The 72,089-nt window shown below is 34.1% G+C and overlaps 3 protein-coding genes across 6 annotated transcripts in view; 1 reads left to right on the top strand and 2 right to left on the bottom strand.

Moving 5' to 3' along the window:
* Nucleotides 1–17,217: 17,217 nt before the first annotated feature.
* Nucleotides 17,218–30,754, top strand: LOC101258082 (uncharacterized). 3 transcript variants are annotated; one of them, XR_011210758.1, is made up of 11 exons: nt 17,218–18,269; nt 18,838–19,114; nt 19,306–19,491; nt 21,830–21,982; nt 22,070–22,525; nt 22,679–24,952; nt 25,559–25,752; nt 25,837–25,992; nt 27,208–27,491; nt 28,451–28,761; nt 29,909–30,754. XR_011210758.1 is itself a non-coding variant. In XM_010325677.4 (11 exons), exons 1-11 carry the CDS (start codon nt 17,521–17,523, stop codon nt 30,210–30,212), a joined length of 5,295 nt encoding a protein of 1,764 aa, XP_010323979.1. In that variant the 5' UTR covers nt 17,218–17,520; the 3' UTR covers nt 30,213–30,754. The 3 variants fall into 3 exon arrangements, 2 of the variants coding, with proteins under 2 accessions (XP_010323979.1, XP_025887790.1); XM_010325677.4 differs by having other exon boundaries at nt 27,257–27,491; XM_026032005.2 differs by having other exon boundaries at nt 17,256–18,269; nt 18,817–19,114; nt 27,257–27,491.
* A 3,785-nt stretch (nt 30,755–34,539) lies between these two features.
* LOC101268009 (BI1-like protein) lies at nt 34,540–36,391 on the bottom strand. 2 transcript variants are annotated; one of them, XM_004243633.5, is made up of 4 exons: nt 35,937–36,391; nt 35,297–35,410; nt 35,053–35,210; nt 34,540–34,890 (listed from the first exon to the last, which is right to left on the bottom strand). In XM_004243633.5, the coding sequence occupies exons 1-4, from the start codon at nt 36,181–36,183 to the stop codon at nt 34,678–34,680; spliced, it is 732 nt and encodes a 243-aa protein (XP_004243681.1). In that variant the 5' UTR covers nt 36,184–36,391; the 3' UTR covers nt 34,540–34,677. The 2 variants fall into 2 exon arrangements, with proteins under 2 accessions (XP_004243681.1, XP_019070197.1); XM_019214652.3 differs by having other exon boundaries at nt 35,008–35,210; nt 35,937–36,340.
* Nucleotides 36,392–70,667: 34,276 nt separating this feature from the next.
* The window catches only part of LOC101267720 (sucrose synthase-like), a 3,784-nt gene continuing 2,362 nt past the window's right edge, over nt 70,668–72,089 (bottom strand). The window contains exons 8-11 of the mRNA XM_004243632.5: nt 71,862–72,086; nt 71,217–71,780; nt 70,976–71,120; nt 70,668–70,883 (exon numbers count right to left, since the gene is read on the bottom strand). Of these exons, the coding sequence (XP_004243680.1) occupies nt 70,851–70,883; nt 70,976–71,120; nt 71,217–71,780; nt 71,862–72,086 (967 nt within the window). The 3' untranslated portion in view covers nt 70,668–70,850. The remainder of the gene's footprint in view (nt 70,884–70,975; nt 71,121–71,216; nt 71,781–71,861; nt 72,087–72,089) is intronic.

Genomic DNA, 72,089 nt, shown 5'->3' on the forward strand with positions numbered 1-72,089 from the left:
CTACTCCGGTGGGTGAGTCTGTGGTAGTTGAAAAGGTGTATAGGTCTTGTTTGGTGAACTTTGTGGGGAGCAACACTTATGTAGATTTGGTTATCTTAGAAATGGATGATTTTGATGTAATTCTGGGTATGACTTGGCTTTCTCCGCAATTTGCGATCTTGGATTGTAATGCTAAAACGGTGATGTTAGCCAAGCCTGGGACAGATCCGTTAGAGTGGGAGGGTAACTACACTTCCAATCCGGTGCGTATCATCTCCTTTCTTTGTGTTAAGAAAATGGTTAGTAAAGGGTGTTTAGCTTTCTTGGCACATCTCAAGGATGACACTACCCAAGTGCCTTCGATTGAGTCGGTTTCAGTAGTCCGTGAGTTTCTGGATGTGTTCCCTGCAGATCTTCCTGGTATGCCACCAGATAGGGATATTGACTTCTGTATCGATCTCGAACCGGGCACACGCCCCATTTCTATACCCCCTTATAGAATGGCTCCCGCAGAGTTAAGAGAGTTAAAGGCACAACTTCAAGAGTTATTAAACAAAGGCTTTATTAGACCAAGTGCATCTCCTTGGGGTGCTCCGGTTTCTTTTGTGAAGAAGAAGGATGAAAGTTTTCGAATGTGTATAGACTACAGACAACTAAACAAGGTAACCATAAAGAACAAGTATCCTCTTCCCCGCATTGATGACTTGTTCGATCAGCTACAAGGTGCTTGTGTCTTTTCTAAGATTGACTTGAGATCCGGTTATCATCAATTGAAAATACGGGCAACGGATGTGCCAAAGACTGCTTTTTGAATGAGGTATGGGCATTACGAATTTGTAGTGATGTCTTTTGGTCTTACGAATGCCCCTGCTGCGTTCATGAGCTTGATGAACGGGATTTTTAAGCCATATTTGGATCTCTTCGTGATCGTATTTATTGATGATATATTGGTATACTCAAAGAGCAAGAAGGAACATGAAGAGCATTTGAGAATGGTATTGGAAATGTTGAGGGAGAAAAAGCTTTATGCCAAGTTCTCTAAGTGTGAGTTTTGGCTAGATGCAGTGTCCTTCTTGGGGCACGTGGTTTCTAAGGATGGAGTGATGGTGGATCCTTCTAAGATTGAGACAGTGAAGAATTGGGTAAGACCTACTAATGTGTCAGAAATAAGGAGCTTTGTTGGGTTATCTAGCTACTACCACCGATTCGTCAAGGGATTCTCTTCTATTGCTTCCCAACTGACGAACTTGACTAAGCAAAATGTTCCATTTGTATGGTCGGATGAGTGCGAGGAAAGCTTTCAGAAGCTCAAGACTTTGTTGACTACCACACCCATTCTCACCTTGCCAGTGGAAGGTAAGAATTTCATTGTCTATTGTGATGCATCTTATTCGGGTTTGGGTGCAGTGCTAATGCAAGAGAAGAATGTGATTGCTTATGCTTCGAGGCAATTAAAAGTGCATGAACGTAACTATCAAACTCATGACTTGGAATTGGCTGCGGTAGTGTTTGCATTAAAGCAATGGAGACACTATTTATATGGGGTTAAGTGTGAGGTCTACACAGATCATCGTAGCCTTCAGTATGTCTTTACTCAGAAAGATTTGAACTTGAGGCAGAGGAGATGTATGGAACTACTGAAGGACTACGACATCACTATTTTGTATCATCCGGGGAAGGCGAATGTTGTAGAGGATGCTTTAAGTAGAAAGGCGGGAAGCATGGGAAGTCTAGCTCACTTGCAAGCTTCTAGACGCCCACTGGCTAGAGAGGTTCAAACTCTAGCTAATTACTTGATGAGATTAGAAGTAAATGAGAAGGGAGGGTTGTTGGCTTCTGTGGAGGCAAGATCTTCCTTTCTTGACAAGATTAAGGGAAGACAGTCTGATGATGAGAAACTGCGCAGAATTCAAGATAAGGTATTGCGAGGAGAGGCTAAGGAAGCACAAATTGATGAGGAAGGTGTTTTGAGGATTAAGGGAAGGGTATGTGTACCCCGCGTCGATGATTTGATCGACACTATTCTGACAGAGGCTCATAGTTCAAGGTATTCTATACATCCGGGTGCAACCAAGATGTATCGTGACCTAAAGCAACACTTTTGGTGGAGTAGAATGAAGCGTGATGTTGTTGACTTTATTGCCAAGTGTCCAAACTGTCAACAAGTAAAGTATGAACACCAAAGGCCCGGAGGAACACTTCAGAGAATGCCCATTCCAGAATGGAAATGGGAGAGGATCGCAATGGACTTCGTGGTTGGTCTTCCAAAAACGATGGGTAAGTATGACTCCATTTGGGTGATTGTTGATAGGTTAACTAAGTCTGCTCATTTTATATTGGTTAAGGTGACTTACAATGCCGAGAAGTTAGCCAAGATCTATATCTCAGAAATCGTTCGATTGCATGGGGTTCCACTATCCATCATATCAGATAGAGGTACGCAGTTTACTTCTAAGTTTTGGAAAACATTACATGTGGAATTGGGTACTAGGTTGGACCTTAGTACTGCGTTCCATCCTCAGACCGATGGTCAGTCTGAGAGAACGATTCAAGTGTTGGAAGATATGCTTCGTGCATGTGTGATAGAGTTTGGTGGCCATTGGGATAGCTTCTTACCCTTAGCGGAGTTTTCATACAATAATAGCTATCACTCAAGCATTGATATGGCTCCATTTGAAGCATTGTATGGTAGGAGATGTAGGTCTCCCATTGGTTGGTTTGATGCATTTGAGTTTAGGCCATGGGGTACTGACCTTTTGAGGGATTCGATAGAGAAAGTGAAGTCTATTCAAGAAAAGCTTCTAGCGGCGCAAAGTAGACAAAAAGAATATGCAGATCGGAAGGTTAGAGACTTAGAGTTCATGGAGGGTGAACAAGTCTTGTTGAAAGTTTCACCAATGAAAGGGGTGATGCGGTTTGGTAAAAGGGGTAAACTAAGTCCAAGGTACATTGGACCATTTGAAGTACTTAAGCGAGTAGGAGAGGTGGCTTATGAGTTAGCCTTGCCTCCAGGTCTGTCCGGAGTACATCCGGTATTCCATGTGTCGATGTTGAAAAGATACCATGGGGATGGAAACTACATTATCCGTTGGGATTCAGTTTTGCTTGATGAGAACTTGTCTTATGAGGAGGAGCCTACTGCTATTTTAGATAGAGAAGTTCGCAAGTTGAGGTCAAAAGAGATTGCATCCATCAAGGTGCAATGGAAGAATCGACCCATTGAAGAAGCCACTTGGGAGAAGGAGGCGGATATGCGAGAAAAATACCCACATCTGTTTACAGATTCAGGTACTCCTTTTCGCCCTTGTTTTCCTTCTTTTGATCGTTCGGGGACGAACGATGGGTAAATTGGTATCTATTGTAACGACCTGTTTAGTCGTTTTGAGCAGCAGATTTTATTCTGGAAAAACAGGCTGAGGCGACGGACCCAACGACGGACCGTCAGGGGCACGACGGACCGTCGTAGGGTCTCGTTTCAAAACACTTAGAAAATCTGAAATTGGGTACTGAAAATCGACTCTCTGAACTTCGTAACGGAGTGGCAGGACGGACCGTCACATGTGTGACGGACCGTTACAGGCCCTTCACCCAAAATCAAGTTTCTGAACTATGCGACGGACAACAGGACGGACCGTCGCAGGCGCGACGGCCCGTCACAGCTTGCGTAATCCCAGTTGGAGTCGGATTTCTGGTTAAGTTTTAAAGGGGCATTTTGGACTATTCCTGCTATAATTATATATTTTGTGGGTTTATATTAATAATTCAAATTCTTGGGTGTTAAAAGAGGTAACCTTAAGTAATTAGTGGGGTATTATTGTCATTTTTTATTCTTAATTATATACTAATTTGGGTAAAAGAAAGAGGGTTTGAATAAGAAAACAGAAAGAACAAGAAGGGAGAGAGAGAAACGATCGAGAGAAGAGGAAAGCACCAAGCTTTGAGGATTAACTTGCTTGATTTCAATTCTTCGGTGGAGGTAGGTTATGGTTTTCATGCTATTCGTAGTAAACTCTTAATAGCGAATGATATGTGTTAGTAGTATTGTAAACCTTCTATATGCTTAATTGTATGCTTGCATGAATGCTGTGATTATGTAATTGTGAATAAATAAGCATGATGAAGCTATTGAATCCCAAATCTTGAAAAGAAACCCTAATCTACCTTGTTAATGATGATGCCTTGGTATAAAAGAAGGCTTGATGAATGAAAGTAGTGAGATTAGGGGATCGGGTGCCACGTTTCGGTACCAGGATAGAATATGGATCGGGTGTCACGTTCCGACACCAGGATAGAATATGGATGGGGTGTCACGTTCCGACACCAGGATAGAATATGGATCGGGTGTCACGTTCCGACACCAGGATAGAATATGGATCGGGTGCCACGTTCCGGTACCAGGATAGTATATGAGGATCGGAGTGTCACGTTCCGACACCAGGATAGTATATGGATCGGGTGCCACATTTCGGTACCAGGATAGAATATGGATCGGGTGCCACGTTCCGTTACCAGGATAGAATGAGGATCGGAGTGTCACATTCCGACACCAGGATAGTATATTGAGAAGCGGAGTGTCACGTACCGACACGAGGGGAATAAAGATAATGAATCTTGAAATATGTTAATATATTCAATCTAATGAACTGAATTCCCAAATGAGTATGATGAGGAGGTGTGAGTCCTCATTGATGTGCTTGGTGTTGTAACCAAGGGTTATGGTAACTGTTAATGCTGCATGCTAAGGATATTAGTTGATTTTACGATATTGCTTAATACATACTGTTTTCTATTTTGAGTTGGCCGATGATATCTACTCAGTACCCGTGTTTTGTACTGACCCCTACTTTTATTGTTTTCTTCTTGTTTATTTGTGGAGTGCAGCAAACGTGCCGTCATCTTCGACTCAACAGTAATTCAAGTAAGTCTTACTACATCAGAAATTCAGAGTGAGCTAATGCTTCTAGCTTGGACTGGATCTTCTTCTTCAAGTCTTGATGCCTTGAACTTCCGGCATGGACTAGCTTCTTATGTATTTTTAGCTTCTTAGAATACTCTTAGTTTAGTAATTTGATTATAGATGTTCTTGTGGTGATGACTTCCAGATTTTGGGAATAATAATAGTTATTGATTTTATTAATGAGTTTAAGTCTTCCGCATTACTTTATGTTGATATTACATTGAAATGTTAAGGTTTAGATTGGTTGGTTCGCTCACATAGGAGGGTAAGTGTGGGTGCCAGTCGCGGCCCGTTTTGGGTCGTGACACATTCTCTTGTTATTTGAAGTTGAACTTTGGATTTTGGTAATTACTTCAAGTTTCCAGGACCGATTCTCAATATATTTTCGTTAGTTCAAGTGTTATTTCTGGATTTTCTTCCAACTTATCAAAGTAAGTACATAAATTCTTGTTTAACAACCATGGATTGTGTATTTCTAAGCATGGATAACTAAATCCACAACAAGGGTTGTGGGAACCATGGGTGATTAACAAGGTAAAACTAGCTAGATAACAATTCGAAAATACGTTCTTACATTTATTGATAATTCTTTCATTTAGAAGTACTTTTAACGAGTTCACGCGTTAGAACTTGCCCTATTTCTACTTGCCGGACCAAGGAGGTAATTAATTGGAAAAGAATTATCAACATAGATTTAGTATACAATATCTAATAGGCTAGTTTCAATTGCTGCGAAGTAGTAACTTATCTATACATTGAATATGATACTTAATGTGAGGTAAAAGGTAAGGGTTATTAATTCAAACACACGTAGCCGGACCAAGGTATGGAGTGAAATTCTCTAGTTGTCGGACCAAGGAATTAGAGATACCTAACTTATCACTTTGCATGCAAGACACTAGGAAAGAATTGTTATAGCTAGGATTACCACGTTATGAACCTATGGAGAACATTTACACCCTAGTTTCTCTCATCACTTGATAAAAACTAAAGTTTTAATATTGCTACTTGTTTAGTTAGAAATAATTGAACACGTTTGTTTCACAACCCCCCCCCCCCTAATTAACTGTTTTTGGAAAGGACTTGACTAAATAGACTAAAGTTAAGTCTAAATCATTTTCCTCGTGGAATCAACCCCAACCTAACAATTGGGTTCTGTACTTGATACGATCGCTTATACTTCTTTAGGGAAGTATAATTTGAGTGTTATCATCGACAAAACGAACTGGGAAATAAAATCGTAAGATATAAAGCATATCTTATGGCACAAGAATTTTCGCAAAGATTCAACATTGATTATACATAAACACATTCTCCTAAGGTAGATGTAATCACTTTCAGGTATCTGATGAATGTGGCAGTTCATGAAAAATTTATCTTGCATCTAATGAACATGTTACAACCTATTTATATGGTTAATTAGACAATGACATTTTTATGAAAATTCTGAAAGATTTAAAATGTCTGTAATGCATGAAAGTTTTCAAACTTTTTTCAATAAAACTTCAAGAATTTTTATATGAATTAAAATAATCATAAGGCATGTGGATAATCACCTTAGTGAATATCTATTAAAGGAAAGGTACAATAATGACCCAATTTGCATTTGTGTATTTACTCAAAGGTTTGAATTATAATTAGTTGTAATAACAATATATATTGATGACTTGAATATCATTGAAATTGTGAAGAGCTTTCAAAAGTAGTAAAATGTCTCAAAAAGTGATTTGAAATGAAAGAACTTGAAAAGACAAAACTTTGTCTTGATTTACAAATGCGCATTTTATAAATGAAATATTTATTCATCAATCAATATATACTGAAAATATTTTTTTACGTAGATGAAACACATCCATTAAATACTTCAATGATAATAAGATCATATGATATCAAAAATATTTATTCTTAGTGCAATTGGTGCATTCATGTAACTTGCTAATAATTCTCGTCTATATATATCATTTTCTGTAAAATTATTACCAAAATTTAGTTCTTTCTCAACACAGAAACATTGAAATGGTATTAAACAAATATTGAGATATCTTGAAGTAATCATAGAGATGAGCTTATTTCATTCAAAATATTCTGATTCATAATTTATTGTTTATGCAGATGCTTCATATTTGGCTGACCCATATTGAGATTGATCTCAAACAAATTTTTTACTTATGGAGGTACAACTTATTATAGTGTTCAACAGGACAAAATACAGTTGCTACTTCTTCAAATCATGCAAGAATGATAGCCATACATGAAGCTGGTCGAGAATGTGTTTGACTTATATTAATAATTCAGCACATTCAGAAAATAGGTGGTCTTCCTTCAAAGATAAAGATTCAAAAAACATTATATGAAGACAATGTTGCATGTATAACTCGACTAAAGAAGGATACATCAAAGAAGACAGAATGAAACATATTTCACCAAAAAAAATTTACTCATGATTTTCAAACGAAATGTGAGAAAGAATTTTCAATAAATTCGTTCAATGATAATTTAGCAGATATGTTCAACAAGACATAACCAACTTCAATCTTTGAAAAGTTTAGAAACAAGATGGAAATGTATCATCTTCGAGATATTAAGTGATGTTTTCATTAGGGGGAGTAAATACGTGTTGCACTCGTTTTTCCTATCAAAGGTTTATCCCACTGAGTTTTTTTGGTAATGTATTTAATGATGCAGTAAATAATGCGTATTTCTACAATTTTTCTTTCACTATATGGACATCCAAGGGGAGTCTTAGTGAAATGAATGTCCATATTAATATATTATGTGTTGTGAGTTAATTACAAACAATATATTAAGTGATGTATACTAGTTAATCGTATAGTATACTCAGTGCCCAAAGTATATACTTGGCAAGAAGATATTCATGTGTCACACTTGGTGCACAAGTATATACACCTATATATACCCCTCTTCTTGTAACAAAGAGTAAGTGAAAACTGAAAAGCAAAATGCTAAACACGCTATTTCTAATCCATCTTTCTTGTTATTTAAGCAATTGTACATATTTCATAACTGTGGGGCATAGTTTGGAAAAAAGTTGTGAAATATATTCGAACTTTTATCGAAATTGCTGTAATGATATTGAACTTGAAAAAGATATTTTATTCGTGCATTATTTAATAGTGTATTTTAAGTGTATATATGCGCTCACGTAGACATCATAAATATTGTATCATTATAAATAGTAACATGTTCATGTAGATATGTATTTTTTAAAATATACTATTAAATAGTGTAGGGGTAAAATGTCCTTTTCAAAGTTATCATTACAACAATTTTGATCAAAATTTAAATATATTTCGAATAGTCTTGGGACAAAAAATAAATATAAGGGAAAAGGGTCAAATATGCCCCTAAATTATTCGAAAAGGTCTAGATAAAACCTCCGTTCAAAGTTTGGCTCACTCATACCCTCACCGTCCAAGTTTTGGCCCAAATATGCCCTTATGGGCGTTAGCGAGTATACTGGACATATTCAGTTCATTTTTTATTTCTTTAAATGCCACATGGAATCACCATGTCATTTTAACCTTATCACATGACATTTATATGAAAAGAGATCAATTATGCCCCTAAAAAATTCTGACACATAAACACCTAATTCGTCCCATAAATCAACCCCATTTTAAATAAACTATCCGATCAATTTTCAACAATTTTGTTTAATTTTTAGGGATAATGCACAAATACCCCCTCAACCTATACCCGAAATCTCAGAGACACACTTATACTATATAAAGATCCTATTACACCCCTGAACTTATTTTATTAATAATTTTCTACTCCTTTTCGGCCTACGTGGCACTATCTTGTGGGCTCAACGCTGATTGACTCTTTTTTTCAAACTAGTGCCACGTAGGCTCAAAAGGTGTAGAAAATTATGTATAAATAAGTTCGGGGGGGCGGGGGGTAATAGGACCTTAGTATAGTATAAGTGTGTCTCTGGAATTTCGAGCATAGGTTGAGGGGGTACTTGTGCATTTTCCCTAATTTTTATTTTTTCAATAAATTTCAAAATTGAGTAATTGATTAATAAAAAATAGGAAAAATATGAAAAAAATATAAAATTAACGCCAAAAATTCACAAATAAATATAGTAGTCTTAAATTCAACAATTTTAACACTTTTTTAAATTTTTAATTTTTTTGATAAATCAAAAAAATGAGTAATAGATTAATGAAAAATATGAAAATTATAAAATTAATGCAAAAAATTCAAAAATAAATATAGTAACCTTAAATTCAACAATTTCAATGTTTTTTTAATTTTTTCGACAAATCACGAAAATGAGTAATTTATTAATAAAAAATAGGGAAAATGCACAAGTACCCCCTCAACCTATGCCCGAAATCCTAGAGACACACTTGTACTATACTAAGGTCCTATTACCCTCCTGAACTTATTTTATAAGTAATTTTCTACCCCTTTTTAGCTTACATGGTACTAGTTTGAAAAAAAAAGTCAACCATCGTTGGGCCAACATGATAGTGCCACGTAGGCTAAAAAGGGGTAAAAATTATTAATTAAATAAGTTCAGGGGGAAAATAGGACCTTAGCATAGTATAAGTGTGTCTCTGAGATTTCGGGCATAGGTTGAGGGGGTACTTTGGCATTATCCCTAAAAATAAGAAAAATATGAAAATTTTTAAATAAAATTTACGCAAAAATTCACAAATAAATATAGTAACCTTAAATTTAACAATTTGAATAAATTTGTTTAATTTTTATTTTTTTTGGTAAATCTTAAAAATGAGTAATTGGATAATAAAAAAATAGGAAAATATGAAAAATATAAAATAATTTTTTTTGAAACCGTTGAATTTAAGGTTACTATATTTATTTGTGATTTTTAAGCGTTAATTTTATAGTTTTTCATATTTTTTTTCACTTTTTTAATCAATTACTCATTTTTTTTAGATTTATTGAAAAAATAAAAAATTTAAAAAATTGTTAAAGTTATTGAATTTAAGGTTAGGGATAATACCCAATTACCCCCCCCAGCCTATACCCAAAATCCCTACGACACACCTTATCTTTGATGAGGTCCTATTACCCCCTCCAACTTGTTTTTTAAGTAATATACTACCCCTTGCGTGCCTACGTGGCAAAAAACGTGTTTGCACCGATGTAGGGCGCGTGAGTGCGGAATGAGGGGAGGAGAGTGCAGCTTTTGGTTAACAATAGCCAATGAAAATGAGCCACGTGTCGCAATTTGAAAAAAATACAAAAATGAATTTTATTGTTTCTCTCAAGAACATCTTCTTCCTCTTTTAAAAAAAATACCACCATTTTTATGCTTCTTCATTTTTGAAGAAGATCCATTATCATTCAAACTCTTTGATTTGAAAAAGGTAAAGTAAAATTTAATATATTCTTTACATCTTTTTATGTCGATTATTAATTCTTATTTTTTTTTACAATGTTTATAAAGTTAGGGTTATGACAAAATCCGAGTTGAATAAGTTGTGTATGGATGAGAACGATTCAATGTTTAACGCGGAAGTGCAATGCAAGCATGGAATCTTACTGCAAATGCAGACGTCTTGGTCAAATCGCAATCCCGGAAGACGATTTTGGTCTTGTCCTCACTATGAGGCCACAAACTGTAATTTCTTTAGATGGAGAGACACGGAGAGAGTTGATGAAAGATCTCGTTTTATTATTCCTAAATTGGTGAATAGGATTAACGAGTTAGAAAAAAATTATGAGCGTGTGAAGATGCAATTGGAACAGCTTGATAATTCCAACATTGAACAGTCAAAACTAGAGAAAATTCCTTTGGATGAAGGTGAAAGTCTTTGAAATCGTTATGAAAATTTGAACATCAATTCAAAGGAGAAGGTTGACAACGTAAAAGAAATGGGTGAATTGAAAGACAAGAAGAAGATGAAAGGGATGAAAATGAAGAAAACAAATAAAGGCTGTTGTTTTGGCAAATTCCTTTGTTGTCTGATGATTTGTTTTGTTGTTGTATTTGTTAGTTTTCTAACCCAAGTTGGTAGGTATAAGGATCATATGAAATTGCCATAATTTTGTGTGGTACTACAAAACCTTTATTTGCTCTATTGTAATGTAAAATTGAATTTGTTTGTGTTTGAAACTGTCTTAATTCTCTATTTGCCATGTTGATATGTTTGTGTTGGAAGTTGTAAAATGAAGTAAAGCAACAGGTATTAATCATTCTTGAGAGCAAATTGTAAGTACAAAGTTGATTGTAAAAATGCCGAGAATTAGTCACAGCGCATAGGTGCCCAGAATTTCATTGCTTAAGAGCAAATTTTCAGTACAAAATCTAAATGTGCCCAAAATTATACAAGTCACAACACATACGCAAAACAAAGTTTTCACATTGCATAAGTACCCGTAATTTCAGTACTATAACAAAAATAGGAATATTTAGTTTTCCTTCAAACATGAAACAAAATAGTACTTATAGTGGCCACCAACAATTTACTGATAAAACACCATTGATATCAACATTATAGTTTCCATGGGTGTTGAGCTTGTGAAGAGGAGAAAGCATTTGGGTTTGAAAGCCTTGATTGATCTCTAATCTGCTGGAGCCTTCTAGTTGTGATTGCCTGATTTCCTTTCCACTTCAATCCGCTTGTCGGTTTGAAACCAACATCCCCAGTTACAATACTTGATCTCAAAACTCTCTTTGGTCCGGCTAATATTGTGCTACTTGGCAGTCCAGGCTACAAAATTTTTAGAGAACTAAGATTATTAGAGAATAAATGTGCAAGTTATTAGAGAACAAACAATATGAATGCATCACAATACTTACATTGAAAGTTTTGGAACCATTTTTAGCTTGAAACACACCCATACCAGTGACTCTTGGCTTTATAAATTGAGTTGTGTTTTCAACACCCTTTCCTTTCCTGGTAGTAGCAGTTTCCTTTGGTGCAACATTTGTGTTCTGGTCTACACCATGTGTTGTATTACCTTGAGAACATGTAAACCAATTTTCAAGTGGATGATTACTACCTCTTCCTGCACTTCCCAATCCCCTACCCCTTCCTCTACCACTCCTGGATACTGATAATACTCCAACACCATTTACACTTGCACATTCTTCATGTGTTGGTGTTCTTGAAGTTGTAGGAGGTGCAATGGTTCTAGGAGAGACCCTTGATGCACTTGCACTTGCTCTAGCTCTTGTTGTTCTTGAAGTTGTTGGAGGTGCAATAATTGTAGATGAATCCCCCGTTGCACTTGCATTTGCACTTGTATTTTTAGGTCTGCCTCTCCCCCTTTTGGCAACAGGCTCACTCTCAATATTTGTTGATTTCTAATTAGCAAAAAAAAATATTATATTAGTAAGTTGATTACACTTTAAAAGTAAGTGACAAAATAGTAATGTACCTTTGGTCTTCCCCTTCCTTTTTTTGAACTTGATGGTTCTTCAACATTTGAAGTAGGGGTAGCTCTCTGTTCCCCAGCAGTAGAACCAACTCCATCACTCCTTCGTAAATGACAACTTCTTTTATTGTGACCTTTAACATGGCAAAGACTACATGTCATAGTTAGTCCTGTTTTAGATAATTTACCACACACCTTCTTTTCACCAACCACTTTCCTTCTCAACTTTCTAGGTCTGCCTGGCATTTGTTTTATCACTGGTGGATCAACAAGAGGATTTTTTGATTCTGGCCACATTGACATGTTATTCATAGGTTGTATGAAGTGTGAGTAAGTCATCAAGTACCTCTCTTTAGAGTAGCATGGATGAATGAAATCATGTGGGTCATATTGTTTATGCAACATTGCAGCTAAGGCATGTGCACATGGTATACCCTTCAACATCCAAGATCTACAACTGCACTCCCTCTTTCTCAAACATACAGTGTGTTGTTTGTATCCATCCAAAACCTCATAGCCAGTTACTCCATTAAACTCAATGTTACATGCCATTGACTTATCAATATTTTGTTCTAGTACTTTCATTGCCATTGGAGAGAAATTGCTTATCCAAGAGTTTGGAAATTCACTTAACCTAGCTAACCTATTCATGACCTTAATTCTTATCTCTTCAAGCATAGAAATAATGGTTTTATGCCTTGCAGACAAAATCCAAGCATTAAAGCTTTCACACATATTATTATCTATAGCATCAGACTTGACTTCACAATTAAAATACACCTTACACCAATATTCTTTATCATAGTAAATTAGGTCATCCACTATACCTGTACCTCCAGTACCTAATTTAGACAACTCCTGCAGATTTTCTCTGAATTCAGCTTCAAAAGTACTTCTAGCACACTTCCAGAACTGATTCTTCCTTTGCAGCCCTCTCCAATTCTTTGACCAATTTGCTAGTATATGCCTAGCACACCTTCTTTCCTCACAAGCTGGCAACAACTCCTTTATAGCTATATCCAGTCCCTAACAGTTACAACAAACATTAGATAATTAAGTTTAAAAAAGGGATAAACCAACAAATAATTTAAAACAAGTTTACCTTTTGCATGTCTGACATAATTGTGAAACTTGTTCCATCTCCTAATCTCAAGTCTTCTTTCAACAGAGAAATAAACCAACTCCAAGTGATTGTATTCTCATTTTCAACTACAGCCCAAGCAAGTGGAAGCATTTGATTATTGCCATCTTTAGCCACTGCAATAAGTAATTGACCCCTGCAAACCCCCTTCAAGAAACAACCATCCAGACCAATGCATTTTCTAGCTGACATAAATGCCATCTTGAGTGCAGCAAAACAAATGTAAAATGCCTCAAATACTGGCCTACCAGATTCATTAGCTTCTCCTAGCTTCACCACACAAGTACTCCCAGGATTAGTCCTCAGCAACTCATCCTTATAATCAAGAATTCTCCCAAATTCCTTAACATAATCACCCATAAGTTCATTCAAAATTTTAGCTCTTGCTCTTCTAGTTGTGGTCTTACCAACATGCACATTATACTTCTTACGGATTAACTCTTGCAGCTTGAACACTCTGATATTTGGTTGTTCAATAACTTTCTTTTTAAAAACAGTAGCAATGAATCTAGAGTTGCACAAATAATTCCTAGTAGCCTTTTGACATGAATGGACTGGAATGTAAGTCTTAATAACAAAGTTATTAGTCTTCTTGTCCAAACTTGCATATAACAACCATTTGCAATTTACCTTGCAACATCTCACCCTTACTCTATTTGGCTCATTCACACACTTTTCAATCTGAATCCCTCTCTGAATTGCATACTTAGTGACTGCCAATCTAAACTCTTTTACACTTTCAAAAACCATACCCAATTGCCACACAATCTTCTTAATATTGGGATCAAATCTGACTCTCTCAGTGGTATGTTTTTTCCTTTTTGTGTTAGGTAGTTTCAACTTCATTTTTTCACCTTCTTGTAGACAACTATCATCTGTGTCAGTTTCAAAACTACAAGCATCAGAACTTGCATAATATGGCTCATCACCCCCCAACCTTCCTTCTAAAGTACAGCTATTGATAGCTGTCTCATCAAACCCAAGATCTGACCCAGCATTACCACATGCTACTTCTTCAGTATCTGCAGGAATTTTTTCCCTTCTTTTTTTCCTCCTCAGAAAAGATCTTTTCTCAGCCCTCAGTTGAATTAACTCCTCATGAACATCACTTCCATATTGATCATCTTCAAGTATTTCACTATCTTCAGAATCATCACTCTCTTCAGTTGACTCATCAGATTCTTTTACAGAGTATTCACTATCTTCAGAATCTGATGGATCACTATTTAGAGCTGTTGGGTTTGAAGTAGAAGGAATATTTGAGGTAGTATTTATAGTTATATCTACCCCATTATAAGCAGCCTCACCTTGATTATATCCACTATCCTCAGTGGTCCCAAATTTATTAAAAGTTGCACCAGAATCCTTACCAGGCATGTGGACATATACTTCCAAAACAGAACCACTTTGCAAACAATTGCACATAGCTAAGAGAATATCATCATTGTCAATATCTCCTAAAATGCAACTATTAGGTGGTCGGACACTAAATTTACAATTTGAACTATACCCTAGTTCTTTAATATAGTCCTTAATCTCAAAGTATGATATTGTATCCACATCAATATCATAATATTCACTCACTAACCCACCCACATATCTTGCTTTATCACCTTCATACAACAAGGCCCCACCATGATAAAACTTTAAAGTAATGAATGTAAATCCACTCATACCTATATGCATAAACATAACAATAATTAAGTAAAAGTTGCTAATAGAATATAATAATTGACTAAGAAAACACATACCCAAATAGTTATAAAAACAATTCAAGTTGAAGAAAACACATACCCAGCCCCACACATACAGAACACAATACCCCACATAAATAACACAATACACGACATATCTTTATCTTCTTACAATTAGGTATGTAACCCCACACAGACACAACACAACATCCAACATATATTTTCTTCTTAGGATAATGTTATTTAACTTTAACCCCACACCCACACAGACACAACACAATACCCAACATGAAGTTACTTTATTGTAACCCAGAATATAAGACAACACAGAAAAACACCCAACTCGTCTTTATCTTCTTGCATGTTTCATATTATAACAACATAACTCACACAAATATAATACCACCCAACCAACCTACACCCAAAACACGTTTCATATAAATGTATGAATGACAAGTTACATACACCCATAACAACAAAGGTGACAGTATGAATATATGAATAACATCAACCCTAAAAATAAGAAATTTGATATCTAACAGAACCGCAACATAAACCCTAAAAGTTATATTTCACTCAAAATTGAAACATTTCATAACCCCTACAAAATCTAAGCATAACCACTACAAAATCTAAGCATAACAACAAAAAACAAAATAAATGAAGAAAAAACTAACCTTTGAACTCAACTCAGTCACGATTCTTGCTGAATGAAATCGACCCACGTCCCACAATGTCACGATTGAAATCGATCCACACACTGCAACCAAAAATTAACTCCCAAAATCCAACAACGAAAATCAAATTTTGACTGAAAATCCAATTTCTTAGCTTTGAAATCACACATGCAAACACTTTCCCTCTATCTTCATCTTCTTTTTAGGTAAAATGAATTTGGGAAAGAGTAAATGCCAGACTAGGGAAGTGTAAAGTCACTTTATCGAAAAGTGAAAAGTGGGTCCCGCGCGTGTTTAACAAACAAATGGACCTTGCAGATTATTTTTGCCACGTAGGCACGCAAGGGGTAGTATATTACTTAAAAAACAAGTTGGAGGGGGTAATAGGACCTCATCAAAGATAAGGTGTGTCGTAGGGATTTTGGGTATAGACTGGGGGGGTAATTGGGTATTATCCCTTAAGGTTACTTTATTTATTTGTGAATTTTGACGTAAATTTTATATTTTAATTAATAAATTACTCATTTTTGAGATTTTTTGAAAAAATAAAAATTATTTTTTTGTAGAATTAAAGGTTAGTATATTTATTTATGAACTTTTGGCGTTAATTTTATATTTGTTTCATACTTTTAATATTTTTTATTAATTAATTATTCATTTTCGAGATTTATCAAAAAAATAAAATTTTAAACAATTATTGAAATTGTTGGATTTAAGGTTATTATATTTATTTGTGAATTTTTGACATTATTTTATATATATATTTTTTCATATTGTTCCTAGTTAATCAATTATCATTTTTCAAAATTTATCAAAAAAATATACATTAAAGAAAATTGTTAAAAAGGGTCAGATAATTTATTAAAAAGGGGAGTTGATTTATGAGTCGAATTAGGTGTTTGTGATTCCGAATTTCTTTTCATTTTCTATCATCAAGTTATAATAACCACAATCATGAATAAGAGTTCATTACAACATAACCAAAGCAAGACAATTACCCATGAACTCTCATTAAGCCAATAAGTGCAATGATCAAACAAAGTCCCATAACCTTAATCAATTAATTAACTCAACAAGACTTATAAATATCATGAGGTAAGGTGAAAATAACTATATGCCATATAAAGAAATGAAAAATGAATTGGAAATGTCTAGCATACTAACTAACGCTCATAAAGATATATTTGTGTCAATAATTAAACGATAAAAATATAAGTGAAACAAATTTTAAATGAGATATATCTAAATTTTTTCAAATAATTTAGAGACATATTTAACTTTTTCTCTAAATATAAAAATAAAAATATATGCGCTTTATCTCAAATAATTGAAGAGGATTTAGCCTTCACAGCTTATTTTATAAAAAAATAATAAAAAATGACTTTTTTTTTTGGCAGAATATGAAAAGCTGAGTGGTGTTATTTGAAGGCGCACACAAGAAGCAACCGCATGCTGTTCCGCCACGTAAGGACGCCTTTAGCGCGCTCTTTGGAGAAGTGGGACCCACAAGCTCCATTTTCAACCGTAACTGAACTCCCACATCTTGGCCCACGAGCGCTCTTTTTCAGTCTCCCCGTACTGTTATTCTCCACCGTTTGGATTTCTCTCTCTTCGCTAGCTGCTTCTGGAGCTTCTACCCTTTCTATTACTTCTCCATAAACTATTACCCTTCAACATCAATCTCATTGGAATTCCATGAGTTTTTCATGTAGTAGCAGTTATTTTCAGTTTCCTTCAACGTTTCAGAGAAGAACACTTCATTGCCGATGGAAGCATCGGAGATTGAAATGGAATCAGCGTCGTCGTCGTCGTCATACAGTTGTCGCTATTATGAATTTAAATCATATGCCATTACATAATCTATTTCAAAACATAGTTTCGCGATTTCCTTCTGTAAATTCACTCGATTTAATTGCTCCAGCTCTAGGTTTTGTATCTGGTTTTGCTCTCTACCTATCTCAATCGCAAACGTCAGTAAAGCTTCTAGAAACTTCTCTTCCGGAACTCGGAGAATGGATCTTATTCACTAGTCCGACGCCGTTTAATCGATTTGTTGTATTACGCTGTCCATCTATATCGTTTCAGGATAGTGAGCTTATGGAGGATGCGAATGAGAGGCTTGTGAAGGAAGATAGGCATTTCCTGAGGCTAGATAGTGGGAGAATTCAGGTGAGGGATTATGAGTGTTGTGATGAGAAGTTGGTGTATCAGAGAGTGTGTTTGAGTACGGAGGATGGAGGAGTTGTGTCGCTGGATTGGCCGGCGAATTTGAACTTGGAAGAGCAATATGGATTGGATTCGACTTTGGTGATTGTTCCGGGAACTACTGAGGGAAGTATGGATAAGAATATTCGAGAATTTGTTGTTGAGAGTTTGAGGAGAGGGTGTTTTCCTGTTGTCATGAATCCTAGAGGTTGTGCGGGTTCACCATTAACAACTGCCAGGTGAGAAATGCAATCTCATTCTACTAGTGAATTTGTTGTACTTGTATTATTCTACATTTGTTTCGTTTAAATGCAGCATAGTATGTATATCCTGTTCTGAACTGAATGCAAAGCTACTACTGTTTGTTCGTGATAATCATAAGAAATTAGTATTGTATTTGGTGCAGATATAAGAATTTGTGTTTTGGTTTCTTTTCCCAGCTAGTCGCTACTATAGTTTTTGTGCTTCAATCTGGTAACTGCAGCATCCTGTTAAGCTTTCTGGCATTCGAACTAACTAGATGCTGTCACACACAGTTTATATTTAAGGATTGCGTGTTATCAAAATAAGGAAGGAGTATTGTAGGTTTTACTTAGCATTCTTCACAGCCTTCCCGTACTTTTGTGTGCAAACCTTACTAGTTCAGAAATGAGATTATCCTTTTTAGTTTATGGAAGAACTCACAGGTTTAATGGAAATTGTGATTTGGCTTGTGATAGTTTAAAAATTATTGCTTCCACTGGTGGCCTTTATCATGTCTCTTGTAATAAGCTAATGGAAGAACAGATGACTACTTTATTGATGTAGGTTATTTACAGCTGCTGACAGCGATGATATCTCCACAGTTGTCCAATTTATCAACAAGAAAAGGCCGTGGTCAACAGTAATGAGTGTGGCCTGGGGTCATGGCGCTAACATGTTGACAAAGTATCTGGCTGAGGTTGGAGAAAAAACACCTCTTACAGCTGCTACGTGCATAAACAATCCTTTTGACCTAGAGGAAGCAACAAGAACCACACCTTATCACATTGATTTAGACCAAAAGCTCACACGGGGCTTAGTAGATATATTGAGATCTAACATGGTAAAGAACTCTGCCCTTACATAAAGCCATCAGTGAGGGATTGACATCTGGAGTTTTTTGTTTGACGCATGCTTAACGACTTTTCAATGTTCAGTTTGTTGTATAATGCAGTGCTCTGAATGTTGTTGCCACCATGTTAAAGAATATCATAAAAGTTTGACTCCTCTTTAACATCTCTAAGATGTGTGCAGGAACTATTTCAAGGTCGTGGAAAAGGCTTTGATGTTGAAAATGCTCTTTTGGCAACATCTGTTAGGGACTTTGAGAAAGCAATATCAATGGTGTCTTATGGTTTTAATGCTATTGAGGATTTCTATGCAAAATCCAGTACAAGGGATGTGGTTGGCAAAGTAAAGATTCCTCTACTTTTTATACAGGTAACATTTTGTCCATTCAGTAAATGGTGAGTTTAAATTTGTCTCTCTAATATTGCATTGAACATTAAAAAGAAATCCTCTTAACTTTGTAAAATAGGGACTCTTTTTGTCCATCCAAACTAATTCCATCAAGTTTTAACAGCGCACCCCTTCCCCTTCCCTTCTTGCCACCTCTTGCTTCTTAGTTGTTGTCATAGATCACCAACATGTTCATTCTTATCAAGATGTGATCTCTGCAGCACCATCAACATTTTTGTCATTAACTAAGCGCACTTCTGCAGATTCAGTGCACATCTTGAAAAATAAAAAGCAGGATTTTTTTCCCCAAATTCTGCTATGCCTTGATTATTCATTCCAATCTATTTCTTGTCCTGAGCCTGAAATTTAAATGATCCTTTAAAACTAATTGCTGTACTTTGGGGGAGAAATACAAGGTTAAGAACAATACGATCTTCTTCTTTCTGCTCAATTAGCTTCGGAGATGATATACCTGATGCCGTTGAGGAATTTTATTACATAGGAAGAAAAGATTGGATTCCGAAGACCAGAAGCTATTCAATTTAAAGCACCTCCTTTGTTCTTATTTTTAGTTAAGGGTCAAAAACAACTCCTATAATAACCCACTTTGTTGAGTTCCATACCTAAACTATTGAGAGTGTGAGTTTCCCACCTGAATTACCACCCAATGGTTAGCAAATCACACCTAGATATTGACTAGAACAAATGTTTGTCTAGAAATGCTTCTAGGCGCATTTGTTCATAAAATCTTCGTTCACCTGGAATATATAAAGACTTTATTTGTTGACACATCAAATTTTTTAAATATATTTTTAGTTGGATTCTTTAAAGCCCTAAATTCTCCCCTTTCAAGTTGGAGATTGTCATGGCAGAGATGAGACCACACCTAAGAAGGTGGAGAATAAGATGGTTGATGCCACGGTTGGAATAAATTAATTTATATGGTGATATTTTTAATCTTTAAACTAATATGAATTTGTTTAGATTTGCCATGGTGGAAGTATCTTCCACGTGGAGTGCCATGTAGCAGAACTTTTAAACAAAAGAGATTGTACACACATCACCAGAAATTAGTCGAGGTGTGTTTTGCTGAGTATTGGATGATAGTTCAAGTAGGAAACTCACATTCTGAATAGTTCAGGTATGAAACTCAAAAAATTGGGGATAGTTTTAAGTGTGTTTTACACTCTTTTAACTCTTTTATTTTATTTGATCAATGTTAAAGCACCTCTGGTTCCCTAGTTACTAAAGATACACACTGGTAGCAACTTTGAAGGTCATAAGGAATAATTTGAGTCGCAGAGTGTGAAAGAACAACAAGGAGATTAAGAAAGAGTAAGAAGGCATTCATGTGTAGAACAGAACCATGTCAGACAGTAATAGTGCAAGTGTAAATTTCTAAGGTAAACCATCTGTGAGTTTTCCAAATAATACAAGAAACCCACTAACAAAAGAACTGGGACTATTCTGGGCATGTTGGTGTTGTAAAATCCCTTAGGATTGAACAAAGAACACTGTTAAATGTTTGGTAGATACACAGTAGATGGAGAGGAGTTTTATTGGGAAAAAAGTTTTTTTAAAAAAAAGGAGGAGAAAAAAGGTGATGGGTGGGGAAAGGGTCCGGTTTATCCTGTTAATACTGAACGGAATCAGCTTGGATGGATTAAAAGTTTCCCTGGTTTGCGAACTAAGAAGAAAGTTTGTGTTCAGAATAATGTTTATAGATGGACAAATTTAACCAACCCATAACTTAAGGGATGATTTTGGTCATTTTTCTTTGTTTTGAATGTCATCCAGTGGCTTGAGAGTAAGTGCAGGAGATGTTGGATGCTGTTCAAAATATGTAATCGGACATCTGTCAAGAATATAGGACATAACATACGACTTACCACAGGGATTTGTTACCCCTATATTCTTTCGATTCTATTCCGTATAGTTAATAAAGCTATGAAGCATTGCATGTTTAAATAATCTTGTACCCCCTGGATATAAAGGGAAAGGGAGGAATATGATGGGATATGGACAATGCCCTGATAAATAATTCTTGGAGGCTGTAATCTCTTGTGGTCATTTCTGGATAATTTAAAGGCCATTTCATTATCTGGTGTCAATAAAAAAAAATAGCGTTGCTTCACTTTTTGAAGAGACCACCTGCAGGCTTGAAATTTGTTAACTGCTGCAATCAGAAAGAGAACAGTTAAATATCTGTGTGCAGAATGTATATTCAAGTTTCAACATGGGTTATTCTATATGCATTGTCCTGAAAATTCATTATAAGTTGGGACCAATCATGAAATTTGTGCTTTCTTTGATATTTCAGAGTGATGAAGGGTCAGCCCCCTTGTTCTCTGTTCCACGCAGTTCAATAGCAGAAAACCCATACACAAGCCTACTTTTGTGCTCTTATTTTCCACATAATGAAACAACAAATAGCAGATCAACTCTATCTTGGTTCCAGCATCTTACAATTGAGGTGACGATCGTAACTGTCATCCGTCATGGTTCAGTTTTGCTCCTCCATACTCCCTATATATGTGATTCCCAAAATTCTTGACTGCAGTGGCTCACAGCTGTGGAGGTTGGACTTTTGAAGGGTCGTCATCCTCTTCTGGAAGATGTTGATGTAAGCATTAATCTGTCCAAGGATGTTACGCTTGTGGGCAGACCATCTGATAGAAGTTTTAGATCAAACAAGCTCTTGAATCTTCCGAACTCAGATGCTTTAGATAGTTGCTCCCTGGATCCGTCACTGAAAATACTTGAAGGAGGAGATATTGAAGAAACGATTTATTCAAGATGTGGAAGAGATTTTAAAGATCTCGGAAGCACTGTACAGCTACAAGAACCCTATATCACCTTAGAAAATGGTAGTGCTGATGATGCAGAACCAAGAGAAGATGAGGCTGGAAGTCCTGTTGATGGTGAAAGAGGCCAAGTGCTACAGACTGCAGAAGTAGTCATGAATATGCTTGATGTGACAATGCCTGACACCCTAACAGAAGAACAGAAGAAGAAGGTACTTCTTATCTGTTGCCTTATGACTTGTGGTAATTTGTTGAAACAATTTGTTTTTATTTTGGAGGTAAACTGAGCCGACTCTACTCATTGGAGAGGCTAGATAACTTTGGTAATACATCTTCAAGACCTGACCTATACTAAACTGTGGCAGGTCCTGACGGCTGTTGGTCAAGGGGAGACAATAATGAAAGCATTGCAAGATGCTGTTCCTGATGATGTTCGTGGAAAGCTTACAACTGCTGTCTCTGGAATTTTGCACAATCAAGGTTCAAATCTCAAATTTGATGGACTACAAAGTGTTGGACATACTCCAAACGTGACATCAAGCTCAATGTCAAATACAGACGGTGGAAGTGAAACTTCTGGCTTATCAAATGCGAAGACGAGGGCTAGCGATTTTTCAGATGAATTTGATAAGAATGACTCTAGCATAGACAAGAGCTCTCAAGAGCTTGTTTCAGAACCTGAGGCAGTGGATAACGTGCAAAAATCTGTAGATACAGGTCAGTCTCAAGCAATGAGTAGCCATGGAAGTGAAGTTCCTGCTTTAGATAACAATGGAAGTGCAGATCTTTCTGTAGAAAGAACTTCCCTAACTTCTGATTGCATAGAAATTGAGTCTAAAGCTGGAGCTAAGGTTGAGAGTTCAAGTGGGTCTGAGGTGGATGGTGATACTGATAAAGTGATTGCTGAGCAATCCAAAGTGCAGCATGATGGTGGGAAATATCAGACGGACTTGAAAGAAGTGATCTCTACCCAACAAAAGGAAGAAAAAATTACTGATATGTGTAGTGATCAGAACAAGTCAACATCTTCCCCCCAGATAGATGAAAAAACATTACTTGCGGCATCGCCTTCTGAGACCAACGCTATGGAAAATGAAGGTTCTGATAATGTCAAAAGAGAAGAAAGAAGTACGCAGACCAATTCAAATCAAATAACTCCCAATGCCATTTCCCAAAGCTTTGATGTTTCTCAAGCACTGGATGCCCTGACTGGAATTGATGATTCAACTCAGTTAGCAGTTAACAGTGTATTTCATGTACTTGAAGATATGATTAATCAGTTGGATGGGGTAAGAAACACAGAAGGTGAAATCCAGAACGGAGACGGTAAAGATGGACTTGAGAAAAGTGGAACCAAGGATGGGGACAATGAGGATGGACTAACGAACAGAGACAAGGTTCTTGATCAAAATACTAGCCGTATGGTTGAAAACCATGATTTAGATGATGTTGAGAAGAGAGAGAGCGAAGTGATTTCAGATTCCCAAGCAAAATATGAAACAGATTTATTTGGTAAAGTTGAAAGTAATACCGTCGATTTTCAAGAAAGTGACAGAGAAAACCACACAGAAGGTGATTTGAAGAGAAAAAATGTTGTCAATGGAGAGGTTCCTCCAGAGGATTCACTTAAGTCTTTGAATTACATTCAAAAAACTGTTCCTGTCTACATGAATACCAATTTCTCTGGAGACCCGCTTTACAAAGAATATCTTCAAAGCTATTTAAGTTCAAAGGCTGTGATAACCAAACCATTAGATTTAGATACCACAACAGCTTTGTTTCTGGACTACTTCCCAGAAGAAGGACAATGGCAACTTTTGGAGCAGACTGGGAGTAATAGTGGCATATCTGATCGTGTTGCAGCTGATGAAAAAAGTCATGTGGAGATGCAGCATGATTCCCCTATGAAAAATAATAATATGGATAATGTTATTGAACCATCTTATGTAATATTTGACCCTGAAAACCAGAATCCTGATGAAGAATGTGTGACTTCAAACAACTCTGATGAGAATGTTGAAGTTGATAATGACACCACACATGGATCTGCCTTATTTTTAAGAAATATTATAGTGGATGCTTTAAAGGTCGAAGTCGGACGGAAAGTAAATGCTGAAGACCTGGAGGAAATGCAGCCCAAACTCTCCAATGAACTGGAACATGTTGCAAATTCTATCTGTGAGACTGTGGGGCATGAAGAGGAGCTTATTTCATTTATCAAGAGTAAGGACCGTACTTCCGGGAAAGTGGGTACACTTCATGCAGAGCATGTTGTACGTGCTATTTCATCAGCAGTTCAGGGAACTAGTTATTTGAGAAGGACATTGCCTGTTGGAGTTATTGTAGGCTGCAGCTTGGCTTCTTTGAGAAAGTTTTTTGATGTATATGCAGAAGAAGTAAATGGCCAAAGCAAAGAGTTGATCCTTGATGAAATAAGTGAACTGGAGAAAGTAGATCCTATCCCAACAGCCAGCAAGAGGATTAATGAAATGCATCCTAATGAACAAGTGTATAGATTGCAGAGTCCAACTTGCCAAGTTGAGGGAGCAGCTGATTCAGAAAATTCAGAGGGAAATGCTGTTATGGTTGGAGCTGTTACGGCAGCCCTCGGAGCATCGGTACTGCTTGTCCCTCAACAGGTAAAATCAACATAAAAAAGTTGGCTGGTTGAGAATTACTTAGAGAGGGTTGTGATAACTGACAACCTTACTAATTATTCAACATTATGAGTTATCACCTGCCTTACATAGTCCATCTAGGCTAGTTCTTGGCATGTTCCAATCTCTCATGCATTTTTCAAAATTGAAAAACTACTTTCCCACCATTTTGCTGTAGAGATTGACCAGAGCTCTCAATTGAATATCTTTCTTTGACAGATGTTTTACCTTCTTTACCCTGTGAAAGAAGTGGGAGGGCATTAACATTAGCCTCTATATGGTGGAGTGAAGTCATGAACTGGGACATGGCTATCATATTTTTGACTTTTGAGAACTGACTTCCATATTTTTAATGGCCTAAAGAGACCGAAGTCTACCTTCACCTTGAGCAGAATGCGTCGAACATTTTGGACAAAATTCAGTGGAATTTTATGTTGTCCTGGATTCTTAGCTGTGTTTTTGGGGGGTATAAGGAGTATTTTCATAAAGGGAAGAGCTAATATTTTATACTGCCCATTATTTCTTAATTCATCTGTGCCATTTTTTCTCCTATACATTCTCTGATAGATCATACGCATTTGCTTAAAGGATGCTGAAACTTTTGAGGGTTATTCAAAAACCTTTGAGGATGAGAAAAATCAAAGCAAAGAAGTGGGCAAGGCTGATGAGGAAACTGTTGATAAAACTAACAACAACATAGTCACAAGCCTTGCTGAGAAAGCCATGTCTGTAGCTGCTCCTGTGGTGCCTATGAAAGAAGATGGTGCAGTGGATCATGAAAGGTGTTATAATTTTCACGACATGCTTTTATTTTTTACTTCATTTTTTTCTCAAAATCCACTCGTTATCCTCTTTTTCTTAAATAGGCTGGTGTCGATATTGGCGGAGTTGGGACAGAAGGGTGGCATTCTGAAAGTGGTCGCAAAAGTTGCATTGCTTTGGGGTGGTATACGAGGTGCTATTAGTCTAACTGACAGGCTCATCTCATTTCTGCGCATAGCTGAACGTCCTTTGTTCCAGAGGTAAGATATTGCATCATTTTATTCTAAAAAGAACAGTGTCTTTTATCTATGTTCTAGGGTGCGGGATGAAAGAATTAACTTACACATATTGATAAAATATTTGTTTTAAAGCAAAATTCATCTCTAAACGCTTTTATTTGGTAGTGTGTCAAATTTTGTGATTAAAGGAAATAATATGAATCTTACTGAAAAAGGAAATAATTTGAATCTTCTACTGCATTAACTAGAGGAATGTTTCTGGATTAAGCAACACTTATTTTCCAAGAATTGCAAGAAATCATATTGTGGCTGTTTGTTTCTTCTTCTTACTCTTCTACATGCTTAGATGCTGAAACTGATATGATTATAGGCAAAATTTGTACCCTTGCTCATAGTTATTGGCATTGGTTGGTGAATTTAGTCTGCACTGAATAGATACCTCCATTTGCATTAATGACTGAATTACTTTAGTGATTACCTTTCATCGCTTCTGTCATATTTTCACCTCTTTCTTTAGTCTGGATGAGAACATGAGTGAAGGAAATTCTAGTCTCTGGAAATCACCCTACTTTAACCTCTTTCTTTAGTCTGGATGAAAACACGAGTGAGGAAACCTCTAGTCCCAGCATTCACATTCAGGGCGATTTGTTATTCTGAAAATTAAGAAACAGCCTTCTGCATCAATAATTGCGCCTTAGTCATAGGAATATGGGGATCTCGGAACAAGTAATTAAGTAGTTTACCTTCCGGACTTCGGCCGTTTCTTAACCGCATATATTCATTTGACCTCCCTAGTGAGAAGCAGCTCTCTAATGATCTTTGTTGTTTGTTTAGAACAAGCAGAGATGCAGCTATTTATTTACAGATCTTCAATATAACAATTGGGATGGTGCAGTTAATCTTGAGATGCCATACTTCAGATCCTGTTGAAAATTGCTTTCAGTTACTGTAGAATACTTAAGCATAATAAGTTGCCTAGGCTTAGTATGAAATTTAAACTTTTGTTAAGTTGTTTTAGTTGTTGAGATATTTTATGATTTTTGAAATTTTAATTATGCAGATTTTTTGTTTAAGTTGGCTATTCAAAGCTCTCATATGCTTAATAATTATTGATAGACATTTTCAACCCTTTTTTTCTGCCCCATTTTTTAAAATTGTTGGGGCCTTCATTCATTCTGCAAATTTTAGCTATGTGTCAACATGTTTTTAGACTGAGCTCTCTGTCATTTCACTCAGCTTGACATGCTCTCATACTGATGTTGTTCGACTCTGGAACTTCTACCAGGATTCTTGCATTTGTTTGTATGGTGCTTGTTTTATGGTCACCAGTGTTTGTTCCATTTCTCCCTACACTTGTGCAAAGTTGGACAACAAAGAAGCCATCCAGGACTGCTGAGATTATTTGTATTATTGGCCTCTACATGTCTATTTTCTTACTAGTTACTCTATGGGGCAAAAGGATACGTGGCTATGAGAAACCGCTTGACCAGTATGGACTAGATATGACTTCAATGCATAAGGTAAAAGTTCTCTTTGTTAACAGTCAACTAATGCTTTAAAGTTGAAAAGTAACAACTTCTTGAGGAAGCATCTGCCTTTCCAAGTCTCTCTTTGTTCTGTAATACTGTAATTATGGTTTTGAAGGGTCATCAGACAAGTGAATAAGGCTTCTTCCCTTTCTTCTCTCTAACTTCTTCGTGCTCCTCAGTGGGATCTCATCACTCGATTGAGGTTGAGATAATCTCACACTGTTAAATTCAACACCAATTACTCATTTTCTTGTTTTTTGGAATTTAATGAAACACAACAGTCTAGAAAAGTATCTGGAACAGATATATGCTGTAATGTAATGAAATAATCATACTTTCATGGTTTTTGTTACAAATAGAGATAGGAGACTAAGTTCACATTCTTGCAGTCTAACCATTTCGATTTCCATTTATTACAATGTAACCTACATTAAACTCTTTTTTTCATATTAACCAATGTAATTAGGTATGAATACCTAGGTATAGGCCTTCATATGTTGTTGCAGTACTAAGAAATGTCAGATATGTTGAACGAAAACCTACTTTTCTTTTACTTTCTGCTGTTATCTTACTTATAAGATTTTTTTGTTTCTTCATAACAAAAATGACATTGAGCACAATCCAGCTCATTTGTAACAGTTCTCATCAAATATGGCAAAGAAATCATATGTTTAGCAATAACTTTTCCATCAAGTGATCTTTTTCTTTATTTTGCCCCTTTATTTCGGTTGTAACATGGATTGGAAGAGGGAGAATCTAGTGATGTACCTCATTTTCTGTCTTTATCTTTAATCATGAAACGTAATATGAGTTATGCTAGCATTCTTTAAGAATCAGTTCTGATGTTGGCCATGAATTTTTATGTTTCTCTAAGTAACATATTTAAAGCTTCGAAGGATAGTATTACTATTTTAATTGCATTACTCAGATGCTTCCTGCCTTTCTTGCAGGTACAGATTTTTCTGAAAGGTTTATTTGGAGGAACCATCCTTGTTTTGCTAATATATTCTGTGAACTCCTTAATTGGCTGTGTTGATTTCCGTTTTCCCATGGCTCCTCCAACCTCTTCAGCAGCTTTAACCTGGCTAAAGGTGTATGGTCGGATATTTGTTTTATTTGTTCAAGGAGTTGCAACGGCAACAAGTGTTGCCACTGTTGAGGAGCTTCTTTTCAGGTCATGGTTGCCTGACGAAATTGCTGCTGACCTGGGATATTATCGTGGAATTATAATTTCTGGACTCGCATTTGCTTTGTTTCAAAGGTGCACCCTCATTCTTGATCCAATGCATTTAGGCTTTTGACATGTATCTATGTAGCCTGAGTTTTTAGGTTACTTGTCCTTCAAGCTGCCAATTTTTTTTTTTTTTATTTTCATTACAGCTTTGAATTTCGATCATCTGGGGGAAATTCATCAGTTTCTTCAAGCTGCCTTATTTTTGATCTTTTGAAACTTGAGAAATAATTGAATGATTGAATTAAGGGTATCTTGAGAATCTTTTCCCTGTATTTGTTTAGTTCTACTTAGTGCTCTTTTGTCTTGCATACATGTGCCTCCTGTCTGTTTGATATCTTGAGAATAATTCCTTTTCAATCACGAATGTTCTAGACGCAAGTAAGAAGATTTAGAGAGGATGAAAACTGAACTTCATTGATTGAAAATGAATGTCATCTACCACATTTATACAGACCTTAGTTGCGTGGACTCTCCACTTTTGATGCCGCGACTGTCTTGGATTCTCCAAAAATACACTACTTTTGGCGAATCTGACACGCACCCATTGGCTTTTTTGAAGAGTCCGAGCAACATAGATACATACTATGAAGCTAAAATATTGTTGTAACTAACATAACTAACTTTTGCTAACTAAACCTCTAACTTCTATTAATTACATAGAGATCCTTACTAATTACATGTTGGTCCTAGTTGTCCTATGTAATCCCTTCTTCAATACTGCAATCTTGCCTCTTCAGATGCACCCTCTCAGGCCTGGACCCACCCCAAGATAGCAGATTCCCCTTTACTGTCTTCAATGTCTTGACTTTAGGAATGATTGACTATGAGAAGGATAGAGACTTTCCTAAGAAGGTCTTAAATATAGTCCAGTGCCGTGAAGGCGATAATGTTCTACTATCTGGAGATCTCCGCGGAGATGGATATGGAAACCCTCCGCAGATGGGTGGAGAATATAAGGGGGATCTTTCTCTCCTAAAGCTACCCATTACTCAATTGGGCAATTCCTCGCACATAATTAAGGGAGCCATTGAAAGGTGACTAAAACACCAGAAAGTTTTATCTGTATGATTGATTGCCTTTCTTAATGCTACTACAGTACTACCCTCTTTGTTCTGCTATGCAACTGAATTTCCAGGGAAGTGATTATGTTTCATATTCTAAAATTGCTTTTCAGGTCACTTTGGGCAGTGCCGAGTTTGTGGCTATTGTCACTGGCTCTTGCAGGTGTTCGACAAAGAAGCCAAAGCCTCTTCCTTGCAATTGGGCTGCGTTCAGGGATACTGGCTTGTAGTCATATTTTACAGACTGGTTTCTTTTTGACTTATTTACCAAAATTCCCTCCATGGTTCACGGGGTCTTCTCCAGCTCAACCATTTAGTGGAGTAGTTGGCCTTGCGTTTGCTTTGTCACTGGCAATACTTCTGTACCCTGTGGAGCCTCTTCATAGGAAGAAAATAGCCAGGAAAATCAAGGAATGAAATGTATCTAACTTTGTATTGGCAAAGATTGGTTAACATGTAACCCAAATACAACCTGCTTCTTTAGGGAAGCTGAGATGTTGGTTGCTTTTGCCGGTTGTCTGGTACATACTCCAGGTTGCTTATATTGTAAAGAGCAAGTGAGATAATTGTACTGAAGCAAAAACTGTGGCAGTGGATCTATGTTGCCAGGCAGAAAGCTCTCCTTGAGCAAAGTTGTTTATAAGTGTATAAATGAGGCAAATTTTGTAGCCAAGTGAAAAGTGTAAATGGGAATTTCAAGAAACCTCTTTATTTCCACTTTCTACATGTACATATGAGTAGTTATACTTTTCGACTGCAAGGGATGAAACAGAAATCATTTACCACTGAAGTTGTACAAAACTGGAAGAGCAAGTTGTTCAAGCTCTATAAGTCACTTCCTTTTGCTGAAAATATTTTCTTTCAAATTTTAGATTCAGTGTGTGCTTTGGTATCCTGTAAAATACTTTTATTGGAACACAAGCGATTTTCTCAACATTTAAATGAAGAATTTATGGCCATCTCCATTGGATCATCGTATATGCTCTAAAAAGTTCCGGACTGTAACGAAAGTAAGTGTTCTCTTGATTTCTTCTCCCTGAACCCATCACATGAATTGACAATACTCATTATATATCACTTTTATATCTGTATATTATGTGTACGTATTTATATTTATAACGATGCACTCAATTCATGAATTAATAATTAGCATATGAGTGCATCGTTATAATTCGGTTTGATTTAATCAAATTTCAGTTCGATTCTTTGGTATTTGATTTTAGAAAAATGTTTACCATAGGTTTTACCAAACCTGATTTGGTTCGGTTTAGTTCGACGGTTTTTAAATTAGTTTTTTGGTGTGAAAAAAATAAAGAAGGAATGTGATAAAGTGTTAAGAGTTTCATCATGTATTTAATAAAAAGGCTTAAGTCATCTACAGTCACTTAAAGTTGTTTGCATAATTACTTAAACATCTCAACTAAGATTTGTACCTATTGAACACCTCTATCCACCCTCCCAAATTTGAACCATCTGAACATTTTTTGCTTACATGGTACATTATTGTTTGTGATTCACTGTTATGATCTCACCAGTATTTATAAATTTGCTTCACAAAAAGAAAATAGACAGTAATGTTTGAGAATTTTCAGGATTGATAGAGTTCAAATTGTTCTCGATTACAAGATTAGAAAATTTGAAATTTTTTTCTTTGTTGGTAGTGAAGTGTTTTGGAGTTAAACTGAGGGAGATTTGTGTGAATTTTGTTAAAGGATTTTCCTATTTATTTTTTATTTTGCTCACATTTTTGTAAGGGTGTTCTTCAATCGAAAAATATAATCACCTATGGAACTTGTTATGTGGAATTCGAGATAATACGAGAAAATATAAACGCGAAATACAAGACAACAGATTTACGTGGTTCACCAATAAATTGGCTACGTCCACGGGGAAGAGGGGGAGCAGTTTTATTATGGAGATGCAAGAACAGAATACAGAATAGGGTTTGCCATAGCGTCTATATATAGTGCTAAGCTACGCCCTAACAGGCTTGGGCCCAAAATACAGAATTGACAGATAATTAAGGGCCCAATACAACAACATTGTATACAGTCGGGAGACCCCCGTTCTTTCTGTTGTAACGGGCCCAATTCAAGGCATTGAAAAGAACTCAAAAAGAAATCCGACATAACTCTATTTTTTCCGACAATATTCATTGGAACAGATTAATTTTCTGACGAAGTTCATCTTTTCGTCAAAAATGAAACGAGGAAGACAATTAAATTTTATTTTTATTTTTTTTAACTATGGCCAACTCTTCCGTAACTCATAAAAAATAGCAATAAATCTTAATCAGTTTGCTTGAATTCTATGATGCAGATGAACCAAGATGATTAAAAAATAATAGAATATTTACAGAAGAGGGTTGCCGTTGGGAGTGGGGCACTATATGTTGAATCCATCCCATTTTTTAGTCAACTTTAGCTATTCAATTGCTATAAGCAATTGTTAAAAAGGAATAGTAATTGGAGTTGAAAATAAAAGATTTGGTGGTTGGCAAATTGGTAAGATTTGCAACCATTCTTGACTTTGCTATATTTACATATGTCATGAGTGTACATAGGCATAGTTTTATTCTTCTATAAATAGAGCATTTTTGCTCATTTGTAGAACACACCAAGTTAGAGAGAAAAACCATTTTGAGAGCAAAGTGAGGTATTCCATAGACTATACAAGAAAATAGTCTGTGAAGAAAAATAGAGTGTGAACGATATTTTAGTAAGACGGAAATCAAATGAGTGTTGTTCCTTTTGAGTGTGTAGTAGTCACTTTGAGTATTGTATTCATGACTACACAAAGTAAAATTCCTTACTATAGTAATATCAATTGCTCCTCTTGGTCCGTGGTTTTTTCCCTTATTCAGAAAGGTTTCCACATAAAATTCTTGGTATCGTTATTTTCCCATTTTATTTCCATTACTTTTACCATATATATTTTTGTGCTCGTCTGCGTTTTCCCAACACTATAGAGGGAGAGGAGTTTTGGACTCCACGGAATCGAAGGGTAGGTAAGTTACATGATTTATATAATTTCTTTTTTAATTTTTAACATAAAAATAATTTCTTTTTTCTTTTACTTTATAATATATTTTTTAAAATAATTTTTTTGGACTCTAAAATACCAAATGTCAGTATTTAATTCATCAAATTATCATGTCATCGCGAGTCTATTTCATACACATTATACTTTTAGTTTATTGTCAAAAAATGTTTAAATAATTCAAATTTGGGAGGGTAAAGGTATTCAATTTGTACATGTATTAGTTAAGGTGTCTAAATAAATTTTGCGGACAACTTTGAAGGGTTATAGATGACTTAAGCCTAATAAAAATAAAGAGGGCATAAATGATTTTTTAGCAAAGATGCCAAAGGAGTTGTCTCTGTTTCTTTGCATCGATGGCTGTCATTTTAATTTGCTAAAGCCTAAAGGCTTTCTCTCATACCAGAATGCTGAATGAATAAAGAAGAGAGCAAGTAGCCTAGCAAGCACGATGCCACAATGAACTTTCGAACAATAAAAATATAAGGACTTATAACGTACAATTGTATATGCATAAACAGCAATAGTTCAACACTTTATTGACATTATATTTGTTGTCATTTAACAATTGAAAATTTAAATGAGTCATGTAAATATTTTGAGTCATAATTCAAAAGTGTATAACTATTATTAATTAAGCAATATAATTTAAATATTTTAAAATTTAGTAAATAAAACTTCGATTCTTCGGTGTACCATAGTTTCAAGACCGTTACACTGAACTCCGAACCGAAGAACTGAAGTTCCGAAAAAAGAAAACCAACATTGAACCGAAACACCGAAAAATTAAAATCGAAAAGCCGAAATTTTTCGATTCAGTTAGATTTTTCGATATTTCGATATTTCGATATTTATATCCACCCCTACTTAAAACACTAAATTCAAGTAATATGCACATAACATGCTATTGTTGGTGTTCATGACATTTTAATATTAAATATAAAATATTAAAGTGTATATGTTAGTGAATATGAACTGACGAGAAATTTAGTGTTACTTATATTTAGTGCTTAGCTCAAGTAAAAAACAGGAAAAAAGATAAAATTGCCTTGTATTTTTCATGAGATAGAAAAAATGCATCTAGCCAAGCTCAAAGTGTTTATAACTTTTGATAACGCTAAAAACAAGTTCATGGAAATTTAGGGATATCATGCATGTCAGAAAAACACTCTTTATCCTTTCCAAATGCACTCAATTTGCATTTCAAATATTCAGTTCTGACCCTTTTAGATTTTAGACTTTGTTTTTACGCCTCTAACCTAACATCGACTCCACAATCTGTCTCATTAATCAATACTATATTATTTACAAATAGCATACACCGTAACGTCATATTTTGCATACATCATGTCAATTCATTTATCATCAAAATAAATAAAAAGGGGCTAAGAACTTATCTCTAATACAACTCTATTTTAATTGAGAAGTGTTCTAATTCTCCTCCAATCTTCTAATCTGTCGAGTCAATTGACTCCATTATATGATTAAGGACTTAGTAAAGCGGCAATAAGGACTCAATTTTAGAGTTGGCCACTGATTGGCAATTCCTTTAATTATTAGTAGTATAAAATCATAGGCTAGTGAGTAGTGGCCCATGATGCAACCAATCAATTGAGTATAATTCTCATGTCACCAAAAATTAGGTGCAAAGTCTTCCAGCACATGCATTTTCTCAGTCAATTATTATACAGTAGCATTAATGAAATTTTATTCTTGAAGTTAAATCCATATCAAAATAGAGTTTTGTTTACAAAATACTGTTCTACATAAGAGTAAGTAGGTAAGTGAACGGAGGGATCAATGTTACAATAATACAGTATCAATAGTTGGTCGAAATGTGGACCTAGTTAGTTGTGTTTCGCGGCCTGAGCAGTCGCAGAATGTCTAGGAAGAGGTTGAGGATGTCCAGGTAAAGATGGACGGAAGCCCAGATGTATTCATCATAGCTGAATCTCTTAATCAGCTTGTACGTATCAAACACAATATACGCGCAGAAAACAATAGCACTTACTGCACAGTAAATAGCATTGACTGTAGATCCAAGAGGGAAGAACAACTGCAAATTAAATTATGGGGAAAGTCAGAATTCACATACAAATACGACATGTAAAAGCTGTTTAAAGATTTCAGAAATCAAGATTAAATTGTTTGACTCTCGAAATTCAAATAGCACCTCATAAATTGAAACAGAAAAAGAATTTGGTACTAGCAGACCAACCTGCAAAAATCCAGTCAAGATAAGTACATTGAGGCTAGCAAACAATATTGGACCCAAAAAGCTGAAGTCCTGCCCTCTCTTTGAAGCCCAAAATGTGTAACCAGTAAGAGATAAAACTACAGCTGATGTTAAAATCAAGGCTTCAAGCACAATTTTTCCTATAATTGATGATTCCAATTAGCAAAATTAATTATCCAAACATATAAGTATATATATATAGCTAGAAAAGCTTCAAAATACTCACCATTTATAGTAGCACATGCTATACCAATAGAGATACTCAAGGTTATAGTGTAGATGCCAAGGAAAACAAAATTCAATGGATGCTTTTGTCTATAGAAATACAAAGGCAACAACACTGCACAAAAACAAAATTACTTAATAAAAGGTAACTAATTTCTAGTCAGTTTCAATTTGTTTATCTACTTTTGACTTGATATAAAATTTGACGAAGTAAAAATGTAAAATATACCAAAATTTGTTGGGAATGAAAATCTAGCAAAATAAACCTCGAAAGACCATGAGTAAGAAGACAAACGAGAAACACACCAAAAGAGACAGATTTAACGCGGTTCGGTCAATCAACCTATATCCACAAAGAAGATCAACAATCGACTACAAATATGAGAGTACAAAATATAGAGAGAAACAACCTCAACCATTTACTCGGGATACAATGAGCTACACAAAAGAATCCCAAAACCTTCTTTACAAGAAAATGACTAGTAAAATATTAAAACTTTATCCTAAAAGGAAAATTTATTTATGATTTGAAATCAGAGCAAATAAAATCCAACAATATGTCCTTTTAGTCTATTGAAATTAAACATTATTATATGTAAAGTTAAAATAAAAAAAGTTCAGATAAGGGGATATGGACTTACATAAGAGAGGTAGAATGAGTAGAATGAGGAGAATGGTTTTGCCATGAAGGATGTTGTTAACGGGAAGGTATAGGACAGTTCCAGCAGAGACGATGGTGGTTAGGAGGATCTGAGAGGCGAGGATATAGTAAACTTTGCGAATGAAATCCCAACGAAGATCATTTTCATCATTTCGAATTCCTGGATATAGCAATAATGATGTTGTTGTACTTCCTTCTTCTACATCATTACCTTTAACTCCTGACATTTTTATTTGTTTTTTTCTCTTTCTCTGCCTGGAAGGTGATATATATAAGCTTGTTTGGCAACTTGGAGGCGGCTCTGTACTACTCTTTCTTGCTAACTTCTTTCAATCTCCCAATTCATATTTCAATGTACTTGGCTGGAATTTTGTTATAATATTCATGTACTGCTATTGGCATAAGTATATTTATACCCTTCTAACTTTGTGCAAACAATTTAATTTAATTTTAACTAACATCTATATTCTCCAATTTTGGGTGTGCAGAAGTAGCTAATTGAAAAAATAAATAGACTTATCCTACGTGACATAATGCATATCGGATATCACGTAAGACATTAAATTGCTATGTAGGACGCCACCTTGGACGAATGTGTGTGTTTTTTCAAATTTATACTCCCTCTATCCACTTTTATTTGTCATGTTGCGCTTTTCAAAAGTCAATTTGACTACTTTTTAAATTTAAATTAGATTATGTTAGTTCGATATTTTTTTTAAAAAAAAATTATGTATTCAAAAACTATACGAAACATACTATAAATTGCATTTTTTGCATATCAATATAATGAAAATATTCGTAATGAAAATGTTGGTCAAAGTTCTTATAATTTGACTCTAGAAAATGAAACCATGACAATTAATTGCAAACACAGAGAGTATAAATTTAAGTATTTACTTGTGTACCTTCAAAACTGGATAACATAAATGTCAGTTAAAAGGGTACATTATGACAAAGAAAATTCCCATTATTAGTTGTCCATTTTAATAAAAAAAAAGAGAAATTTATTATTTTGTTCCAATATCATTTTAATTATTAAGTAATTATATAAAGTAATGTTAGTTCAATTTAAATTAGCTAAATATAATTGTATTCAAGATAATTTAGTAAAATAAAGTGTAAAGTAAATTAAGGGCAAAGTAAAATGAGAGAGATTTTCTATATTTTATGTGTTAGTCTCATGCTATTTATAAAGTCTCTTCTTTTACTGGCTGCTTTTATCATTGCAATTTGCAAGTCAAATGAAACAAGTAGGTCCAATAAAAACTAGTATATAAACTAAACTCCAAAATCCAAATATCGTGCCTAGTGGCTTGAGTGAGAATATGATCTGTATCTCAATATTTAGAGAAAAAAAATAATGCCACTTGAGCATATATATATAAAGTAGAAACAAAAAGGATTCAAGATAAACATGTAATATTTCATTTTTATTTGATTTTCTTTGGTCAGTTTAACAATTTAAGGAAGATAAGAAGCCTTTTTTGCAATTTGCAAAAAATATCCAACACTTGATTGGATATTCTTATTTCCTACTTTAACTTTTGAAGAGGGTATAGTGAGACGTAATCAGAAATTTCATGAAGGTTGTTCAAATTTAAGGTAAATTCAAACAAAAAAAAATTAACTCTATAGGAATATAATCTTGCATGCCCTACATACTTTTGAGTCCTATTGCCCCTATAGTAAGGGTAATTATTGGTTCTAAGAAAATGTTCAAAATATTTTTTATATAGTAATATTTAACCTACATATTGTTGTTCATTCTATATTTCTAAAATACTTAGAACAATAACTGTGAAGGACTTGGTAAGAATCAACAAAATTTAAAGAGTGCTTGTAAAATAAGAGGCTTAAAATCGGTGAAGAAAATAGGTCAATAATATACATAATATTTTTTCAAAGAAGAAAATCGAGCCCCACCTGAATGCACAATGTGTCCTTAAGAAAATTATTACCCTCAAGTACCCAAGGTTAATGAAATAATCCTCTTAGGATACAACAATCTTACTCGTTGGTGTATCAACACCGTCATTCCTCGAACCTACACTCTGAACGTGGTCGGACGCCACTCGGAGACAATTTTTGGCCCCATGCGAGCTCTTAGCCTGACTAACTATGACTCACAAAACTCTATAAGATATGCATAAGCTTAAATAAATGAGCATTCAAAACATTTTTTAAAAAGTTTTAAGACATTGTCTTGAAATACCTAACATAATTCATAAGTTTAAATAGAACATGTGAAGAAAACAATGGAAACATCTAACTCTGTCTGTCTATGAAATCTCTATTGTTCAAGATGAGTCGGGACAAGACCCACGACATCTCAAATACTACTTAAACTAAATATGAAAATGGAGTCTCCAAGAAGCAAGACCAATAGTTGTCTACGAGTGCAAGTGATCTCAACAAAATGTTTGTTTGATGATTCTGAACACTTGTATCTGCATTATAAAAAATGTAGGTGGAATAACATCAATTCATAAAATGTACAATAATGCAATATAGCTAAATAAGACAATAACTGAATTGATGATGGGAAACATATCAAGTAAACAATATGTGAACAAGTTGTGATAACTATTACTAAGAGCCTAGCAGTGATACAATGTTTTACTATATTGCAAGGGCACACACTTCCTTTTCTTTATGATGAACCACAAAACCCTTGAGTTGTTCCGTGTAAATTCCTTCCTCTAATTCTCTATTTAAGAAAGTTATTTTTATATTCATTTGATGAAATTGAAGTTCATATACCGTAAGTAACACAATTAACATTAGAGTGGATGTAATCTTAGTTACTTGCAAGTATATGTCGAAACAATCAAGAACTTTTTGTCTAAAGCCTTTGACAATGAGCCTTGCTTTTATATTTGTCAATATTTCCATCAACTTTCATTTTTTTAAGATCTACTTTGAACTCAAAGTTTCATTTCCTGAATGAAGATCAATCAACTTCTAATATGGTTGCTTAAGATTGAATAATTCTAACTATTGACAACCTCTTTCCAAAAGGATTAGTCCGGATAAGACATAACTTGTTTGAATGTATGAGACTCATTTTCAAGAAAAAATGTCACAAAATCATATTCAAATGAAATAGATCACCTTTGACGTATTCTGTTCCTATGAATCTCTTTATGAAGTACATTCCTCTTTGGTTCTTCCAAGGTTGTTTACCCTTTACTAGATAACTCAAGTCTTTTATAATGATAGATGTGTTCAAGGAATTCTACATTAAACGATTCAATTAACATATTATTATATGAATATCCAAATGTTTGGACATATGAACAAAAATTGATATGCTTTACTATCTACGGCATATTCAAGGATGAAGCAGTTCGTAGTCTTATGTCTTATTTTGACCTTTTTAGGAATAGAAACTTGAGCTATGACTAGACACCCCCACAGTTTGAAGTATTTCAAGTTGGATTTTCTTATTTTCAATTTCTCATATGGAATAGACTAAGTCATGAACAAACAACACTTTTTGTTGCCTCCTTTCTAAATAGACAACTTTTTGTTATTCTCTTTTACTCATGTAAAAGGATAGCTTCCCCCTACAAATTTTGTGGTAAACCTGAACTTATAAGCAAAAGGACATTCAACATTTCCTTCAAAGTTGTTTTTCTTTTCGAAAAATCATTAGATTGAGGTGAGTATGAGCAGTAGTTTAATCAGTGATGCCATTTTCCAAACAAATTTCTGCAAAAAAAAAGAGATTTATATGTTCACCTCTATCACTTTTAATCATTTTTTTCAACTAATTAAACTTCTAAATTGATCAGTTTTCACAAAATTTTGTAATTGACATATCCCAAGTGTTTATGTCTCACACAGTTTGACTCAAGCAAATAAGAACAAGCAGAAATACTGAATTTGAAAAGATCCTTCGTGAGGTAAATTTTTCTCATAATTATTTTGTTCTACTTGCTACAATTTCGTAAGATACAAACATTATTGAAAGTCACTACCTTGCCAGATGCCCTTTTTAGAAGAACCACTCCATAATCTTTAATTTGTTTGTTATAGAATTAGCCAAGAACATAGTCTCATCTAGTCAAATATGGTAATATGACCCAAATATATATTTTTTACAACACAAACGATATGACATATGGCTTTCCACACTAATTATTAGGTGAAGTTTCTTATTCTTTAAATCAAATGCACAGTCTAATTTTATCCATAATAGAAAATTACAAATGTTTTTAGTCCCATAAAATCATTCACAATCAAATTTAACACAAAATAGAAAACTATATATTTATATTTAGGCAAATCATATATTTTCCCAAATCAATAAGTGTTGGTTGACTAAAATAAAAAAGAAATATCACTTACAGATACCACCATATGTATCTACATTTCCGTGACGTTGAACGTCAATCAATTTTTGCCTCTCAAAATTGAAAGGGATATACTTCGCAACTCTTTCATGGTCTCCAGGTATTTTAGGTTTTCATCTTGAGCAATAGCTAGTGTCGCCTTTGAATTATTAATCTCCTCGATGTTTGCTCGATGATCCCTTTTTAGCTCAGACTCCCTTTTCTTATAAGAAGTAAGTACTTCTAAGTAAGGACCAAACTGTTTTTAAACTCGACAAATTTTGAGCGTAGTTGGACGACCTCTTGACGGCATGGTTCTGTATCATGCCCCAATGAGGTCAGATCAGCCTCCATATCTGTGAAGCGCTTCTTCAACTAATTAACCTCTATGATAAACTTGATTTTTCAAAGGGTGAAAGTTGTTCCTTCAACTAATCAATTTTAGTCTGCATCTTTTTTTGTCCTCAATCATTTTTCTAAGGTTTTCATAAGTTAGCACATTAGCCTACAAAGAATGGAAGGTCAAAATAAAAAAATAATCTATTTATCTTGGAATATATTAATACAAGGCAAAATAAACCGGTCAACAAAATGTAACAATAGTAGAAGAAAAAAATAGAACGCTCACCAGAGTGGCACTCTAGGTCATTGAATCTAGACTGGAAGGTTAAAATGAAAGTCCTGGTTGTTGAATCTACTAGTCCGGCAAGATAATATTCCTCAAAATGTTCATTGACTTCGATGAGACTACACCCGCAAACTGAGGAATTTTTCTCCTTCCTTAGTTTATTATCTTCTTCACTATCATCCTTCAGAGCCATTAATTCTTATTCATTTGGTTAAGCTACGTCACCCCAGCCATACACGTGATCTTCTTCGCCCCAAATTTGTTCTTTTTTCTGCTTCTTTGTCTAAGGCTGAAAACTTTTGAGGAAAGTTCGCTAGTAATTGGTTCTCCCCTGAAGACACTTGTCAATAAGGATGATGTATGGTCTCTCTTCAGCTTCCTCTGAATTGAGGGAGAAATCTATGGTTCTAATGTTGGAGGATTCCTTTGGAAGGCTTGTGGAATTTTTTTAAACATTAGCAATATATATTGAAATCATGAATGGAGGTTGAAATGAAAGAGATACGTGAAAGATTTTACCATGGTTCTTGTCCTTCCATTTATCTTTTTTAGAAATTTCTTTCCAAGTCCTCTATTTTTTTTAAAATATTTAAGATGATTGAACCTAATCAGATATGTTTACATCCGCAGAGGGTTTCCAGAGAGTGGGGAAGTAAACAAAATTACAATTGGGTTAGAAGTAATGATGGAATAAAATGAGAAAATTTACTTTGGTATTAGATACTGACGAGAATAACTTCATATATCTGGGAACAACATGTTGGTCCTTGGAATTCTGTCTTTGGTGGTGATGACAACAAATCTCTTCACCCAACCTCCGTCATTATCCTCATCCAAGCTAGAGAGGATGAATCTTTCTCATTGATTAACTAAGTTGTAGATTAATCCGTCCTGAAAAATTCTAGGAGAGTAATGGGGGATAAAATGATCCAGGGTGAATACTAACTCAGATTCATTAGCCAAGCGATGAAGGCAGGCGACTGCTCTCCATACAGATTGCCCGACTTGAGCCAAACAGACCTTGTACTTAGCGCAGAAGGTAAGAATAACTTGGTTAACGCCGAAGGTAAGAATAACTTGGTCAATAATCGGATGGCCATAACCAAGAGTAAATGGGTAAGTTTATATATATGAGTGGTCAATTTTCTCAAAAGTCACCCTCTCATAGCTAGTAGGAGCGTGTACTTCGATTTCTTCACCCCCTAAACAATCTTGTTTGACCTTTGCGAGGTGAGAAATTCAAATTGATGATGTTTAGTCACCAGCCCGTTTGCCATGATTCTCGATTTTTCTCGTCGACAGGGTCCAAGGACGTAGGTATTTGTCAAAAGATCTTTTATTTGGAAGAATTTGGTTGACATTAGGTTCAATTGTGTCACCTCTCATTCTTGATTTTGTTTTTTTTTTATTTTTCCTCTCCTGAGAAAGGTATGCTGTCAGAAAGAGAAAATTAATTTTTATGACAAATAGGCGGAGCATCTTGATGTGGAGAAGAAGGTACATGCATGATGGATATAGTGGGCGACTTTTAAAATGATAAAGAAAATATTTTTATATGAAATTCCAATAAAGATATGAAGGTTAGCGTTTCACAAAGTCAGAAAGGTGATTTGATGTGAGGTAGAACGAAGTGTAGAAGAAGATTATATGAAAATAATAATTATATGTATAATTAATATTCAATGTGTCACATCCAATAGGGTAATGTCACGTGTCAAAATGACATGACATATCCAAATCAGTTGTGAATAAATGTATCGCATGTAGAAATGATATGTTATGTTCAACCAGATGTGACCTCTTTGACTACTTTAATCAAATTTGTTAGCAATTCAATCAATCAATCAAAACAAATTTGATTAAAGTAGTCAGGAGGTCATATCTGGTTGAACATAACATATCATTTCTTCATGCGATACATTACATCACAATTTGATTTGGATATGTCATATCATTTTGACACATGACATTACCCTACTGGATGTGACAGGTTGAATATAAATTATACATAATAATTTATTATTTTTATAAAATCTTCTTATACACTTCATTCTACCTCACATCAAATCACCTATCTGACTCTGTGAAACCCTAACCTTCATATCTTTATTGAAATTTCATAGAAAAAATATTTCTTTATCATTAACAGTCATTGAATATATCCATCATGCATGTACCTTTATTCTCCACATCAAGATGCTCCACTTGTTTGTCGTAGAAATTCACTTTCTCTTTCTGTCTGCAAACCTTTCTCCAGAGAGGAAAAATCAAAAAGACAAAATCAAGAATGAGAGGTGACACAATTGAACCTAATGTCAAACATATTCTTTCAAATAAAAGATCTTATGACAAAGACCTACGTCCTTGGGCCCTATCGACGAGGAAAATCGGGGATCGTGGCAAACGGGCCAATGACTATACATCCTGAATTCAAATTGCTCACCTCATCAAGGTTAACAAGATTGTATATGAGGTGAAGAAATTGAAGTACACGCTCCTACTATCTATGAGAGGGTGACTTTTGTGAAGATGTACCACTCATATGCCTACACTTCCCCTTTTACTCTTGTCTTTGGTCATCCGATCATTGACCAAGTTATTCTTACCTTCTGCGTTAAGTACAAGATCTGTTTGTCTCAAGTCGGGCCATGTTTATGGAGAGAAGTCGTCTACCTTCATCACTTAGCTAACGGATCTAAGTTAGTATTCACCCTGGATCATCTTATTCTCCTTTACTCTCCTAGAATTTTTCAAAACGGATTTATCAACTTAGTTAATCGAGGAGAAAGAACTATCCTATCTAGCTTGGATGATGACAATGACCGAGGTTGGATGGAGAGATTTGTTGTCGTCACCACCAAAGACATAATCCCAAAGACCAACATATCTTTCCCAGAAACATGGAGTTATTCTTGTAAGATCTAATACCAAAGTAAATTTTCACATTTTCTTCCATCATTACTTTTAACCCAATTGTAATTTTTTTACTTAATCACTGTATGGAAACTCTCTACGGATGTAAACATATTTGACGGGGTTCAATCCATCTTAAATATTTCATAAAAGAACAGAGGACTTGGAAAGAAATTTTCAAAAAAATAAATAAATTGGAAGGCAGTGATAAAATCTTTCACGTGTCTCTTTCATTCCAGCCTCCGTTCATGATTTCAATATATATTGCTAATGTTTAAAAAAAATTCCACAAGCCTTCTAAAAAGATCCTCCAACTTTAAAACCATAGATATCTCCCTCAATTCAGAGGAAGTTGAAGAGAGACCACACATCGTCCTTATTAACAAGTGGCTTAAGGGGAAAGAACCAATAACTAGTGAACCTTCCTCAAAAAGAAGTTTTTAGCCTCAGACAAAGATGCTGAAAAAGAACAAATTTGGGGCGAAAAAGAACACGTGTATGGCTGGGGTGATGTAGTTTATCCAAATGAACAAGAATCAATGGCTCTCAAGGATGACGGTGAAGAAGATCATAAAGTCAGGAAGGAGAAAAATTCCTCAGTTTGGGGGTGTAGTCTCGCATCGAATTCTGTGATATTTTTGAGGAATATGATCCGGACCAGTAGATTCAACAACCAGGACTTCATTTGAACGTATCAGTCTAGAATCAATGACCCCAAGATCCACTATTATTACCACTTCGAGTTCCACTGGTGAACGTTCAATTTTTTTCTTCTACTATCATTACTAGAAAACAATCGTTTAGCTACAGACGCAAATCCTAGATAAAGTGAAAAATCCCTAGCTAATGTCAATTTAGCTAGGAAAAGGACTCTAGCAGACTTACAAAGCTAATAAGCTCTTCGCTAATTTTTAGCTAACCAAATATGTCATTCCTAGGTAATTTAGCTAAGATATCTCTATTAGGCTCTTTCCGTAGCAAACATTTTACTACGATGTATACTAGCTAAATTCATAGCAAAGTTTGTGTTGTCCGTGCTGACTTTACTAAGACTTAGCAAGGATTTACCCTATCTAAAAATACAAATGCTCTAGTTATTTTTCAAATTTTACTTCGAAATATTTTCTTTGCTAAATGACTAGCTAAAAATACCTAGGGATAATTTCTAGATAAATTTTGCTAGAAATTGTATAACGAAATACAAATAGAATTTTCTATATTTGACACAAGAAGAAAAACATTGTCAAATCTAATCAATTTTTCAAAATATCATCAATCCTTAGTGAAGTACATGTTTACTAGCTAAAACATGTCTTAAAACAGAAAACCAGAACACACGTTAAAACATGTATTAAAACAGAAAAAACAAAACATACATTATCTAAGGATTTGGGGTGGAACCAGATCCATCTGGTGGTGGTTGATGAGTAAAACCAAGCATCCGAGCCATAGCTGCACGAACCGCAATAACTACTTGAGCTTCCATATTTTCCCAAATTTCCATTTGCACATGCTCTTGCATATTCGTTATTCGTTGTTTCAACACGTGGTCAATAAGTTGTTGAAATTCACATGTTTCAAATATTTGTTGAGTAGGAATATTTGAAGGGTTCTGAACAGTGGAAGATGCACAATTATAATTCAAAGAATTTGCCAGCAAACAATTTCTAAAACCAAACCCATATTTTTTGCCTTTGGCATAATACATATATGTGCCCTTTAACTTGGCTTCGAATCACATTTATGCCCTTCAACTTTGGGTGTGCATAAATAGACACTTAAACTTGAGTAAAGTTGAAAAAATAGACACACATGTCCTACATGTCATTTTTCATCCTACGTGGTGTCCTACGTGGATTTTGCCATATAGGACTAATGTGTTTATTTAATCAAATGTTGGATAGTTAAAGTGTCTGTTTGTGCATTATGAAAGTTGGAGGTCAAAGTTAAAATTTGAAGCCAAGTTTAGGGTCTAATATATGTATTATGCCTTTGCTTTTTTAGTTCAACCAACTGTTTCTATCCATGTTTTTAGTAATTGCTCCTATGAAACCGTTTTCAATAAATTCACATCATCTTCACTAGTTTTTTTCTCCTTCATATTCTCTATTTGTGGTCGTGTTTCTCTCCATGTGTCACAACCGAAGTCTAGACCCCAGACAAGACCAGCGTCGTTGACCTCTCAAAGGTTGCAGATAAGCCTACATACGTCATTTTTTACTTCATCTAGGTTAATTTTAGCAGAAAATTTAAAACTTTTTGTTTCTTAACATGCTTACTAAACATTCTACTACATACGTAATTTTTCACCATCAACCATCTAACAATAAGATCATCAAATGAAAGAAACATTTTATTATAACGATAAAGATGTACTTGCCAAAATGGCACCATTACAATGACTGAACAAAAACGGAAAGAAACACTAGTGGAACATACTCCACTACCTCAATCCTATAACTAAGCTAGAATATAATGGGCAAGCATCCTCGAAAGTATAAGGTCCTACTAAGTCCGAATGAATGCTCCACGTCCGGATAGTTTCAGTGTCAACCTGTAGCTCTAGCGTCCACCTGTGCCTGCACCTAAAATTGTAGAGTTGTATAGGGTTAGTACACACTTGTACTTAGTATGGGTATATACAAGCACACACCAAGGACATGCATGAGTAATAATAGCTCTTTCCTAGCAACATGATTATAGAAAGTCAAGTCAGTGGACTTGCCAAATTGAGATTAGGTTAGTGAGTGAACTTTCCAAATTTGGATTAGTAAAGTTTATGAGCTTTCCAAATTTGGATTAGAAAAGTTATGCAATGATAGTAACATGCATCATCATACTTAACATTTTACACACAGCACACAACATCGTACACATATCACATATCATAATTCATATAACACATAATGTTGTTCATAACATTCATTAGTATGCCATGAGACCTTGGAATTATGGACTTGACATTAAGACTTCCCAAAAATGAGGCCTCAACATATGGGACCTCAACTAGGGAGTTTGCTTTAGAAAACACAGAGTCTGCTTCATTCGTTCATACGTACTTCATTTCATTTCATTCATGGGCCAGTGTAAACACCAGTTATACCTTGGATGTAGTTTAAGACATTCATCGGGTTCGTTGTGCAATGACCAAAAATGACCTAATGTCATTACTTGAATCTAACTCACCTCTTGATTATCCTATCCTAACACCTTTGGTATCATTCATTTCATTATGTGCCTCATTTGAGGCTGACCTCATTCATTCGTTGGGAACTTTAACTTTAACCGACATAGATCATGTGAGCATCATGAAATCCAGTGTCATGAAACCCCACACTGAAAAGAGGTGGAATCACCGGCCAAAGTGACCCAAAACATTCTAGCATATATAGGAATTGAACCCCGCCAGATCCCTATATTTTCATTAAAGGTTTGAAAACTAGGAGATATAAGGAGACCCATACCCGGCATGCCGGACAGTCTCATCTCATGAGAGTTACGTGAACCTCCGTTCTTCTCGAAAGTTTGCATCACTGCTCATAGCTAGTCTATCGGTGCTCAGTATAAAGTTCCATTACATTAAACTCATACATCATGGAAGCTGGCTTCTAGTATGAGGACATCATAGCTCAACAGATGATTTCTCATCTCATCATTAGTATTAAGTGTGTTAATCTCAGTACTTTCATTAAAGTGTTCATAAAGACTGGTCTCTTCATTAACTTTACACTTTCATAGGTGAGTGGTAACATTTACTTAGGCTCATTTGAGATCGCTCTCATCTTTTACATTAGCCTCATATCATGTTGTCACCATATTCATTATCATTATCACATTTGATCTTCATAGTTACTCACCCCTTTTTACGTGAATGTTCATTTCATCATATGTCAATGCACTTGGCCATTTTGTGTGTTTCACACTCTTACTTAACCCTTCTACGATTTCATCATTTCATTGTTCATTTCATCATATGCCAATGCAGTTGGCCATTTAGTGTATTTTACACTCGTACTTAACCTTTATAGGGTTTCATCATTTCATTATATACAATGTATTTTACACTCGTACTTAACCCTTCTAGGGTTTCATCATTTCATTACATACATCTTAGGTTCACTTACTTTTAAACGTATGCTAGAATTATGGGTCTATACATACAAGCCATGGGGCTTCATTCATAGTTTGTCTAAGTGGTTCATATTTACCCACGATTATGCGGTACAAGACTTATGCATCCTGTAGACAGGTCAAGATATTGATTTCGATCTTTAGAGGCAACATTCATTAAATATTTACCTACGTATGACTTATGTGTCAATACGGAATTGGGCCAGGGAATCCGATTTCGAAACCTTTGGACAACACTTAATCTTATTTTAAACTTGATAATAACATTTTTCAAATTTGGGGGACCTAGTTCGATTCCCATCAACCCCATAATATTTCCTTTCTTTTTCTCCTCTCCTTTTTCGTTTAAGTCAAGGAGGTTGTGGGTTCAATCCCCCACAAACTCATTATTTTTCTTTTATTTTATCTCTTAACTTTCTCACCTATCCAAGAGGTTGTGGGTTGAATCCCCTCCCTCCACATTTATTTTCTCTTTTATTTTTTTTCTCCTAACTATTTCATCAAGTCACGTCTAGTAGCGTCTCGACCATCGGTGTGAGTCGCGACACATCTACGGGTGAGAGGCTATAGGACGATAGAGTTTTCCTTCTTTTTACTCCTATATCGTACGGTAGAGTAAATGGTATGAGTATCCTTCTTAATGTGTTTCCTTGTGTTTCTAGGAGATGAATACTAGATGGATGTCCGCTAGAAGGTTGGAAGATAAAAGGGTGAAGTAGGAGATTCCTCCTCAAGTTGAGGAAGTTCTTCAAGATGAGAAAGTTCTTCAAGGTGCTCAAGTTCCTCCCCAAGGTGATCATGTTCCTAATTTGGAAGGAGGTAATGAGGTTTCGGTGGTTCCCTCGAAATTTACTAATAGAGAGATTAGAGAGGCTTTGTTTGCTTGAGCTCAAGCCGTGACCACTCAAGTGAATTTGATTATGGTGCCTAGGGTGAATATTGTGGAGAGAACTATGACCTCTAGGTTGAGAGAATTTGTGAGGATGAATCCTCCTATATTTCTTAGCTCTGAGGTGGGAGAGGATCCCCAAGAGTTCCTTGATGGTGTGTACAAGGTGTTGAGTGTTATGGGTGTTACATCTAGGCCAAAGGCGGAGTTGGCTTATTATCAATTGAGTGATGTTTCTCAAATATGGTACACTCAATGGAAGGATAATAGGCCGGTGGAGTCAGATCCTATTGAGTGGGAAGAATTTAAAAAAGCTTTTCTAGGTAAATACTTTCCCCTTGAGAGGAGAGATGTTAAGGTAGATGAGTTTATCAATCTCAAGCAACTCAATATGAGTGTTGAGGAGAACTCTTTGAAATTCTAAACCTTGTATAGATATGCACCATCCCTAGTGTCTAATCCAAGGGATGAAATGAGTCGTTTTGTGACGGGTGTGGCCGATCTAGTGAGGAAAGAATGTTATACGGTGATGCTACATGATGATATGACCCTAGCTAGACTCAGGGTGTATTGCCAATCGATTGAAGAGTCCAAACTTAGGAGTATGTCTAGAAACTTAAAAAGAAATAGTGCAACTGATCAAGGGAAACCTAGGTCCAAAAAGAGGCCTAAGACTCAATAAGAATCTAGGAGTGCTAAGTTCAAGATTGAGAAAGGAGGTGGTTCTCAAAATGGCAAACCTACATGTGTCACTTGTGGCAAGAAACATTATGGTGAGTGTCTATTGGGTAACGAGAGTTGTTTTGGATGTGGAAAATGTAGGCACAAAGTGAGAGATTTTCCTAATAAAGATGGTAAGAAGGCTACTCCTAGTGTTCCGGAGGAGAATGTTCCAAAGGCAAAGACTCATCTCTATGCACTCCGGACTAGAGGATACAAGCAGGATGAGAATGATGATGATGTGCGTAAGTCCTCGAATTTCTCTTTTTAGTTATATGAGTTCCTTTTAAGTGGGGTAGTATGGTAGTAGATACGATAGAAAGTCCTAGAAGGTTGTGTATGTGCATGGTGTTTGGGAGTTTGTTTGAAATTGAATTTCATTAACTTCTTGCATTGTGTGTTTATAAAACTATGATCTATGGTGCTACCTAGCATATTAGCATGTTTAGATCATGAATTTCCTAAAAGTTGCATTTTTTTTAAAAAAATAAAAAAACTCACTGTAAAGGTACTGCCTGCTCACTGTAATATTTTTTGAAAATTGACTAATTGATTCTTTGGTCTAAAATTGTTGTAATGTGGTTAGAACTGAGGTATATGAGTATAATAATGAATATAAAATGAGTTTTTGATATTTGGCATGACGGATGTGAGTTTTTATAGCATAATCAGTCATAGAAGTTATTCTAGTTTCTTGTTGTGTTGTGAATGTCTTAACTATGTGAAATTGATTTTTTATCCTTGATTGTGTGATATATGGTTTGGTTTAGAGCTGATAGTTGAATATCTATTCTTGGAAGTGTTCGGAGAGTGGCAAGTGCCATTCGAGGACGAATATTGTCCAAACGGGGGAGAATGTAAGATCCCGAAAATGAATTAGGTCAACTAGAGACGAACATGGTTGTAATGGTAATCTAAGGTCCTAAAATGGTCTATTATGTTGTATAGAGGCAGTATTTAAGAGTTTAGGTGCATTGGAAGATAAACGTCAAGGGACGACCAAGATGTTTGACGACTAAGTCACCTATGTGCCTCATATGTGGTTTTATGTATCTATGTGTAATTCATGATAATGTGAAGTCCTTAATTGAGTTATTGTGGTATATATAGGAAGTTTTCCAAGTTTCGTGAAGTTTGGAGGTCAAACGTCCATTACGTTCGGAAGATGTGTCTTGAAATGACCTTGTGTGTCTAGACATGTTTCATTGAGTTTTACTTGTTCATTTTGGTTTCATGTGAGAGATCCTAAACTGTTATACGGTCATGTTTGGGTTGGAAAGGTCTGGGCAAGTATCCCCAAGGACCATCCAAGGGTCCTCAAGGAAGGACCCAAAGTTGGTGCTAAGGCTGCTCAAGACAGCCCAAACCGCGGAGGCAATCGACGCCTAGTGGGTCAGTCGACGCCCCATTGGTTGGGTGTCATCATTTGGGACTTAGACTGGAGAGTGGATATACCATTGTTGAGTTTCTAAACCCAACGACGGAAGGAAAGGACGGTCCATTTGTGGACAAATGGTCCGTCGACTGCTCAATCGTCGATGGCACTGGTTTCGTGCGCAGCACCATAGTTAAGTGATGAGTGATGTTGTAAATTCACCCCACGTCCAAATAAAAAGTTTGTAGGTTCCTAAGGGGTCTTTTGGGTATTTTAGTTTATATAAGTCTTTAACACTTAGAAGATTTCATTCTTCAAAATCAAAATCCAAAAATCCCTTAGAAATTCCTTAAGACTCCATTGAAGCCAAAATTCAAGGAAGAGCTTGGATTGGAGATTTGAGTAATGATTCTTCATCAAATTGGAGGATTATCATCATTGATATATGAGTTTTGATCCTTGAAACTCATTTCATCAAGGAGCCCAACTTTAAAAGATGTTTTCTAAATCAAAGTTGAACTTGACCTATTTCATGATCTACCATGAGTTTTTGCATTAATGGTTTTTAAACATTGATTATGGATTGAAGTGTTATTGTATTTATGATTTTAAATAACCTATGAACCCATGTAATTGATGAACCCTAATTTTTGACTACTTTATGGGTTACTTAATATTGGTCTAATGCATATGAATTATAGTGTAAATTTCTATGGACTATCTAATGATGTAAGAATTGTATTCAATTGATATCTAGTTGGTCTTATATTGATAAATATATATTGAATTTACTTAGATTTCATTGAGTATTATAGTTTATGCATTGAATTCTAGTTCATGCCATGGGTAAGGGCCTTATGATATTGAATTGGGTGATTTGGCATTGGATTGAAGTGTTAAGGATTAGGTGGTGGTAAGCTGTCTTATTTCCTTTTTATTTAATGTTAATTAGACTTCAATTATGTTGTGATTGGTTTGGTCCACTTATGGTGTCGGTGTTATGTGAATTGATGTGGCCTTGTCGCGTTATTGTACGTATTATGATGATCATGGCCTTATCAGCACTACTTGAATTAATATGACTATTTGTGTAGTTGATTATGTGAAGTATGATCATATCTACTTATATGTGAAATAATGTGAAAGTATGTATTCTTCTATCGATATTAGGTGATCATGTTAGACTAGGACTATGTGTTTAGGTGTGTAGTCTTATAGTTGATGTATGATTATTCTTACTTGACTAGATGAGTCCAAAATGGTTATATTGACGATGATGTAGTAGTGTATAGGATGACTTTAAGATGATAATGGTTGTTCCTATGTTCTTTTAGAATGACATGTAATATGTGCTAAAGTGAAGTCATGATGTGTCTTGTTTAGGTAGACTTGTGTCCCTTACTTGATGCATGTATGAAATTGAATATGTGATGTCTTGACTTAGAATGCTAGAGATCTTAGTCTTGAATGTATTAATGTTATGTGAGACCTTGAATGATGATAGAAGGGTCCTTTATATGAAACATTGAACCTAGTGGTAAGGTTATGAACCTTGAAGTCGAAAGTCGTAATGGTATCCTTCATGTAATGAATGATGGACCTAAGGTTGATTGGCTGGAACGACATCATAACAATCCTTATGAAAGTATAATGAGCTTCTTATCGCCATTGTGAGGTAGCCTACTAGACCTTTCTTTGGTAGGGTAAATGTAATTGTGTTATGAACTTGATATGAAATCCTTTTGTATGAACCTTAATGTGAATTAATCTATGAGAATGAAGGCTAGCACCGAGTGAGTATTGTAAGGGAAGTAGTTCTAGTTAAAGGATGAGGCTATAATACAAAGTAAGCCTTTCATATTCCTTAACCATATGCCTACATGGGATGTGTCCAAGTTCTACCGTTGGCAAGTAGAATAACCTCATCAGAGTAGAATAGAACTCCGCATTCCAAGTTTCTAAGTAATGCCTTCTTTAATACTCCCCCTCAAGTTTGTAGGTATGAATTGGCTCAATACACCAAACTTGGACAGTAGATACTCATGTTGAGTTTTTCCCAAGCCTTTAGTTAACATGTCTGCTTCTTGTTCTTTGGTACTCAAGTATTGAGTTTGCACTAATCCATTCTGAATCTTCTCTCTTATAAAATGGCAATCTAACTCTATATGCTTTGTTCTTTCATGTAGCACAGGGTTAGCAGCTATTTGAATAGCTGACTTGCTGTCATTGTATATAGTTACTGGAGTGTGTACTTCAACTCCAAGCTCTTTGAATAGTTTCACTAACCACACAACTTCAGCCACTGCACTTGCCATACTTCTGTACTCAGCTTCAGTTGAGCTTCTAGAAATGGTTGCTTGCTTCTTAGACTTCCATGATATTAGTGAGCCTCCCAACTTTACCATGAAACCTGTAACTGACCTCCTTGTATGTAAACAGCTACCCCAGTCTGAATCACAGTAAATTTGAAGTTCTTTGTTCTTTGTACTGGACAATAGAACACCTAGTCCATCTTGCTTTTTGATGTATCTTACTACTTTGAGAGCAACATTTAGATGAGACTGTTTAGGCTGATGTAAAAATTGACTTAGAGTCTGTGTGGCAAATGCAATGTCTGGTCTAGTGACATTTAGATATAGTAATTTTCCAACTAATCTTCTGTACACTGTTGGCTCTGTCAACAATTTACCATCTTTGTTTGTTCCATTTATTTCATCATACTCTTTAGTAGTTAAATGCACATAAGGATCAAGTGGAGTAGCAGCTAGTTTTGCAGCACTAAGACCTGCTTCAGATATGATCTCCAATGAATATTTCCTTTGATGCATTACAATCCCATCTTGTGATCTAGCAAACTCAATCCCAAGGAAATATCTGAGATTCCCTAGATCTTTCATTTTGAAGTTTTCTTGTAAGGTTCTTTTGGTTTGTTGAATAATATTGATATCACTTCCAGTGATCATCAAATCATCTACATATACTAAAAGTATCACCAGAGATGTACTAGATTTCTTGATGAATAATGAGTAATCAAGATGACTCTGTACAAATCCCAATTTGACAAGGACTTCAGTGAGTTTTGCATTCCATTGCCTGGGGGCTTGTTTTAATCCATAAAGGGATTTAGTGAGCCTACACACTGGTTTCTCCCCTTGCACACTAAAACCCTTTGGAGGAATAAAGCCAAAAGGAAGTACCATATAGACTTCATCATGTAAATCTCCCTGAAGAAATGCATTAGATACATCCATCTGATGTACATGCCAATGTTCTTCTGCAACTAAGGATAGTACAATCCTAACAGTCACCATTTTCACAACTGGAGTAAAGTTTTCCTGATAATCCAGCCCTTCTCTCTGATTAAATCCTTTTGCCACAAGACGTGCCTTAAACCTTTCAATCTCAGCAGATGCATGATACTTGATTTTAAAAATCCACTTGCAACCAATAGCTTTCTTGTTAGGAGGTAAAGGAACCACTTGCCATGTTTGATTGGACTCCAAAGCTGATATTTCAGCTTGCATTGCTTCAACCCACCTTGGATCCTTACAGGCTTCCTCAAAAGAAGTAGGTTCAACTTCAGTACCAAATGAAGTAAGGAAGGCTCGATAAGAAGAAGACAAGTTGTCATAACCAATGTACTTATCAATGGAAAACAGAGGTTTATTTGATTGAAGCTGAGCAGATGCAACATAATCTTGTAGCCATAAAGGAGCTTTGGTACTCCTTTGTGATCTTCTTATAGAAGGAGTATCTTGAGCTGGAACTAACTCAGTATGTACAACTGTGGTAGAAGAATTATCCTGGAACAAAGGTGTAACCTCTAAAGATTCATCAATCTTAGGAAACACTTGCCATGCAGTAGATGAAGGAGAAGCAAATGGAAATATAGCTTCTCTAAATAGGACATCTCTGCTAATGAAGAATGTTTTGTCCTTGATGTTGTATAATATATATCCTTTTGTATGAGCACTATAGCCCATGTGTACAACAATGACACTTCTAGGATGAAACTTGTCCTCAATGTGCATATTTTTAGCAAAACATAGACAACCTATCACCCTCATATGCTGTAGGGAAGGTTTGCATTTGTGAAACATTTCGTATGGAGATTTACCATGCAAAACAGATGTAGGCAATCTGTTTATAATATATGCAACATTAAGAATGCAGTGCCCCCAAAATCTGATAGGAATATGCCCTTGGAATCTGATGGCTCTGGCTACCTCAAGTATGTGTTTGTGTTTTCTTTCAGCTATACTATTCTGTTGAGGAGTGTGTATGCAAGTTCTTTGATGAACAATACCCATGCTTGTATACAAATGTGTACACTCAGTGTTAATTAACTCAGAACCATTATCAGTACGAATGCTTTTAACTAATGAGTTGAACTAAGTTTTGACTAGAGTAAAGAAATTTTTCAATACAACACAAACATCACTTTTCAACTTTATTAGAAACAGCCACAACATTCTAGTACAATCATCCACCATAGTGACAAAGAATCTATTGCCATCATATGTAGGAGTATGAAATGGACCCCAAACATCTATATGTATCAACTGAAATGGACTAGAAGACATAGTAGAGCTATTTGGAAAAGGAAGTCTTGGTTGTTTAGCTAGAGGACATATTGTACAGTTGTGAACCTCATTTGAACACTGTGTAACTGAAATATTGAGAGTTCTATCTAAAACATTTGATGAAGTATGATCAAGCCTTTGGTGCCATAGGACAGTTTGTGAACTTGATGAGCCATCATGAACCAAATGAGGGTATTCTTGAGAGATAGTACTATCTGCAGAGGATGAGGGATGAGGAATGAGATAAAGTCTAGCATGTTCTCTACCAATCACCTTCATCTGCCCACTGGAGAGATCCTAAATAGTCACAAAGTCAGGATAGAAACACACTGCACACTGTAGATCCTTAGTAATTTTTGATACTGACAAAAGACTGAACTTAAAGTCAGGAATAAGAAGAACATTGTTGATAATGTCTTGTGAGGTCATACTACTAGAACCTGTATGTGTGATCAATGTACTATCTCCATTTGGTAGTTGTACACTTCTAGGTGCATCAATAGGCAATGGATGTTTATTAAACAATAATTGTGAGTGAGGAGTCATATGATTTGTTGCACCAGAGTCTATAATCCATCCTGTATGTGCTATATTAGTTGAAAGAGCAGTGACATTACCTGATGAAGGATAATTCTCTTGAGCTAGATTTGCACTGGAATGTGCATTTGAGTCTCTTTCAGTGGTACTCTGCCTATTTGATTGACCAAGCATCTGCAAGATTTGATTATATTGATCTTGCAAAGCATTCAATCCTTTGTGATACTCAACAGAATCAGATTGTCTATCACCTCTACCATAGTCTTGATTTCTTAGATTCTCAACTCTATTAAAATCAGAATGATCAGTATCACTAATTGCATTATTAGCAGATGGATAAGACCTCCTATCATTACTTGACCTTCCTCTTCCTTGACCATTGTAATTAGGACCAGTAGAACCTCTCTTCTTTCTTTCATAACCAGGTGGATATCCATGAAGTTTATAACACACAGATTGTATGTGTCCTGTTCTCTTACAGTAATCACAAAATGCATTTGGATCATAGCTTGAACTAGTATTAAACCTTGGTTTGGGAACTGATGATTGAGCAGTAAACAAGGCATTCAAATCAGATGAACTTGAACTGTGAGAAGTTTGTGACATGATACGTTGGCTTTCTCTTTCAATAAGTAGTGAGTATGCCTTGTTTATAGTAGGCAGAGGTACCATCATTAGTATTTGGCTTCTAGCTTGCTCATATGAATCATTCAATCCCATGAGAAATTGCAGTAACTTCTGATTGTGCATGAACACTACAAATTCTCTTGAATTCACACAATCATAACTAGGATTAGGTGCCAAACTATCATACTCTACCCACAACTCACGCAGCTTAGAGAAATAGCTTGAGATTGAACTTGTACCTTGGCTAACAGTAGCAATCTCTTTGTGTAGTTGAAAGATTCGTGATCCATCAATCTTGTCATATCTTTCACACAAATCCTTCCACACAACTGCTGCATTGGTAGAATAAACAATGCCTCCAAGTAATTCCTTCGACACACAATTCATGATCCATGAAAGCACTATGGCATTGCATCGTTCCCATATATTTGTCAAGTTAGGACCATATAACTCTTTTCTGCATGATCCATCAATGAATCCAAGTTTATTGCGACCTACAATTGCAATTTTCATAGCTCGACTCCATACTGAAAAATTATCAGCTCCAGTTAGTTGAATTGAACTAAGTAATACACCTGAATTGTCTATTGAATGTAAGAACAAAGGGTGATTATGGCTCAGCTTCTCTGGCAACTCATTATCGACAGTTGCCATGGTCTTGGCCGAGATCTTGAAGCTCTATTGTGCTGACTCTGATACCATGTTAAACTTCTTGCAGTTGAGGCATGTTAGTCATGCATGAGCATGAAGCTACGTAGAGAAGAAAATGAAGAAGAGAAACAGAGAAGAACAGTAAAGAACAAAGAAGAAGAAGCAGTATAGAGGAGGAAAACTTGTATATCTTTGTGTATTTCCAAAAGTATATTTCTAATCTGTACATTCAACCATTTATATACAAGAATAAAAGACTGAATTTATTCTAACTACTTCTAACAAACTTCTAACTACTTTAACAACTTCTTTGATGTATAGTCCTCTTAATTACAATTATTTACATAATGAACCTTACACTATAGCTTTAAGTAATGCCTTCTTTAATAATTTTTTCTAAGTTTCTTAAGTTTCAAGTAGGAACAATCCGTAGATGTAAGTAGTAAGAATCGAAAATTTTTAATATAATTAAGGCACAACCAATAATCCCTCTTTTCCATATTTTTTTAAAAAAATAATTCTGTGTGTTCTTTATTAACTAGTAATGATTAGCTCTTTGTTTTCCATTAATCATTTCTGTCCATCAACTAAATTAATTAAAAAATTGCCATCTCTCAAAAAAAATTATTCCTTTAAAAATTAAAAAAATTATTCCTCGTAGCCTTAGAAAAAATAATCTTCAAAAATTTTCATTTTACATCTCAAAAAATTGAATCAAATCCCTAGGATACCTTTAAAAGATAAATGTTTGAATGAAAAATTCACATGCACTTTATATTTTATATTTGTATTAAAAAATACTCACTGAATATCGAAAATCGAATTAAACAAAAATCTAGTCAGCTTGGACATTTGCCTTGTTGGAAGGGTCGAGTGTCTTTTGTCAGGCTCAAAAGTGGCATGTTGATTGTTGAAACTGCCTTTGTATATGTACCTGTATTTACTACATTCAAAGAAAAATAGTTAGTTTGAAGGGGAGGTTGATCTGTATCAATGATTTGGCACAGCGTGCTTCTTTGGTGTCTGATAGAATTCTCTTCCGAGTATTGTCGAAAATTTTGAGATTTTCTCAAAATTTCTGCCCCAGTGTAGAACTTCTGTTATTCTGATCTGTTGTAATTGTAGCTCGACTTGTTGGCTGAATATCAACCATATGTATAAAGTGAGAGTCTTTTTATTTTTGTCGTCTTGCGTCGGCTGAAAAAAGCCAAATGTACAAAAGTCGTAAAGTAAATAGTTTGTCGGCCAATCATGTAAAGTAAATAGTATGACGGTGTAATTTATGTGTATAAATAGAGGAGCTTTCCTCATAAATAAAACACACCTTCATCCTTACATCTCTCTTCTTTCTGAATACTCTCTCTTTACGCTTCCACCCCCAAATTGGTATCAGAGCTAGTTAATTAAATAATTATGGAGAACAAACCAACTATGTCGGAAGATCTACAAAAACAGGTATACCATTTTATATTCATGAGTAGCTAAATTAATTTATTCCTGAAAATCTCTTGTTAATTATAATTGTTTATCATGTTTGAATAATGTTATAATAACCATCTTTAGAAAGTTTGCTACAGAAATATTCTTCGAATAAGTATGCCCAGAATATGCCATCCTATGGTTATAGATTACAGAAATCTAAATGCTAAAACTAAAACATATAACTACCCAATACCTAATAAAATACTTAAAATAAGACAAATACAAGGATATAATTATTTTAGTAAATTTGACTGTAAATCAGGATTTTACCACCTAAAACTAGAAGAAGAATCTAAACAATTAACAGCATTCACAGTGCCACAAGGATTTTATGAATGGAATGTATTACCGTTTGGATATAAAAATGCACCAGGTAGATACCAACATTTTATGGATAACTATTTTAACCAATTAGAAAATTGTATCATATATATAGATGATATATTATTATACTCCAAAACACAAGATGAACATATAAAATTATTAGAAAAATTTATACACATAATTAAACACTCAGGTATAAGTTTAAGTAAAAGTAAAGCAGAAATTATGAAACCACAGATAGAATTTCTAGGGATACAAATAGATAAAAATGGAATAAAAATGCAAACTCACATAGTACAAAAAATTATCACTATTGATGAAAATATAGATACAAAAAAGAAATTACAATCATTTTTAGGATTAGTAAATCAAGTAAGAGAATATATACCAAAATTAGCAGAACATTTAAAACCATTATACAAAAAACTCAAAAAAGATATTGAATATCATTTTGACAATAAAGATAAAGAGCACATAAAATCAACTGTCGGTAGTCTATGCACATCCGAAAACTCCCATCCTTCTTCTTCACAAAAAACACCGGAGCTTCCCAAGGGGATGCACTTGGTCTAATGAAACCTTTACTTAACAACTGTTGATGTTGGGCCTTACAATATCCACCACTAAAAATCATGTTCGTTCTCGAACATAAGGAAGAAGAAGGAAGACTGACTGACGTTATCAGAACCTTAAATTAGACCACTAGTCGTATTCATCTCTCCAAGTCAGCTCATCTTTTAGACCATTCCATCAAGATCAACTACTAAGAACTGAACTTTCGAATCAAACTTTGTAAGATCTATAAATCAAGAGTGATTATCAAGCCTTAAACTGATTCATGAACTCAATCTAATTGAAACCCATTGGACCATAACACAACCATCATGGCGAATCTTTTCTCACATCACCAAGATAATATTCTTAATCAATATCAGCTACAACTATAAGTTAACTTCAATCAATTACCATGCGTAATAACGCTCACCATCACGGATCCTATCAAGATTTTCTTTTCATAACACAATTTTTTTCACGAGTTTAAGTAAGAAAAATCTTATCTTTAGACATTGGGTACTCATCAAATGAGAATCAAAACTTATCTAACTCAAAAAAAATAATAAGATCAGGTAAACACCCAATTGTACATTCTAGGATGCAAAACCTTTTACAATAATATCGGATAACTGTAACAATCCACGGAAGGTCTTCTATAAGTTCTCATAAGCAAGGTAGTGCATGTAGAATCACTAGTATCCTTTAACTCACCAAACTTCCATAACTCAAATGAACAAGTCTAACCAATGATGCCCTCATATCGGGAGAAAAATCACAGGATTGGTACACACGATCCACCACTAGGAATTCTACCATAAAAGCAAAAATACACACAAACGTAGAAAGTGAATCATACTCTAAACCATGTGAAGAATGAAGTAGTTGGTCACATAATAATATACAGAATCAAGGTCGAATAACATCATATACTCCTTCCATAGGTCCTATGTAAATAAAATCGCATTTATCTGACTCCATCTCGCAATTTTCAGCCACCCACTATCAATCAAGTCTTATCACCATCACAACATTACAAATACTCGATTCATCAAACCCCACATACTTATTATTATTATTGTTGGCTGAATATCAGCCATATGTATAAAGTGAGAGTCTTTTTATTTTTGTCGTCTTGCGTCGGCTGTAAAAAGCCAAATGTACAAAAGTTGTAAAGTAAATAGTTTGTCGGCCAATCATGTAAAAAGTTTGTCGGCCAATTATGTAAAGTAAATAGTATGACGGTGTAATTTATGTGTATAAATAGAGGAGCTTTCCTCATAAATAAAACACACATTCATCCTTACATCTCTCTTCTTTCTGAATACTCTCTCTTTACGCTTCCACCCCCAAATTGGTATCAGAGCTAGTTAATTAAATAATTATGAAGAACAAACCAACTATGTCGAAAGATCTACAAAAACAGGTATACCATTTTATATTCATGAGTAGCTAAATTAATTTATTCCTGAAAATCTCTTGTTAATTATAATTGTTTATCATGTTTGAATAATGTTATAATAACCATCTTTAGAAAGTTTGCTACAGAAATATTCTTCGAATAAGTATGCCCAGACTATGCCATCCTAAGGTTGAAACCGGTAGGCAGAGAAGGCCGTTTAGGGGAGTAAACAAAGTTGAGGCGCTGTTAGGGTAACTAATCAAAGAAGAAAGCTGTAGTAGTGACCAGATGAGATGATTATTAAATTATTATTTTTGCATAATAAATAAGTATAATTTATTAAGAGGTTGGAAGGAATAAAATTTTAGTGAAAAATGAAAATAATAAAAATGGAAACATACCTATTAGACGATAATGTTGATTATAAGATATTACTACTCTATATATTAAAAAATTTGAATACTGATATAAAAAGAGAAATTTATAATAAATTATTAACATATGAGATAATAGAAATAACAACCCAAGGTTGGACTAAGTTAACCATACAAAGTATACAAGATGAACTTTATTATGACATATACGATTTATATGATGATTTAGATATTGGAGATTAAATATGACTGAATATTGGCTAAGGCGATATGGTAGAAATTACAGGTTAAAAAAGATTAGATATCCAGATAAATTAAGTAAGCTTTTTAAAACATTATATAAAAGGTTATGATGAATAAAAATAAAAATACTAAAATAAAAAGAACTAAGATAGATAAAAAGGTAAGAAAAATATGGAAAAAATTAAGATCTTTATATATAGAATATGAACTATCACAACTAGTCAAAATAGATAATGATAGAAAAGATCAATTGATAAACATAATTTCAAAAACAGAATATAAATATGTCTGTTATTTGAAAAAACAGTATGAACAGAGAAATCTATAAACAACAATTGATAGAAGAAATAATGGAAAAAATGGTTGAAAAGGAACAAGAATTACAACATAGAAAAAGAAGATTAGAAGAAAACATATTAGCAGGAGTATGTAATAAATCACTACTAGCACAAAGAAAAGATATATCCATGTTAAAATTAGAATTAGATTGTCTTGAATATGAGTTACAGCATAATATAATACATAGATTATAATGAATAAAGAAGAATTTGCAGTAGACGAAAAAACATACGAAAATCAAGACGGAATGATAATAAAAATAATATTTTCAAATCTAGGAAGAAGATATAAAAAAATTGGAAATAATTTATACTTAATGTTAGAAAAAGAAACGGCAAAATTAGAAGATAGTTTAACAGCTATGATAAGAATAACAAAAGAAAACGAAGAAATAGACAAATCAAGAGAAATTGAAAAAATAAAAATACAAGCAAAACAAGAAGTACAACAATTAGAAGAAATAAAAAATACAAGAATAAGTGAATTAGAAAAAGAACTAGCTAGGTTAAAATTATTATATGAAAATAAGCAAAAAAAAAAAGGAAAAAGATAAAGAGCTTGAATTAACTAATGAAATAAAAGAAATGGAACAAAAATTAAATGAAGATATTGAGGTAAATGAAGTAAATGAAATAGATGAAAATGAAAATGACCAAAAATCAGAAATAAGTGACATAAGTGAAACATATACAGAAATCTTAGAACAGACAAATAAACTAAAAAAATTAGAAATAAACACAGGAGATATGAATAGACCTAGTACGTCAAGAGTCAAAACCCCAGATAATAGTCCCAGAAATAGCCCTAGAAGTAGTCCTAGGTGGACACCACCAACTTATTATACAGAAAGTTATCAACAATCAGATAGAAATAATGCAATATGGAACAGTAGATTAAATAAAAATTGGATACCGAAACCAATAAGTGAACAATATAATTTCTTAGATTTAGATTGCGTCACAGACATAAATAAAGCAATATTACTATGGACAGGAAATATATCTAAGCAGTTAATAGATAACAAAATAGAAACAACAAAAACGCCAAGATATATAGAAAGAACATTCATAGGAACGGCAAAATTATGAATAGAAAATCTACCCCCAGAAAGTTTAGAAGTACTTAGAAATGATAAGAAAATGGATGGATCCCCATCAGCAACAAATATAGATATACTAGACAAATATGAATCAGCAATAAGAAATGAATTTGGAGGTATGACCACGGATATAAGAGAACAAAATAGGGAAAAAATAATAAATAGACAACTTATGACAAAATTAGCTATATGTAAAATGTGTTATATAGAAGAATATACTTGTGCATTCAAAGAATACTATTACAAATCTAAATACAATTTAGACGAAGCAAAAGAAATAAGAAAACAATATTTTACAAAATTACCAGAACCGTTTAGCACAAAAATAATAAAGGATTGGAATAATGAAGGAATGGTAGATACTTTAGGAGCTAGAATAAAATTTCTATCTCAATGGTTTACACAATTATGCGAAAACCAAAAAGAAAAATTAAAAATGGAAAAAGTACTAAATAAAAATTTATCATGTTGTAAAAATAAAATGGCACCACAGTTTGGGTGTGCAAATAAGAAACAAAAATCTAGAAGATATAAAAATTATAGAAAAAATAAAACTAAGTATAAATATAAACAACCAAGACGAAGATATTATGTAAAAAACTATAAAATAAAAAGACCATATAGACCAAAAAGAAAGATATCCCAATGTACATGTTATAATTGTGGAAAGATAGAACACATAGCTAAAGACTGTAAATTACCAAAAAATCCAAAAAGAAAACAAATTGCAGAAATAGTTATAGGTAATGACGAATATATGCAAATAGAATACATAGACTATGAATTAAGTGAAAACGATAGTATATATGAAGTATCAGATATAGAAACTGAAAATGGAGAAGAAAAACTAGATAATGAAATAGAAGAAGAGGAAGAAATATAATGTCTGAAAACGAAATAATATCTAAAGAGAATTATGAAGATGAAGAATCATCACACCAAAAAATCATATTTGATAATACACTTTTTGAACAAATAAAAGGAAAAGAATTAGATTTAAGTGTTGAAAAAAATACTTGACATACCTATACTAAAAAACTTTTTTAAAAGACAGAAAGAAGAATATTATGTGGTTAGTCAAAAAGAACATATCATAGACGGAAAATATACAAGTGGAAAAGCATATATACCTATAATAAACAAACGAATAATAAATAAAGAAATACAAAACATAAAAAATAAAGAAGCGATAAAATATGTACATTTAGGAGGAACGGAAATACTAATAAAAGCTTGTTTCAGAGAAGGAATAGATACGCCCATTGAAATATATTTAGCAGATGATAGAATAAAATATCCTATAGAAAAAAGCGTAATAAGTGCAGTTAAAGGAAATTTAATATACCAGAAATTTAAATTTATAATAAGTGCTAATTATACAGTAGCATTAACAGATACAAATATAGATAAATCATTAGTATTATATTGGAAAATGTCAGGAATAGAATTAGCACCAGGAAGTAAGGTATTCACAACAAGATGTAAAAATCTTTATATATTAACAACAAAACATAAAATAACAGCAAAAAATAAAATTGATAAAATAAAAATAGAAAATGCTTTTGAAAGAATAATTACGGTAATAGATGATAATGACTATAGTTATAAAGAAATGGATACAGAAGAAGAATTGGAGATAGCAAAAGAAAGATTAAGTACCTCAAGTACACCAAATACAAACTCATTAAATATGATGACTAGAGCTTCCTCATCAAGAATGAGTTCATCTAAAAGAAAATATGAAATATCACAAGATTTAGGAAAAATAACAATATATCATTATTTTATAACAGGAATAATGGACCAAAGAAAATATAAAATCTTGATAAACACAGGACAAGAAGAAAATCATATAACAAGAGAACTAGTATTAGAAGAAGAAATTATGAAAACAGGACACATATGTCCTGGATTACCTAGTGAAATAATAAATACAAATGAAGAGACAACAGAAAAAGAAATAATTATAGGAGGAATTCCATTGAAAATACAATTTAAGATATATGAAGGAAATCATAATATCACATTAGGAATAAAATGGTTAGAAAAAGTTAAACCATACAGCATAGAAAATGAACAATTAACAATAACTTGCCAAAATAAAAAAAATAATTATAAAAAGAACCAAAAATGATTAATGAAAATATTCATACTTGCAAAAATTATTGTAGAAGGATATCACAACAGATATTATACACCTATGATAGATACGGGAGCAGAAGCGAATATATGTAAATATAATTGCTTACCAGAAGATAAATGGGAAAAATTAAAAACACCTATGGTAGTAACAGGATTTAACAATGAAGGAAGTATGATCAAATATAAAGCAAAAAATATAAAAATACAAATATGGGATAAGATACTAACAATAGAAGAAATGTATAATTTTGAATTTACCACAAAAGATATGTTATTAGGAATGCCATTTTTAGATAAATTTTACCCTCACATAATAACAAAAACACACTGGTGGCTTACTACGCCATGTGGCTATAAAATAGGAGCAAAAAGAGTAAAAAATAAACAACGAAAATCTATAGAATGGATTAGAGGTAGTGAAAAAAATAAACCAGGAAATGGAAAATATAAGTGAAAAACAAATATCACAACTAGAAATCATTATATTTGCAATAGACAAAGTTAAAATAATCAATGAACAGCTAGAACAACTATATAATGAAGACCCATTACAAGGATGGGAAAAACATAAAACAAAAGTAAAGATTGAACTAATAGATGAAAATAGTATAATAACACAAAAACCATTAAAATATAACTTTGATGATTTACAAGAATTTAAAGTACATATAAATGAATTACTAGAAAAAAATTACATACAAGAAAGTAATAGTAAACATACAAGCCCAGCATTTATAGTAATAAAACACAGTGAACAAAAAAGAGGTAAAAGTAGAATGGTTATAGATTACAGAAATCTAAATGCTAAAACAAAAACATATAACTACCCAATACCTAATAAAATACTTAAAATAAGACAAATACAAGGATATAATTATTTTAGTAAATTTGACTGTAAATCAGGATTTTACCACCTAAAACTAGAAGAAGAATCTAAACAATTAACAGCATTCACAGTGCCACAAGGATTTTATGAATGGAATGTATTACCGTTTGGATATAAAAATGCACCAGGTAGATACCAACATTTTATGGATAACTATTTTAACCAATTAGAAAATTGTATCATATATATAGATGATATATTATTATACTCCAAAACACAAGATGAACATATAAAATTATTAGAAAAATTTATACACATAATTAAACACTCAGGTATAAGTTTAAGTAAAAGTAAAGCAGAAATTATGAAACCACAGATAGAATTTCTAGGGATACAAATAGATAAAAATGGAATAAAAATGCAAACTCACATAGTACAAAAAATTATCACTATTGATGAAAATATAGATACAAAAAAGAAATTACAATCATTTTTAGGATTAGTAAATCAAGTAAGAGAATATATACCAAAATTAGCAGAACATTTAAAACCATTATACAAAAAACTCAAAAAAGATATTGAATATCATTTTGACAATAAAGATAAAGAGCACATAAAAAATATTAAAAAATTATGCAAAAAATTACCAAAATTATATTTTCCTGATGAAAATAGAACTTTCACATATATAATTGAAACAGATTCAAGTGATCACAGTTACGGAGGAGTATTAAAATATAAATATGACAAAGAAAAGGTAGAACACCATTGCAGGTATTGCTCAGGACCATATACTGAGGCACAAGCAAAATGGGAAATAAATAGAAAGGAATTATTTGCATTATATAAATGTTTGTTAGCATTTGAGCCATATATAGTTTACAATAAATTTATTGTAAGAACAGATAACACACAAGTAAAATGGTGGATAACAAAAAAGCTAGATGATTCAGTTACAACAAAAGAAATAAGGAGATTAGTATTGAATATATTAAATTTTACATTTACAATTGAAATTATAAAAACTAATGAAAATCTTGTTGCAGATTACCTATCAAGAAAAAGGAACACAAACTGAACCAGATACAACAGAAGAAATACTCAAAGCTATTACTACACTTTCTACGAAAATAGATAGTATGAATAAAGAATTACAAAATTTGAAAACTAAAAGTCAGCAGCATGGCTATAAATATGCGGAGCTATGTCGATCGGAAGACACAAAAATTCCAGAGCTACAAGGAGACGATGGGATACTCCAAAAAACCCATAACATTTGTTTAAATGCAGCTACAGCCAGCACATCTACAGCAGGACAATCTACAAAAAAGGAGGAGACTAAAATAAAATACACAAATACAAACTTGAATAAGTTATTCTCAAAACCATATACTCCTCAAGGTACCCAGAAAGATATATTCATACCACCACAGGTAAATACCTACAAAGCCAGCCTAGATTCAGATAAACAAGCATATAACCACATTACCAGAATGTATATAGAAAACATATACAAAGTACAGACTTTTCTAAACAAAAACCCTAAAGCCAAAAATACGAGAAACCCTGAACAAGACTACATAACCCAACATCTACAAGGATACAATAAACTAATTGCACAACCAGGAACGAATCCGAACCTAGTAGCAACTTGCTACAATTACGGACTTATAAGCACAGTATATACTATTACAGGAGACGAAGTAGCTAAAATACCTGAGCTACATAAGGCATTTCTGCAATATAAAAGAATAACAAAAGGAACTTTATTTTATATAAAGTTCTACTCAGCAACAGCAGAGATACTATATGAAGAAATTAAACCTACAATACAAGTTATTAAGATAGGTTTAACTAGAGATATGATAATACCAGAAAAAATAGATACACAAGAAGAGATACAGAGGGTGGATATCCCAGATTTTTATGCAAACAAAAGGACTATTGGGATAGCTACTATATTAAATGAGTTATCAAACAACTACCTAAATGAAAATGCAATTTGGAGTTATTACAACAGAGATCAAACAATGATATACTCCAATTGTAAAGACATAAGAGTAGCAGATATGGAAGAAGTACGACAATGGATATTAAGTCTACTGAATCCAGAACAAACACCTACAACAAGGGCTATCAGAAAAAATTTCATTTCTCAAGACTTGATGACCAGATACTACAAACTAATTGGACAAAAGTATCCAGACCATCTATGTTCAAAATGCAATGGCAAAGATAACTATGTCCCCGGAGTACAACTGGAATAGACTAAGAAAAAGAAGATAAAAATTATTATTATTATTATTATTGTTGGCTGAATATCAGTCATATGTATAAAGTGAGAGTCTTTTTATTTTTGTCGTCTTGCGTCGGCTGAAAAAAGCCAAATGTACAAAAGTCGTAAAGTAAATAGTTTGTCGGCCAATCATGTAAAAAGTTTGTCGGCCAATTATGTAAAGTAAATAGTATGACGGTGTAATTTATGTGTGTAAATAGAGGAGCTTTCCTCATAAATAAAACACACCTTCATCCTTACATCTCTCTTCTTTCTGAATACTCTCTCTTTACGCTTCCACCCCCAAATTGGTATTTTACTGTAATTTATTTTTTTAAAAAAGTGACATAATCGATTTTGGTTTTTAAGTAAAAATAAATCAAAAAATCACCGATGCTTAAAAAATTTGACACAATGCTTAATTTATTTTCATCTTCAGTTGCATATAAGTTTAAATTTAACTATTCGTTATATTGTTATTATTATTTTGTTATATTATTATTAATATTATTATTATTATTATTATTATATAATATTAATTATTATTCTAATATAATATTAATAATAATATCAGTTATCCTTAATATTATTAGAATTCATTTTTCGTGTCTTTACGTACATTTAGTTATAATATATATTTCCCAACATTTTTCTATTAAGTATTTTTAAAAATGTAATTTAAATTAAAAAAAATAACGGATACTCTCTGTTAAAAGAATGACTATCAATATATGAACTATAACAAAATTAAAATTAAAATCTCAATAAATGTATGAACTAAAAGATGATTAAAAAAAATATGGAAAACTAAATTTGAATGAAATTGTTTTTTTAAGTGGTACTAATTGAGAAAACACTAAATATTTTTGAGTTATTTGATATTATTAAAAACATTAAATGATATGTGGATTTTAAATACAAAAACCTTTTAAGGTATTGGATAAAGAAAATGTTTATTAATGCTTTTATTCAATATATCAAACATCTCAAGAAAATGAATGAAAAGAAGGGTGAGTAGGAGAGAGATGATAAAAAGGTAAAGAGGTAAACATCTTATGCATGTATGAATTAATCAATGAAGGGTCATATAATTATTATTGGTTGAGCCTCTGCCATTGTAAAAATTTTCGTAAGAATCAGGCTAAGTTTGAATGTCAAGACTTTGATTCACAACATCATCCACGAGTCAGAAAAGCTATTACGGTCTGTAAACCTTACTCGTAAAACTCTAGATAACTCCCCTCCTTCTGAAGTTGTTCTTTGAGCCTCATCTACAACATGTGATTGTATCTATTATGTTGTTTGTAGACACTACTCGTAAATCTGAAAAAATCAGATAAAAATTCTAAACTTTCCATGATTTGAATGGTAATTCGTCAAGGGTAAATCCAAACTGTAGTAGTAAGTTCTATTTTATTTATAATTGTCATTTTATTATTACATACATACATTAAGTATATGTGTGTATGTACGATGTGTTATGTGTATACATATTAAAGTTTCACTTATCTCTAAGGCATGATACATTATGTGGTTTTTAATTTGGACTCGGACATCTTTGTTTTTTAGCTTTGAATGTGTACATTTAAACACTTAAACTTATATAAAGTTGAAGTAGACACATATCTTCTATATATCATGGAATAAAATAATTCTTAAATGACATAATACAAATCAGTTCGAGTGTATCTCACGTGAATTTTCATGTAAGCCGCAAGTGATATTGAAACCATTAAGTCAATAGAACCGTTAAATTTTGAATACGAAAATAAAAATAGGGATTAAATGGGGCGGGGCAAAACAAGGCTAAGGATTTCTTTTGTGTTTCTCTTTGAATAAAAATTTTTGGACCTCACTTTTGATATTACACTAAATTTGTTGCCGTTGAATCGCTACCTTACTTCTATGTTTGCAAATCTATGTTTCATTTACATTAAATTTGTTCATTATGATAATTTTATCTTCAACTCGAAATAAAGTATTTGAAGTTGAATAACTTATTTGAAGAGTATGTCTATGTCATGAAAAATGTTTTTTTCTTCTTGCTCAAGTACAAGTGTAGTAGAGCCCCCCCACCCCCCAACAAACCATCACTATAAGTTGCATGTAAAAGGTGATCAGTGCAATAATATACAGTTTTTTTTTTCTAATGTCATATATATGCCAACACAATGCAACTCTTATTATATAGTCTGTTTGGTCAAGTTTTGTTTTACTTCTTTTCATGATGTAGAAGAATGTAAGAGAGATTAATAGGGCATGTGATAAGCAGAAAATGGTGATTTCATTAATCAAAACAAACACAACTTGCAATATTGAAAGATAAAACCCTTCCATTCAAAGGGCATTAGAGGAAGGAATTGCATTCAGAAAGAAAAAAGGAAAAAAATTTCAAAAACAGCAGACTCTCCTTCATTGTATGTTCCATCTTCTTGGTTGGATTTTCAACTATTCATCAATGGCCAGTGGAACTTTCTCAGCCTGAAACACAATATCAACAAATATTCAGATTAGCAGCAGAGTGACAAACTTTATAAACAACTTCAATTATTAAATACAGAAGTGATACTTACAGATTTCTTAAACATGAGTTCATAGAACATTTCGAGATAACGCTTCTTTGCACTAGCAACTTTGTCATTTTTGGTTGCAAACTTCCAGAAACCGTAAATTCCTGATAGTGTCATCACTTTCTGTGAATAAATTTGCCATGTATACCTAACAAAAGCAGAAAGTTAAAAAGTGTTAGTTTTAATTTGTTCCAAAGTTAAAAACTATATATATGGTTTTGGTGATTAAATGAAAAATCATTACTTCTCGATGATACGTTGTAGGCCTCCCTTGGATATGTTTTCCCAATAACTTGGATCTTCTTTGGATTTCTCAAAGAACTTGACCAAAAGATCAGTAGCCTTGTCGCCCTGATTAGGGTCAATGTGGAATCCAGATTTTCCGTGTACTATAATCTCAAATGGTCCACCATTGCAAGTAGCAAATGTGGGCAAGCCACAAGTCATGGACTCAACAACTGTCAAACCAAAAGCCTCATAGAAGGCTGGCTGAACGAAAGCACCCCGCGTGTCTGCAATGTAACGGTAAAGCTCTCCGTTCCTCACACGATTCATCTGGGAAGAAATCCACCTAAATTGGCCATTCAGGTTGTAGGTTTCAATAAGGTCATACATTTTCTTCATCTCTGCTTGCTCTTCCAAATCCTTGGATTCTTTCCTTCTGTCTCCACCAACAACCACAAGGTTAACAAGCTCCCTCAGCCTTGCATTCTTGGCATACCATTCCACGAGTCCTGTTAGATTCTTCACGCGGTCTAGCCTTGCCATGGTGAAGAGAATTGGCTTACTACGGTCCTTCAACACACATCTGTTTATGTAGATATAAAAAAGGATTAATTAATCTATTCGGAAAAGGAGTTGAAATAAAAAGCAAATGAACGAGACTAACAGGTGCTCCTTATTCTCAACAGGACTGTAGAGAAGTTCTTCGATTTCAGGGTGGAACTTGGTTAGCCTTTTCTCCTTTTCAGTGTAAGGGAAGTAGATTGACATATCAGCACCAGGGGATACAATGTTGAACTTTGGATCAAATGAATCAATTCCATGGACAACTCGGTACAATCCAGGCATGGTAAAAGCAGTGTGGCTCTCATACTGCCCAACAGTATTCTTACTG

Source organism: Solanum lycopersicum, chromosome 7 (genome assembly GCF_036512215.1).
Source record: "Solanum lycopersicum chromosome 7, SLM_r2.1".
Lineage (NCBI taxonomy): Eukaryota > Viridiplantae > Streptophyta > Magnoliopsida > Solanales > Solanaceae > Solanum > Solanum lycopersicum.

Bases quoted from the DNA above. Each gene is read 5' to 3' on its own strand.
- LOC101258082 (XM_010325677.4), top strand. From the start codon at position 17,521: ATGAGTTTTTCATGTAGTAGCAGTTATTTTCAGTTTCCTTCAACGTTT. The intron at 22,526-22,678 runs GTACTTCTTATC...AAACTGTGGCAG, and splicing joins CAGAAGAACAGAAGAAGAAG to GTCCTGACGGCTGTTGGTCA. The intron at 27,492-28,450 runs GTAAAAGTTCTC...CCTTTCTTGCAG, and splicing joins ATATGACTTCAATGCATAAG to GTACAGATTTTTCTGAAAGG.
- LOC101268009 (XM_019214652.3), bottom strand. From the start codon at position 36,183: ATGTCAGGAGTTAAAGGTAATGATGTAGAAGAAGGAAGTACAACAACA. The intron at 35,411-35,936 runs GTAAGTCCATAT...GTTTTTGTGCAG, and splicing joins ACTCATTCTACCTCTCTTAT to TGTTGTTGCCTTTGTATTTC. The intron at 35,211-35,296 runs GTGAGTATTTTG...CATCAATTATAG, and splicing joins AGCATGTGCTACTATAAATG to GAAAAATTGTGCTTGAAGCC.